This window comes from Rutidosis leptorrhynchoides, chromosome 11 (assembly GCF_046630445.1).
Source record: "Rutidosis leptorrhynchoides isolate AG116_Rl617_1_P2 chromosome 11, CSIRO_AGI_Rlap_v1, whole genome shotgun sequence".
Lineage (NCBI taxonomy): Eukaryota > Viridiplantae > Streptophyta > Magnoliopsida > Asterales > Asteraceae > Rutidosis > Rutidosis leptorrhynchoides.
Genome location: NC_092343.1, coordinates 168,327,312 through 168,399,400, shown reverse-complemented (window position 1 = coordinate 168,399,400; position 72,089 = coordinate 168,327,312).

Genomic DNA, 72,089 nt, shown 5'->3' with positions numbered 1-72,089 from the left:
GTATTCTTTTTGTATATAAAAAGCATTAATATAGTTAAGTTGTGTTTGTTATATATATATATATATATATATATATATATATATATATATATATATATATATATATATATATATATATATATATATATATATATATATATATCATTTGTTTGTTGAAACTAGTAATTGTAGTAATACTAAATTAATATTTGTAATGGTAAAAATGATAATACTTAATATTACAAAAAAAAAAAAAAATGTTAATAATATTAGTGATAAATGTATGGTATAATAATAACTATAAAATATTAATCTTTTCTGTAAATGATAGTTTTAATACTATATCTTATAATAATGATAATTATAGTAGTTTTTAATAAAATGAAAAATTTAGTAATGAAAGAAATAATCATTTTGATAATATTACTTAATACTTAATAATAATAATAATTTTAACCATTTTATTACTACTAATGATTTTACTAATAATACTTATGTTTATAATAATAATTCTAATATTTATAATGATACTAGTTTTAATATTAATCAATATGATAATGAATTTTAGTAGGTTCATAATAATACTAATCGAAATCATAATAATGATATTAATACTAACAACAATCTTCATAATAATAATAATAATAATAATAATAATAATAATAATAATAATAATAATAATAATAATAATAATAATAATAATAATAATAATAATAATAATAATAATAATAATAATAATAATAATAATTATAATAATAATAATAATTATAAAAATCATGATATTACTAATACTTAGTAATAATAATAATTGATAATTACGTCTTATATTAATAATGTTAATGACGGTAATAATTTTAGTACTAATATTAATAACAATAACAATAATAATCATAACAATAATAATCATATTACTAATAATATTAATTAACATTAATAAGTAAGAAATAATAATAATAAAAATAAATAACAAAAGAAGACTACCTCAAAGGGATGAAGTCCTAAAAAATATTGAAAACAGCCCATGCTGGGGTTCGAACCCGAGACTACTCGCTAACCCGCTAACACCCAGGACCACTCTTCTATTTCCACCTTTCCTGATTAAAACCCCACTCGATATATCTTAACCTATGACTGTTGTTTCCTCTACTTCTTCTTCCCAATTCATTCAGTCGACCAGTTAAACGAATATCATAATTATATTACAGCTTGGAACAGTTTTAGGATTTATAACCAAAGCATAATCGATCCATAAATTTAGCATTTGAATATAACAGAAAAAATAAAAAAATAAAAAAAATTTAGATAATATCAGGATGTAGAACACGTTTAAGAACTCCAACACTGATTTTGAGATTGAGACTGTTACAGGCTAAGATTGCTTCATGAAAAAGGTTCACAATTGTGATTGAAAACTTTCTGGATAATTGATGTTCTGCGAGGTGTATATAAAATAGCTTATATTTTACAAGGAAATACTATTAAATACGATACAATTTTACTCAAGATATTTATTTATTTATTGAATGGATATACTTAAACCTTGCTACAACACTTATACGCAGTGTACCTAATCGTACAGTAGTGTAGTTTTTAGTAAGTCCTGTTCGTTCCACAGGGAAAATCTTTTAATCAAAGCTTAACGCTATATTAGTTTTATTTTATAAAAATACAAATATATATATATATATATAAGTAATATTATTATTATAAAGGGGGGTTTTTACCGTTTAATGACCGGTTTGTCGATTTTAAAACTTTAGTCGCAGTTAAAACAAAATGTAAAATATTAAATAAATAAAAGACTTAATTTAAAGCGTAAAGTAAATAACGATAATGAAATTGCGATAAATAAAAGTGCGATAAAATAAACTTGAGATAATTAAAAAGTACGATAATTAAAATTGCAATTAAATATAATAACAATAAATAAAAGTGCGATAATTAGAAGTGCAATTAAATATAAAATAAAGGAAATTAAATATGAAATAAAAGAATTATGCTTATTTAAACTTTCCGTAATCATGATGTTTGACGTGTTGATTTTAGTTTTATGCACATGGATTAATTGTCCTTTGTCCTGGATTATTTAATATGTCCGTCTGGTTTTGTCCATAACAGTCCATCAGTCATAAATATAAAGTGCGAGTGTCCTCGTCAAATTATCCTTATACCCGAAGTTTAAATATTCCAACTAATTGGGCACTTAAACTGTAACAAGATTTTAATACTTTGTTTAATAATTACACCAGGATGTCGACTGAGTGTAACCCAAGGTTTTAATACTTTGTTATCAATTATGCCAAGTGTCCTTGTACATAATTTCACCCCTGTTTTAATAATTCTAGTGGCTATTAATCCATTCCCGTGTCCAGTTAAATGAACGATTATTCGTACATATAAATACCCCGCCCATCGTGTCCGATTGAGTGTATATGGTTATTTATAGGGACGTCCAATTGTAAATCTTTATATTAACATTAACAAATTATCATTTAGTTAAACAAATATAAAGCCCATTAATAGCCCATAGTCTAATTTTCACAAGTGTCGTTCTTTTGTCCAAACCCTAATTATGGTACAAAGCCCAATTACCCAATTTTAATAATTAGCCCAACATCATGATTACTTCGGATTAAATAAGCATAATAATAACTTAGCTACGAGACATTAAATTAAAAAAGTTGAACATAACTTATAATGATTAAAAATAGCGTAGCGTTACACGGACAGAATTTCGACTTACACCCTTACAACATTCGCTAACATACCCTTATTATTAGAATTAAAATTAAAATTAAAATATAAATATAAATATATACTACGTATATAGATAGAGAGATTGATATTATGGATGGAAAAATGGTGCACCAAAGCTCGATTTTTATAGGCCTGTGATCTGGAAAAGGGGCTCATGCGATCGCATGGATTTATGCCTTCCAGGCCATGCGATCGCATGGCCAGCTGGGGAGAGCCACTTTTGGTTGTTTTCTTCTGCTGACGTTTATTTAAATATAATATAATATATATATATTAATTTTAAGAATTAATTTTATATTATATTATATTCATATGCATAGTTGACTTGTAATTTTTAGTCCGTTGCATCGAGCGTTGAGAGTTGACTCTGGTCCCGGTTCCGGATTTTCGAACGTCCTTGCGTACAATTTAATATCTTGTACTTTTTGTTTTGAATCTTGTACTCTTGTAATTTTGAGACGTTTCTTATCAATAATTGGAACCTCATTGATTGTATTTTGTACTTTTGAGCTTTTTGGTCGTTTGCGTCTTCAATTCGTCGAATCTGTCTTTTGTCTTCACCTTTTATTATTTAAACGAATATCACTTGTAAATAGGACAATTGCAACTAAAAGCTTGTCTTTCTTGAGAAATAATGCTATGAAATATATGTTTGTTTTTAGCATTATCAAATATTCTCACACTTGAGCGTTGCTTGTCCTCAAGCAATATAGTCTTGAAATACTAGAATCACTTCTTTATTCTTCACACTTTGTACATCAGTGATTTCTTTACGGCGGTATAAACAATGGTAGTAACGATGTGGTTTACAGTCCCACATGACTATAAAATTTAGATCCATTAAGGAAATTGGATCTTTATGAAAACATTTGATCTTTTGAAAATTAAATCTAGTTTTTATCCTAGATAAGTTTTCCGGAATAACCCTTCACCGGTGTTTGCAAAATATTTTTGTGGGCTTGGTGGGTTTCAGATTTGAAAATTTTAGCTCAAAACTTGTGGTTTTGTGTCACCCACTTGCTAACCTTGTATTAGGAAAGCAACACATCCAGTATACTTGCTCCGTATATTACCTTTCGGTAAACTACCGTCCGGTTATAAAGGAAAGCGTTGAACAAGCAACTGTTAAGGCAATGTCCCCTGACATGCTTTTAATTATGGTCTATAACGTGTCGGACGCAATTACTATCCTTTGTAGGAGCAATAGTAAAGCTCACCCTTATGATTTTTCGGTCTGGCACAAGGTCCTGTCTTCGACCATGCTATGCAACCACCGTTCTTACGGTTGACACCCGATTTGGTTCAGATGACCTAATGAATTCCAGGTGAATTCCTAGGATTTTACGTTCAATGGTAATGAACGCATTGAAAATGGGTTTTCAGAAAACAAATTGGTTTATAATTTGATCAAAATATTTTCTCGTTCAAGCTCGAGTTTAGATATCATTGAATTCCATGAGTTTGAATTCTCAATCTTTAAGGTCAATCTCTAGGATTGAGTAATATCAGGCTTAAAAGCTGATTTTTGATCTTTTAAGGAGATTATCCTTTCTGGGGATCTGATTTATTAGTCTTATCAAGCTAATTTGCACGGTGCCCCCCATTGTACGAGATAAATCCTTCTCATGGTTAGGATAAATCTGACCACTTGGCGACCCTGTTTTATGCTGAGGTCCGTGGATTTCCTGCTGATTTTAGAGATGACTTTTCGAGATTTTTCATCAACCTACAGCTGGTCTGGACGACAACTTCATGACCTAAATCAAGAAGCGCGTGTCTTTTTCGAAAGACTTTACTTCCTTTTAACGATGGAATTGATTCATCGTGTAGATCCATCTCTTCTTTTCTTTCATCGGGTAAAACAGTTAATTATCGTCCAAAACAAAAGTATTTTCAATTATTTGTACAAAAATATGTGATATGTATTTTGAATAACTTGGTGAAAATTTCCCACACTTGGCTTTTATTTTCCTTTTTATTGTCCTCTATTCCATTTTAAATGAATTTTAACATTTTGGTTTGTTTCTCAATTTATGCCCTTTCCGAGGTAACAATAATTTTGGTGTTAACACATAGTTTTATCGTTCATAAATATGTATAAACATGATTTTGAGTTCATTTAATTGAAAATTTTGAAAAATTTTACTAAAATTGGGTAGTCAGTATATAAGACTAGAGCTGTTCTTTATTATCAGAGAGCACTAGATTCTAATACAACTACTACTTTACTAGTATTTCTAATGGTAACCAAGTGTTTAAAGTAAAAAAATTTAAAAAATCCGAAAGAATTTAACACCTTCCCACACTTAAGATCTTGCAATACCCTCATTTGCAAGAAATCAGTAACAATTTAAATTATTGAGGGTGATTAGCGTAGAAATGATTAAATTTTACCAAAGTTTCCAAACATATTGGCGTTTGTTTGCTGAATGATAAATGGTACATATCATTTGTCCATTCCGTCTGTTGTTACATCACATTTATCTTATCGTCAAAATTAGTAGCTTTTGCTGAACTTAATGCCAGTCTTTGAAAATGCGCTGTTTTACCCTGTTTTGTACAATTTACCATATACATACATACAAATATAAACATGCATGGCAATTTGAAATGGGACTTAATATCCCACTTTCAAATCCTAAATGTGAAATATTAGTACACAATAATAATAAAAATGATAAAGATTACATAAGTATATTCAATAACATAAGTTTAAACATGAATAAGTAAAAAGATAAAAACATAAAAATCATATAAATAACCAAATGGAACTAAATCAGTCTGGATATGGGTTCCAGTTCATCTCGTCAGGTGGGTTCCATTGTTGGTTATAGGTGTTCTGATAGGCTTGATTATAGTCATACCGGTTAAAGGGTGGTCGGATATCGGGGCTGTGTGGCGGAAAATGAGCAGGTCGAGTAGGTACGTAATTATTTGGTACCTGATATGATAGCTGGCTCATGATTTGGTGCTGATGAACTAACCAGCTATCGTGTTGGCGTCGCCTATAATCCTCGTATACTCGCTCGGAGTTCCACTGCTCATACATACTATGTCTGGCCGCGTTCGTCATTGCTTCCTCATCTATACGAACGTGGACGTCAAGAATAGCATCTCGAAAGACATCCCTAATGTCTTTCGCCTCCTCCATTTCCTCGTCTGAGCCTCTCTCTACCTGAGGATGAGATCCCTCATAGGGTACTGCCTGGTTACGTCTACTTTTCAATACCTTAGCACCCACATAAACTTTCAATCCTAAGGGCTCAACCTGTTCTCTACAAAGCTGTAATGGACCCCCTTGGTTCCTATCAACACCTAAATACTCTCCAATGAGAGTAACAAAAATACCTCCTCCTATTATACTCCCGTCCTGCATTCCCTCTACCATTATAGATAAATAAAAAGCAACACAGTAAGGGATATTGACAAAGTTTCTAGGATCCCGAATACACTTTAGGTAGAATAAATCATGTAAGGTAATTTTTTCTTTATTATGACCTCTCTGTGTAATCGAGTTAGCCAAAAATCTATGAATAATACGAAGCTCAGCTCTGTCAATATGTGTATAGGAGTGTCCTCCTGCTCGTGTAAAAACATCAAAATGTGACATACACCTCCAAATGGCGTCAGCGTCAAAGTTACTATCTACCCTTTCACCATAATGAATCAAATTTGTACAATCGGGTAATAGCAACTCACCAGGAGTATATATCTGTAAGGCCCTGGCCATGTCCAGCATGGACATTCTGTACATCCTACCGCCAAGGATAAACCTAAGAAATCTTCTATCATCTATTCAAACTATATTTGTATCAAGTGATACAGTACTCATCAACTCAACACACCATTCCTTATATACAGGTCTACGAATGGTGAAAAGACGTTCCCAATCTGTAAAAGAAGAACTGTCATACCTTTGAACTAAAAGCTGTCTAACACGGTCAGCTAGATGGACCGTTTCCAAAGGGGCCCAATCTATTACCCTTGGCACCTCTACATTTTTTGTTACCAATTTGAATTTGTTCCTTTGATATGTCTCGTAATCTCTCCATCTCCTATCAAATCTCAGATTAGGATGCAGAGTGTGCTCAGGAATCGTTGGGAATTCTACTGGCGGCCTCATTGGGAATACTATGAATTCATCAAAAAACTGTACCGGATCATAATAAGGTACGTGCTGATCAGGCTGTTGTTGTTGTTCCTGTTGTGGTTCTTGTTCGTGTTGCATTTCTGGTTCTGGTTCTGGTGCTGGTCGTCTAGATGATGATGCTCCTGAACCTCCAGTATCGGCTTTCTGCAAAACACATTAAACACAAAATTTGTGCATCCAAATATGCATTAGTGTTAGCAAAATAACAATTTAAAACAATCACTATAACATGTTAAATCAAAATTAAACTTATACACATTTTCACAATTTTTCACAATTCTACACTTTTCAAATAAGAAAATATGAGAATGTATACAAAGTTCATAAGCTTTTAACTCAAATAACATGTCAAAATATTCATTACTAATAATTAAACAAGTCTCAAATGGCAAATATATCAAATTAATCAAGTTCATGAATTTTGGACTTAAAAAGTCCACTTTAATCTCCAAAAATCATGTTTAGGATCAATGTTTGGATCATTTAACTATCTAAACATGTTACACTACTCAATTTAGCAATAATTCATGACAAAAATTGGCCATAACCTGTTTATATCAAAAAGCCCCAAATTGCTCAAGAACACAAACCCTAGATTTCTAAAAATTTTGAAGTTTTTGGCTTCAAATCATGTTAAATAGCATCAATCTAGGTTATACATGCATAAAATACTAACAATTTAACACTAATTATACTAGAAATTAACAAAATTGCATTAGGTAAAAAATTGGAATTTATCACAAAAACTAGCAAATTTATGAGTTTAGGAGTGTAATTTTTACCATTTTGCTGAAGAATGAGAATCTAGGCATGATTAGAGCAAGAAAAATGACGTATTACGGTGGAAAATTGCGAATTTTAGAGGTGATTTTGGGGTTGGTTCGTGTTTGTGTGTGTGTTTTTTGTGCAGAACAGCGAGCTGTTCTTTTTATCAAACTGGCCTGGAATCCAACCTCATGCGATCGCATGAGGTTGAAGAGTAAACCCCATGCGATCGCATGGGGTTCCGGGTACAGTACTTTCAGGTTTTTTTTTTTTTTTTATAAAACCTTATTCTTAATAAAACATAAAATTAATAAAATTTTAAAAATTTGTTTCTTTTTAGGATGAGGGCGTTTCGGATCGATGTCCTAGTCTGTCCCTTGACAAAATTTTTAAAATTTGTCAAATCAAAGCGCGGTTTTAAAAGTAAAGATTTTTGAATTTTTTAATGTTTTTGGCATAATTTATTTCAATAAGATTAAAAATAATGATAATAAAAGTTCTCGTCCCTCCCTCGGGTAAAGCAATTTCGGTTCAACGACCTAGTCTTCAACTCACGACGAATTTTTAAAAATCATATTTTTAACTTAGCGAAATAAAGTAAATTTTTGTTTTTAAATTCACACCAAACTTAAATTTAAAATATGCATAAAATTAAAAATTCACACCAAACTTAAATAAAAATTCATATTATAAATTCACACCAAACTTATATTATATTTTTGTTTTTATACATACAAAATTATATTAAAAAGATTAATTTTTCAAATATTTACAATTTTAAATATATTGATTTTACAAAGTTCAAAATATTAATTTAATATTTATATATTAATTTTAAAAACATGGTAAAAAAAATAAAATTAAAAATCTTTTTGGCTTTTATCCCACTTTAATCAATCAAATATTATGAAAAATATGCGCCCCTCTTTTCGGTAAAGTAATTTCGGTTCCATGACCTAATTTAACTCATGACGAATTTTTGAAATATTTTGGGTTGATTGATTAAAGATATTTATACCTTAAGAATAAACGTTAAATTTCGCAGTGATGTAATAAATTTTTGTATGATATCAATAATTTCGGTCACCAAACCTAATTTTATTCAATACCAATTTAATACTTTATAGCGAACAAATTAGCGTTTATTATCAAAAGGTTAAAAATAAAAATAAAAAAAATAAAAACTGTACAGACTTACCTGTGAGATAATATTCTTAGTTATATGATCTATCCCATTCATAGGATAGTCGGTTTAATTGGTTTTCCATAGCTACATAGGCGTAACCTCGAGCATTCAGTGTTTTTTCTTCTAAACATATGAACGGTCCGTCTCTGCATAAAGTAACAAATTCGGTATTTGAATAGGTTTGATTATTTGAACATTTACCTCCATGTGACCATTTTCCGCATTTGTGACATCTTTCAAGGTGTCGTGCTCTTCTTTTCGCTGCGGATTTTGATTTTCCTTTACCAAATTGTAACTTATTATCTTCGCATTTGGATTCTTTTCTTACTTCGTCCAATCTTTCTCTGATTACTGATACTATTTCACTCGGAAGTGTGTCATTATTACGTTTAGTGATCAAAGCGTGTAGCATTAGACCATGGTTTAGTTCACAGGCAGTCTTCATTTCCTAAAAAAAATAAAAATTCAGAATTGGGGGAGAAGACTAGTTCTTTAGGGTCTGCTAGGGAAAGACCATTCGGGTTCCATTTTCGAGAACTACACGAAAACAGACAATCTAACTCTAACAGAAATACATAAAATCCTTAAAAGACTTGATTCTCCTCACACTTAGTTAGCTGTGGTATCGAAATTGTGATTAACTTCGTTGTCGACTTCCATCGGACTATCTATGTAATGTTTAACTCTGTGACCATTAACTTTAAATTCAATTCCATTTGAATTTATTAATTCTATCGTTCCGTATGGGAAAACTCTTTTGACTATGAATGGTCCAGACCATCTTGATTTCAATTTTCCAGGAAATAGCTTGCATCGTGAATTGAAAAGAAGAATTCTGTCTCCTTCTTTAAATTCTTTTGAACTTCTGATTCTTTTATCATGCCATTTCTTCGTTCTTTCTTTATAGATTAACGAATTTTCGTATGCTTCATGTCTTAATTCTTCTAATTCGTTTAGTTGACTTAATCGTAGACGTCCAGCTTCATGTAAATCAAGATTACATGTCTTCAAAGCCCAAAATGCTTTGTGTTCAATTTCTACTGGAAGATGACATGCTTTTCTGTAAACGAGTCTAAAAGGTGTGGTTCCAATTGGAGTTTTGTAGGCTGTTCTAAAAGCCCAAAGTGCATCCTCCAACTTAATGGACCATTCCTTTAGATTTTATCCTACGATTTTCTCTAGAATACGTTTTAAAGCTCGGTTGGTATTTTCAACTTGTCCACTTGTTTGTGGATGATAAGCAGTGGAGATTTTATGAGTTACTCCATATCTTTTAAGAACTTTCTCAAGTTGATTATTACATAAATGAGTTCCCCGATCACTTATTAAAGCTTTCGGTGTTCCAAACCTTGCAAAAAGATGTTTTAAAAAGTTGACTACAACTCGTGCATCGTTAGTTGGGAGAGCTTGTGCTTCCGCCCATTTAGATACATAATCAATGGCTACGAGAATATAGAGATTATTATGAGATTTTGGAAATGGACCCATAAAGTAAATACCCCAAATGTCAAATACTTCACATACTTGGATGACATTTTGTGGCATTTCATCACGTTGACTTATTTTTCCGGCCCTTTGACAAGCATCACAGGATTTGCAAAGAATGTGTGCGTCTTTGTAAATTGTAGGCCAATAGAATCCAGCATCATAAACTTTTCTTGCTGTTAGTTGAGGCCCATAGTGCCCTCCTGTTGGTCCTGTGTGATAATGGTTTAAAATTTTACTAGCTTCATCTCCGAATACACATCGGCGTATTATTCCATCGGGACAGCTTTTAAACAGATGTGGATCTTCCCAAAAATAGTGTTTTATATCACTGAAGAATTTCTTTTATTTTTGGTACGATAATCTTTTTTCAAGGAATCCACATACTAAGTAGTTTGCATAGTCTGCAAACCATGGTATTTCATTATAATCTATCTTCAATAGATATTCATCAGGAAAGTTGTCTTGTATGGCCGATTCATTTAGAACTTCTAATTCAGGATTTTCAAGACGAGAAAGATGATCAGCGGCTAGATTTTCTGCTCCTCTTTTATCTCGGATTTCAATATCGAATTCTTGTAAGAGTAAGATCCAACGGATTAATCTTGGTTTGGCATCTTGTTTCGAAAATAGGTATCTAAGAGCAGAATGGTCGGTATAGACCACCGTTTTTGCTAGAACGAGATATGAACGAAATTTGTCAAAAGCAAAGACAATAGCAAGGAGTTCTTTTTCAGTAGTTGTATAATTTGTTTGTGCTCCTTGTAACGTCTTACTAGCATAATATATAGGTTGAAATCGTTTTTCAATCCTTTGTCCTAAAACGGCTCCCATTGTAAAATCACTTGCATCGCACATTAGTTCAAACGGTAGATTCCAATTTGGTGTTATCATGATCGGCACATTAGTGAGTTTCTCTTTAAGAATATTAAAAGATTTGATACATTCATCTGAAAAGATGAATGGAGCATCCTTTTCTAGGAGTTTATTCATAGGAGTGGCAATTTTAGAAAAGTCTTTTATGAAACGTCGGTAAAAATCGGCATGCCCTAGAAAACTCCTAACTCCTCTAACATTGGTGGGATGTGGAAGTTTAGCAATTACATCTACTTTAGCTCTATCCACTTCAATTCCTTCTTTTGAAATTTTATGTCCAAGAACGATGCCTTCTTTAACCATGAAATGGCATTTCTCCCAATTAAGTACTAGATTTGATTGTTCGCATCTAATAAGCATTCGTTCCAGATTAACTAGACATGATTCAAATGTATCATCGAAGACTGAAAAGTCATCCATGAAAACTTCCATGCATTCTTCTATCATGTCGTGAAAAATCGCCATCATGCACCTTTGAAAGGTTGCAGGGGCGTTGCAAAGTCCAAATGGCATGCGTTTGTAAGCAAAAGTACCATAAGGGCACGTGAATGTGGTTTTCTCTTGATCTTCGGGTGCTATTGGAATTTGAAAGTATCCGGAAAATCCATCAAGAAAACAATAATAACTATTTCCGGCTAATCTTTCCAACATTTGATCAATGAAAGGTAAGGGAAAGTGATCTTTTCTGGTGGCGTCATTTAATTTTCTATAATCAATACATACACGCCATCCTGTTACAGTCCTTGTAGGAATAAGCTCATTTTTTTCATTTGTAATGACAATCATGCCACCCTTCTTAGGCACGTATTGAACTGGGCTTACCCATGGACTATCAGAAATTGGATAAATTAGACCTGCGTCTAGCAGTTTAATAATTTCTTTTTTAACTACATCTTGCATATTCGGATTTAGTCTTCATTGGCGTTGCACATACGTTTTATGACCTTCTTCCATAAGGATTTTATGTGTGCAATACGAAGGACTTATTCCTTTAATATCATGAATCTTCCATGCAATGGCTGGTTTATGAGCTTTCAACACATAAATGAGTTGAGATTTTTCATTTTCAGTAAGAGAAGACGATATTATTACAGGTAATTTAGATTCACCATGTAAATAAGCGTATTCCAAATGGTTTGGAAGTGGCTTTAACTCTAATGTTGGAGGTTCTTCTATCGATGATTTATATCGATATCTGTCTTCTTCTTTTAGCATTTGAATTTCTTCTATTGTTGGTTCATATCCATTAGCTATAAGTGTAGCTAACATTTCAGCTTCATCAATTTGTTCAGTTCTTTCTCCTAAAGAACATTCTCCTGTTCCTTGTAATTCTGGAAATTCTTCTAACAATTCTGCATGCGAATCTATAGTTTGAATATAATAACATGTATCATCTGCAGATTGCGGTTGTTGCATTGCTCTATCAACTGAAAAGGTAACACTCTCGTCCTCTATACTTAGGGTCAATTTCTTACCGAACACGTCTATCATTGCTTTAGCCGTGTTTAAGAATGGTCTTCCTAATATGAGAGGAACTTGAGAATCTTCTTCCATGTCCAGAACAACAAAATCTACTGGAAATACTAAAGTACCAACTTTAACTAGCATATTCTCCATTATCCCTCTAGGTTATTTTATTGATCGATCGGCTAGTTGTATGCTTATTCTTATTGGTTTCAATTCTACAAGGTCTAGTTTAGTGTATAGTGAAAACGGCATTAAATTTATACTAGCACCTAAGTCTGCCAATGCTTCTATTGAACTAAGACTACCCAGAAAACATTGAATTGTGAAACTTCCTGGATCAGATAGTTTTTCTGGTATCTTATTCAACAGCACTGCTAAACAATTAGCATTTATAGTAACAGCCGAGAGTTCTTCCATTTTCTTTCTATTTGAGATTAGATCTTTCAAAAATTTAGCATATCTAGGCATTCCTGAAATCACATCAATGAAAGGAAGATTTACATTTATCTGTTTAAACATATCCAAGAATTTGGATTGCTCGGCTTCAAGTTTCTCTTTTTTCATTTTACTTGGGTAAGGAAGTGGTGGTTGGTATGGTTTAACATAAGGTTTATCCTTAGTTGTGTTATCTTCATTAACCTTTTCAACTACCGGTTCTTTTTCCTTATCTTGTTCAGGTTGTGGTTCTTGTGGAGTAGGAATAGCTTCATCAGAAGTTACAGGTATTTCAGGTGGTTTAAGTGTTGTACCACTTCTTATGGTAATGGCTTTAGCTGTTTCATTCTGGGGGTTAGCATTTGTATCACTAGGTAAACTTCCCAGTTTTCTTTCACCTATTAACCTTGCTAGGTTACTTACTTCTTGTTCCAAGTTTTGAATAGAAGCTTGTTGATTTCTAAATGCTTGAGCATTTTGTTCATTAGTTTGTTTTTGAGATGTGAAAAACTGCGTTTGAGTTTCAACTAGCTTTGTCATCATATCTTCTAAATTCGGATTTTTATCATCGGTTTGTGGTGGTTTGTTTTGAAAATTAGGTCTTTGCTGATTGTAAGTATTGTTGGATACTTGTTGATTGCTAGGACCTTGTTGGTTATTGTATGGAATATTTCGGTTATAATTCTGATTTTGATTGTAAATCGGTCTTGGCGGTTGATAATTATTCTGATAATTATTTCCAGGCCTTTGGTTTATGTATGAAATATTCTCTCTTTGTTCCATTGTTAATTCAATACTAAGACAATCTTTTGTCAAATGTGGTCCTCCATGTGATGACCCGGGAATTTCCAACCAAATTTAAACTTAAATCATGTTTGATTTCGACCACGATAAGAAAAGTCTATAACATTGAATCTTAAAACTTTTGAACTGTTTCATGTATTCATTTACCCTTTGAATATTCCCGACGATTCACGAACAATTATTTGTAATTAGATATGTAAATATGTATATATATGTGTGTCTAATAAATTGTGAAATGTAAACAAAACTTTGAACGTTTTGATTGATATGAAAATAAGTTATGAAATTATTATATGACTTAAAAACGTTAACAAAGTATTTGATAGATAATACTTTACATAAACGTATTAGTTTCAATATATGTTTATCAACAGAAATTAAAAAGATAACATCTAATAATTAAATTATCAGATACATTATGATATGATTACGGGTCTCTGTTGTGAGGTCCACGCTAATTTGGGAAATATTTCCATTTTAACAATATGCGGAATAATTGGTAATGTAATGTACATGTGAGAACAAAGTGTCACTTAACGAGAGTTAGACAAAAGTTAGTGGAAATTACTGTTTGATTTCCAAATCATACTTTACGATATTTTTTTTCTTTTTTTCGTGACTTTGTTAAGATAACTATTTTAGCTTTCAATTTACTTAATATGAATGCGAGAATGTGGTGTAACTTAGATGTCAGGTACCGACAAGTTAAGTAAACTAATATTTTACATTAAGATACAAAATAATTAAATGTATCTTAAAATGAAGCCATATAAAATTATATATAATTCTTATGTGTAACTATTATATATATATATATATATATATATATATATATATATATATATATATATATATATATATATATATATATATATATATATATATATGTGTGTGTGTGTGTGTGTGTGTGTGTGTGTGTGTGTGTGTTTTGTAATAACTAAATCAATATATGTTATTATATATATATAAGTAATACTTAAATATCACATAATTAATAATAGGTAAGATTATTATATATTAAACTTAAATTATAAGTTGTTATAGTAATATTATTATTATTTTCAATATTAATATCAAAATTAGTATTATCGATATTATATAGATGTGATATTGGTTATATAATATTAATGTATTATTATAATTAGTAATATTATTATTAATATTATTGTTGTAAATTTTATATGTTATTATTATTATCATTAATAATAATAATATCATTATTACTAGTATATTATTATAACATTTTATTATTATTTATAAACTAAGAGTATTATTATTATAGATTTAATTATTAATGAGATTGATTATTATATATATAAGTACAGTTATGGAGATATATAGATATATTATCTAGATAGATATATACAGATTATAACATGGATATATATGGATATATATACATATATTACGGATCAAAACATATCACTTTCAACTTTATATTTTTTTTTCTTCTCTCCTATACAACCTGTGATATATTCGATTCCATCAATCCCTAAATTTCTACTGCAATCATTCAAACACCTACATCATCCACTTATTGATTCCTTGCTGAGTAATTAGGAAATTAAAAATCGAAAATGGAATTTAATTTGAAGAGAAGCTGAACCCGTTCCCTGTTCTTATTCTTTTTAGCAAAATTTTGAATTTGAACGATTTGTCAAAATCCAGAAATGTCACTGGGTTAGGAATCAACCATTTGAACTACCTGTAAGTTTTCAAATTCTAACTCATTCGATTAGCTTCAAATTTCGAAGTCAAAGTTGAAAACCAAAAAGTCAACTGTTTTGCTCATCCAAAAATTCGAACTTATTGTGATGTTTTAGGATCAATTAATGATCCAGAAAGTTTCTAGGAATGAAATACCACCTAATTCATGTTATAATTTATATCTAAAACAATCTAGATTTTTAAATTGGATCTTGAGTTCATGTTCTTGAAAAAGTGAAACAATCATTTATCAAATTCCAATAAAACTTCCAAATGTAAAAATGCAATTGTACTTGGAATCATCTTCTCAAAGTATCTGCAAATTCTCTTGTTCTAATTCCTTAAATTGAAGTCGAATTTTGAAGTCAAAGTTTTTACATTTAAAAGTCAACTTTTATTCTTGAATCAAATTCGATTTTTCGGTTTCGATTTGAGTTGAATTGATGATTCCACTACATTATATTGATGATTTAAAATATATTTCTTTTAGACATCAAGGTCTCAAAATGCCCTAAACTCGAATTCATTTTTTTTTTTTTTTGCTGCTCGTCGAACAGCAGTATATGCTGCTGTCTTTTTTTTTATTTTTTTTTTCTTATCTGGTTAAACGCATTCAACATAGTTAAACGGTTTTAATTTTAATACAAGTAATAAATAAATCAGATAACTCAGATATATGGATATTAAATTGATTTTTGGTCAATGGATTTTGAGGATGGAGGAGGAAGAACAAAGCAGTTAATGGAACGGGTTTAAGTTAAATTGGGATAGGATCACTTCAGGAAAAACAGAAACGGAGAAGTGGTGATGAGTGTTTTAGGGGAGCGGGAGGCCACAGGTTCAAGTCCCGTCATGGGCATTTCGTTTTTAGAAGAGATTTTAAAGAAAGAGGGGTATACACTTTTACATTTTTATGTTATTCATTGTTATTATCATCACTGTTACTATTATGAATGTTGTTGTTGTTATTATTATCAATTAATGTTATTAATATACGTTATTATTAATATCACTTAATGACTAATAATTATCATTATTATTATTACTATTATTAATATAAATATTAGTTACCATTTATTATAAGTAACATAATTATAATTACAATTATGGTTATTATTAGTAATATTATTATTACTAATATTATTACCATTAGTGGTATTATTATTAAGTAGTATTACTATTACTAAAAATATAATTAGTAATAAGATGGTTATTGTTATTAAGTACTAGAAATTTTTATCCAAAGTATTATTTTACTATTATTAAAATGATCATTATTGTTATTAGCAGTATTATCTATAAATAATTATGATTACTAAAATAAAAAGTTTTAATAACATTGTTAAGGTTATAGGTATAAAACTAAAGATTTTATATATTTAAATTACATAACGTAACTATATTAATATATTTACATATATAAAATGAAAAAAAAATATATATATATATATATATAAATAATAATGAATCTTATAAATTATTAATATAACAAATATATCATTAATAATAAATAAATTCATTCGATTACAAGTATATGTGTTAATATATATATGAATAATATAGGTTCGTGAATCCGAGGCCATCCTTACACTTGTTCAATGTTGTCATATGTATTTTTACTACAAAATACATTAGGTGAGTTTCATTTGCCTTTTTACCCTTTATATTTTTGGGACTGAGAATACATGCGCTACTTTTATAAATGTTTTACGAAATGGACACAAGTGATCGAAACTACATTCTATGGTTGGATTATCTAATCGAATATGCCCCTTTTTATTAAGTCTGGTAATCTAAGAATTAGGGAACAGACACCCTAATTGACGCGAACTCTAAAGATAGATCTATCGGGCCCAACAAGCCCCATCTAAAGTACCGGATGCTTTAGTACTTCGAAATTTATATCATGTCCGAAGGAGGATCCCGGAATGATGGGGATATTCTTATATGTATATTGTGAATGTCGGTTACCAGGTGTTCAATCCATATGAATGATATTTTTGTCTCTATGCATGGGACGTATGTTTATGAGAAATAGAAATATGAAATCTTGTGGTCTATTAAAATTATTAAATGATTATTTATGTTAAACTAATAAACTCACCAACCTTTTGGTTGACACTTTAAAGCATGTTTATTCTCAGGTATGAAAGAAGTCTTCCGCTGTGCAATTGCTTGTTTTAAAGATATTACTTGGAATCATTCATGACATATTTCAAAAGACGTTGCATTCGAGTCGTTGAGTTCATCAAGATTATTATTAAGTCAATTATAGTTGGATGTATTATGAAATGGTATACATGTCGTCAACTTTCAATGAAATGAAAGTTTGTCTTTTAAAAACGAATGCAATGTTTGTAAAAATGTATCATATAGAGGTCAAGTACCTCGCGATGTAATCAACTATTGTGATTCGTTTGTAATCGATGTGGACTACGTCCGGATGGATTAGGACGGGTCCTTTCAGTTGGTATCAGAGCAGTGGTCTTAGCGAACCATGTCTGCATTAGTGTGTCTAACTGATAAGTCGTTAGGATGCATTAGTGAGTCTGGACTTCGACCGTGTCTGCATGTCAAAAGTTTTACTTATCATTTTGTGTCAAAAATTACCTGCTTATCATTCTTAGTGAATCACTTGCTTATCATTCTTAGTCTAGACACGTTTTACTGCATTGACTACATGAATAGTGTATAGACAAAATTCATATCTTAGCGTATCTGCTACTTCATATCTTAGCGTATCTGTTACTGTAACTTTGCCTGAAAACTTCCGTAGATTCCTCCGTAACTTATGGGATTTTAGTATTATATGCATATGTAAATTATGTATTGCAGGGTACTAATCTACATCCTATAATCTATTTCTTATCGAAAATCCTTCATCTGATCATACGAGATGAATCCTGCAACCAGTTCGAGTCCCTCAGATTCCGATAGCTATTCCGATAGTTATTCTGATAGCTATTCCGACATAGATGTTCACCTAAGCTCCGAAAACAGCGTCATCGGCATGAATCAACCAATCAACCATTATCAATTCATCTGATGGGTTCGTAGTCAACTTAATTAATGGAAACGCGCAGAAGGCAATCCCTTCCACCAACCGAATTCACCTCTTGGCAATGAACCTGAAGCGTTTACCGGCGAACCTATTCGAGACACCATTTTCAGTCTCATTTCCAGGGTAACTCGACAAGATCATATTATATCCACAATTCTGAACTTTATTCATCCGCTCGTTCCAACCGACAATCATCCTGGAGTAATAAGTCAACGAACTTCGCGCTCGAATAATCAATTCGGAGAATATGGTGCAAAATGTACCAGCTTCAGCAACATCACCGGTACCAACAGTACCATCAGTAACAGCACCAGTACCATCAACAATCCATGCTTCAATATCACTATCTGTACTTCGAGTATGATCTTCGTTCTACATATTGTCCTACCTCATTTATCTTCGTTCGACATGGCGAATATGTAATCTCTAAAGTTTTAGAGATTATTTATTCTAGTTCCAACCGAAAATCGAATGAGTTTAATATCATATTAACTCATTAAATCCATGAATACATCTGAAGAAAATATAGATGTAGATATGTTTTCATAAAGATGGTAATTAAAAATTCTCTTGTACAAACTGTTAATGGTGAAATTATTTTAACGGGTAGGTAATACCCGAGGAATATTTGAATTTCACATTAATAAGTTACATTGTACGTTCTTCGAATCTGTTTCAACAGTCATATACTATCCTACTTACATCCACCGATATACAAATCCGTTCACCACAGAATAACCATATTCATCCAATTTCATAGTTGGATTTTGATTTATCAGAATCCAACAAGTGGCATAATGAAGAAAACATTTGACAAAAATAAAATTTGTTAGAAACAAACAAATTAACTATGAGAAATTTTGTTAAGAATCCACGCTAACTGTTCCTAACTAATTGTTCCCAGCTAACTGATTACACTTTATTTATCGCAATTTAATTATCACAATTTGCATTCTCGCAATTTTATTTATCGTCATTTAATTTCTGTTATTTACTTTACGCACTTTATTTATCATCATTTAATTTTTGTTATTTATTTTTACGCACTTTAAATATAGGGACACGTATACAAGGTTTTGACATATCATATCGACCCATCTATATATATTATTTGGAATAACCATAGACACTCTATATGCAGTAATGCGGGAGTTAGCTATACAGGGTTGAGGTTGATTCTATAATAATATATATACTTTGAGTTGTGATCGAGTTTGAGACGTATACGGGTCACGACACGTATTAATTAATTCGAATATTATATGTTAAATTATATATGAATATGAATTATTGGACTGTCAACTGTGGACTATCGACTGTGGACTAATAACATTGGACAATTAAAAATGAATTAAAATATTGATTATAACATATGAAACTAAACATTTCTTCAAGTTTGCCACTTGATTTCGTCTTAAACATGATTTGTATCTTCACGATTACATTCTGCGTTCAAACCTTTCATGATTCTTGAAAACACCTCAATCGAGAGGATGAACCAACCGCACTTCATTTATGAGAGAAAAGATTGATGCATATTATGCACCTGAAAACACTCGGAACCTGAGTAAACGTTTAACACGTAGCTGTGCTAATTCCTTTAGCGTTATTATTACCGAAAATAACTTTGCATCTGCTGTTCGAGATAGCCAGTTTTGTCACAGCTCCAACAAGACAACTTCGACTTTCCGTACGATACAACCTTATTATAATGTTGATATATACGCGTGCTCTTTTATTATTACCAGGGAACCTTTCATATTCCACCATATTACCATCAGCGTTTAATCATCTAAAAACACAATTTTCCTGAAACCATCTCGGATTAATAACCGATGATTCAGATATCATAGCATTAAATACAGAAGAAAAAAAATGGTAGATGGTCTAAACGACCAAAAGTTTGATGATAAAGAAAGGAGTGTTAGGAACGCTCGATAGAAAATTGGGTATTGAAAAACAGATTGAGCTACCCATGAAGAAGACCAAGGATAAATACAAGGACCAACCCCTATATTCAAAGGATTCAGGTAATTCTGGATCCGTTGAAATCTTTAGAGAATATCTTGCTCCGAAGTCATGATAAAATCTTGCGAAAAATCATTCTCCATCAACCATCGAACTTAGAAATTCCAAAATATCATCATCAATATCTTCGATATTTCTGAGGATATTTTTATAAATATTCTCGTCCGAACTTATATACCTCCTCGTGCTTCCTGTGTATCATTATATTGGAAACATTCAATAGAAAATTTTGTACCAAAAAGCAGATTATGTGAAACTAGGAAGAAAGCCGTGGACAAATCACAAAGAATAAGTTTGACTTCAAAGAATTCAAATGATTCAATATCTGCTGAAGTCTTTAGTGAATATCTTACTCCTTACTCTAAACCCTCGCGGACAATAGTTTCCATCATCCTCTAATCTTAGATATTCAAAGATATTATCGTATCTGCCGTTATAAATATCCTCGATATTTCTGAATATATTTTCATAACTAATCTTATTTGAAATCATTAATCTCTTCGTACTATCAGTGTTACATCATATAGAAACTGTTAGTTTCTATATTCTGTAAACTTTCAGAGTTTAAAATATGAATGTTATTGAAGTAATGTTGGGAACTGATGCATAAGTTAGTATAATATAATGACACTTGATCAACGTGATTATATTACAGTAAGTCATGCTGAGTTTCTAAATGGGACATGATGGTTCACAGATTATAACGTCATCATGTGCCATGATACATAACTCTGTCATTCTGTTTAACTTCTGAACAAATCAAGAAAACATATTCTTGATAGTTCTATTCTCAGTGATTATGATGAATTTAAAAATCAAATTGTGCTATCACGTTCTTTCTTGTTTAGAATATTAAGTTCATTTGAAACTCCATACTTACGAATTCGGGACCGTTACTCGCCTTACTAGAGATCGAGAAGACAATAAAGAGGCAAAGAGATCCAAAATATAAGAGAAAAATATAAAGCCCAATAACAACCTGAAGATTACAGACCGTGAATATTAATAGGAATAGCAATATAGAGACACGGTATAATTAAGAATAGTATCACCCCAAGGTAATAGTAGAAGTAACCAGGTTCTTCTAGAGGAAGATTGAAAAGAAGGATGACAGAAATGAGAATTAGGAAAATATCAAAGATTAGAATGAGATTAAGCATTTTCACAATCTTTTGGATGTATGAACTAAGGAAGAAAGTATAGGAATGGTGAGGTTAATGGAACGGAAGAGTTTAATTGATAATGGAAATATCAGACAGAGTAATGAGGTAGAACACCATATTTAATTATAGAGATCTTAATTTCCTAACTCGCCGAAGAATCAAATCTTTTAGATTTCGAAGATTTTCTTTAAATCCCTTGAATTCCGGAATTCAATCACGACTACGTCAAAAGTTATGGAAAATCTCCATTTCTTCACCTCGATCTTTTGTGATGACTTTATTCAAACGCATCGATTAGTTGAATCATTTTATCCATATTATTCAATAATAATAAAACTCTATTTATCAACTCATATTCGTCATGAAAACATTTTTATTGTTAACCATGACCACCTCACTCAAATTTCGGGACGAAATTTCTTTAACGGGTAGGTACTGTGATGACCCGGGAATTTCCAACCAAATTTAAACTTAAATCATGTTTGATTTCGACCACGATAAGCAAAGTCTATAACATTGAATCTTAAAACTTTTGAACTGTTTCATGTATTCATTTACCCTTTGAATATTCCCGACGATTCACGAACAATTATTTGTAATTAGATATGTAAATATGTATATATATGTGTTTCTAATAAATTGTGAAATGTAAACAAAACTTTGAACGTTTTGATTGATATGAAAATAAGTTATGAAATTATTATATGACTTAAAAACATTAACAAAGTATTTGATAGATAATACTTTACATAAACGTATTAGTTTCAATATATGTTTATCAACAGAAATTAAAAAGATAACATCTAATAATTAAATTATCAGATACATTATGATATGATTACGGGTCTCTCTTGTGAGGTCCACGCTAATTTGGGAAATATTTCCATTTTAACAATATGCGGAATAATTGGTAATGTAATGTACATGTGAGAACAAAGTGTCACTTAACGAGAGTTAGACAAAATTTAGTGGAAATTACTGTTTGATTTCCAAATCATACTTTACGATATTTTTTTTCTTTTTTTCGTGACTTTGTTAAGATAACTATTTTAGCTTTCAATTTACTTAATATGAATGCGAGAATGTGGTGTAACTTAGATGTCAGGTACCGACAAGTTAAGTAAACTAATATTTTACATTAAGATACAAAATAATTAAATGTATCTTAAAATGAAGCCATATAAAATTATATATAATTCTTATGTGTAACTATTATTTTATATATATATATATATATATATATATATATATGTGTGTGTGTGTGTGTGTGTGTGTGTGTGTGTGTGTTTTGTAATAACTAAATCAATATATGTTATTATATATATAAGTAATACTTAAATATCACATAATTAATAATAGGTAAGATTATTATATATTAAACTTAAATTATAAGTTGTTATAGTAATATTATTATTATTTTCAATATTAATATCAAAATTAGTATTATCGATATTATATAGATGTGATATTGGTTATATAATATTAATGTATTATTATAATTAGTAATATTATTATTAATATTATTGTTGTAAATTTTATATGTTATTATTATTATCATTAATAATAATAATATTATTATTACTAGTATATTATTATAACATTTTATTATTATTTATTATTATTTATAAACTAAGAGTATTATTATTATAGATTTAATTATTAATGAGATTGATTATTATATATATAAGTAGAGTTATGGAGATATATAGATATATTATCTAGATAGATATATACAGATTATAACATGGATATATATGGATATATATACATATATTACGGATCAAAACATATCACTTTCAACTTTATATTTTTTTTTCTTCTCTCCTATACAACCTGTGATATATTCGATTCCATCAATCCCTAAATTTCTACTGCAATCATTCAAACACCTACATCATCCACTTATTGATTCCTTGCTGAGTAATTAGGAAATTAAAAATCGAAAATGGAATTTAATTTGAAGAGAAGCTGAACCCGTTCCCTGTTCTTATTCTTTTTAGCAAAATTTTGAATTTGAACGATTTGTCAAAATCCAGAAATGTCACTGGGTTAGGAATCAACCATTTGAACTACCTGTAAGTTTTCAAATTCTAACTCATTCGATTAGCTTCAAATTTCGAAGTCAAAGTTGAAAACCAAAAAGTCAACTGTTTTGCTCATCCAAAAATTCGAACTTATTGTGATGTTTTAGGATCAATTAATGATCCAGAAAGTTTCTAGGAATGAAATACCACCTAATTCATGTTATAATTTATATCTAAAACAATCTAGATTTTTAAATTGGATCTTGAGTTCATGTTCTTGAAAAAGTGAAACAATCATTTATCAAATTCAAATAAAACTTCCAAATGTAAAAATGCAATTGTACTTGGAATCATCTTCTCAAAGTATCTGCAAATTCTCTTGTTCTAATTTCTTAAATTGAAGTCGAATTTTGAAGTCAAAGTTTTTACATTTAAAAGTCAACTTTTATTCTTGAATCAAATTCGATTTTTCGGTTTCGATTTGAGTTGAATTGATGATTCCACTACATTATATTGATGATTTAAAATATATTTCTTTTAGACATCAAGGTCTCAAAATGCCCTAAACTCGAATTCATTTTTTTTTTCTGCTCGTCGAACAGGAGTATATGCTGCTGTCTTTTATTTTTATTTTTTTTTCTTATCTGGTTAAACGCATTCAACATAGTTAAATGGTTTTAATTTTAATACAAGTTATAAATAAATCAGATAACTCAGATATATGGATATTAAATTGATTTTTGGTCAATGGATTTTGAGGATGGAGGAGGAAGAACAAAGCAGTTAATGGAACGGGTTTAAGTTAAATTGGGATAGGATCACTTCAGGAAAAACAGAAACGGAGAAGTGGTGATGAGTGTTTTAGGGGAGCGGGAGGCCACGGGTTCAAGTCCCGTCATGGGCATTTCGTTTTTAGAAGAGATTTTAAAGAAAGAGGGGTATACACTTTTACATTTTTATGTTATTCATTGTTATTATCATCACTGTTATTATTATGAAAGTTTTTGTTGTTATTATTATCAATTAATGTTATTAATATACGTTATTATTAATATCACTTAATGACTAATAATTATCATTATTATTACTATTATTAATATAAATATTAGTTACCATTTATTATAAGTAACATAATTATAATTACAATTATGGTTATTATTAGTAATATTATTATTACTAATATTATTACCATTAGTGGCATTATTATTAAGTAGTATTACTATTACTAAAAATATAATTAGTAATAAGATGGTTATTGTTATTAAGTACTAGAAATTTTTATCCAAAGTATTATTTTACTATTATTAAAATGATCATTATTGTTATTAGCAGTATTATCTATAAATAATTATGATTACTAAAATAAAAAGTTTTAATAACATTGTTAAGGTTATAGGTATAAAACTAAAGATTTTATATATTTAAATTACATAACGTAACTATATTAATATATTTACATATATAAAATGAAAAAATATATACATATATATATATATAAATAAATAATGAAGCTTATAAATTATTAATTTAACAAATATATCTTTAATAATAAATAAATTCATTCGATTACAAGTATATGTGTTAATATATATGAATAATATAGGTTCGTGAATCCGAGGCCATCCTTACACTTGTTCAATGTCGTCATATGTATTTTTACTACAAAATACATTAGGTGAGTTTCATTTGCCTTTTTACCCTTTATATTTTTGGGACTGAGAATACATGCGCTACTTTTATAAATGTTTTACGAAATGGACACAAGTGATCGAAACTACATTCTATGGTTGGATTATCTAATCGAATATGCCCCTTTTTATTAAGTCTGGTAATATAAGAATTAGGGAACAGACACCCTAATTGACGCGAACTCTAAAGATAGATCTATCGGGCCCAACATGAAATGCCCCGTCCTAATCCATCTGGACGAAGTCATCAACATTTGATTCCAGAGCGATGATCGACTCCAAGTAATGTCCTTAAAATGAGAAAATGCACAGCGGAAGGTTTCTTTCATACCTGAGAATAAACATGCTTTCAAGTGTCAACCAAAAGGTTGGTGAGTTCATTAGTTTAACATAAATAATCATTTCATAATTTTAATAGACCACAAGATTTCATATTTCCATTTCTCATAAACATACGTCCCATGCATAGAGACAAAAATATCATTCATATGGATTGAACACCTGGTAACCGACATTCACAATATGTATATAAGAATATCCCCATCATTCCGGGATCCTCCTTCGGACATGATATAAATTTCGAAGTACTAAAGCATCCGTTACTTTGGATGGGGCTTGTTGGGCCCGATAGATCTATCTTTAGAGTTCGCGTCAATTAGGGTGTCTGTTCCCTAATTCTTAGATTACCAGACTTAATAAAAAGGGGCATATTCGATTTCGATCATTCAACCATATAATGTCATTTTGATTACTTGTGTCTATTTCGTAAAACAGTTATAAAAGTTGCGCATGTATTCTCAGTCCCAAAAATGTAAAGAGTAAAAGGGGATCAAAGGAACTCACCTAATGTATTTTGTAGTAAAAATACATATAACGACAATGGACAAAGGTAGGGTTGGCCTCGGATTCACGAACCTATATCATTTGTATATTTATTAATACACATAATTGTAATCGAACAAATTTATTTATTATATTTTAATTTATATATTATATATTTAACTTGTGTATATATTCAAAATGATTAAGATTTATGTAATTATATATCCATATTCATATTCATATTCATAATTGTTTAGTGTTATTTTAAAAATCAATAGTTTGTTATTTGTAAGTGTTTATATAGATAATATTAATAGGTTTGATATATATATATATATATATATATATATATATATATATATATATATATATATATATATATATATATATATATATATATATATATATATATATATATATATATATATATAATAGGTACATTTTATGTACAAAGTATTTATCTACTTAAAAGTTAGTTTTTGATAATACTAATGAATTACTAATGATAATACTAATAATAATAACAATAATACCAATAATTTTAAAACGATGCAAGTCTTAATTTTTAATGATCTAATACAAAACTTTATTATCCTCATAAAAGTAATAATGCTACTTCTAAATATTATGACTAATAACAATTATCATAATAATAACAATAACTAATAATAATAATAATAATAATTATTATTATTATTATTTTAAAATACAACCTTTGAAGACAAGCCTTTAAAAATAAACGCCTTAACCCAGGTTCGAACCCACAACCTCCTGTATAACACAAACTCTCCCTAACCGTCTGCTCCACCTAGCTTTTCTGAACTAAATCCGAATTGATATTATATATAATCTATGAAATCGGCAGTCCCTTTTCTTCTTCCTCTACAATTCGGCCCAACCAAATGCATAGGAAATTCAGCCCAACAAAATAAATCACTAGAAGCCCAAATACTAAATTGATGTTCACGGCCCAATACAAAAACCCAAGTAATATTCTGGGCTGTTTTGATACTCTCCCGAGTTCGAACAAGAGGAAAAAAAATAATATAATGTATGCATCTTTCATCACTTCGCTGTAACATCTTCATCATGTATCATCATTCTTATTCGTCTCTGACTCGCTATCCTCATGTGCAACCGAAACAGTCGAAGGAAACAGCAAAATGGGTGTTGCATATGTAACAACGAAAATACAGTAAGGGTTGTGGTGGTTTCTCATGAAGAAGAAGGGCGGCGATGGAGTAGAAAATTAGAAACGTCTACGTAAGCTAACGGTTGGGACTGTTTTTAAAATAAAAGATAGAAACAGGAACGAATAACAGTGGCTATGGTGGGTTAGTGGTGGTTACAGATTGTTGTACATGATGATCAAAGAAAACCATATGGGTTCAAGGTGGATCACGATCATAAGTTGAAACGAAATAGTGGCGGTGGGGATTGTTTGTAATGATTGTGGGATAGCGGTTTTGGTGTTAAGGTAGTGACTATAGATGGTGGACGTTGATCGAGTGATGGTGAGGGAGTGATGGTGAGAGTTCACAAAAGGTGGTTGTTCATGAGTAAAGATGGTGGCCGACGGTTGTGGTCTTGGTGGTGTTGGAGACGGTGGATGGTTGTATGTTATGATGGAGGTGGTGACCAACTTTAGTAATGGTGGTTTTGAATATCTCTTTCTCAATCTCTAGTTACAGATATATATAAAATATGTTATATATTAATTATAATAATAATATTAATTAATAATAAAATAATATATTAAATTATTGTAAGTTGTACAGAAGAGCCATCGGGTTCTGTTTCTACCGACAGTTGAATTGAGTATTAAATCGTGGTCCATTGCTAAACAGTTAACGTATAATTTAATTCAGAAAAATCCCATATTTTTAGATTAAACATATTTAATTATTCACTCATTACCTGTTTGAAACCTGATCAAAAAGGTTAAATAATTATTTATTTTATGTTCCAATTTATATGTACGGAGTGCTAATATTTAATCTTAAAAGGGTACAAATATTTTTGACAAATCTAAAATCTTCGTAATCAATTTACAGTTCAACTTTTACTTCAATCCCTCATGGACATGTACAATATCTATTTTAAAACTAACAAATTGTCAACCGAGTGCTACTGACGATTACTTAATTAGACTCGAAATCGTTATTTTTTAATATATTATCCTTCTATATATATAAAGAGTTTTAAATAGCAAATTTAACTACTAAATAAATATATTATATATCTTTAAACCATTGAATTTAATATAATTTATATATTTACAAGTAATATTTATATACATATTTATATATATAAATATATATCTATATAATTATAATAATATTTTTCATTACATCGCATATTATTTTTCATATTTATTTTCAACAATTAAATCATATATTATTTCATATAATATTTTCAAATTAATGTATATGTATCTATTTATATATAACTGTTCGTGAATCGTCGAGAATGGTCAAGGTCAATTTAATATACAAAACAGTTCAAAATATTTGTGACTCAACATTACAGACTTTGCTTATCGTGTTGGAAATATATAAAATTAAGTTTAAATTTGGTCGGAAATTCCCGGGTCATCACAGTACCTACCCGTTAAAGAAATTTCGTCCTGAAATTTGAGTGAGGTGGTCATGGTTAACAATAAAAATGTTTTCATGACGAATATGAGCTGATAAATTGAGTTATTATCATCATTAAGTAATATGGATAAAATAATTCGATTATTCGAAAAATACGAATGAAGCTATCACGAAAGATTGAAATAGGAAAAATAAGGGTTCGTCTTAACTTTTGACGGAGACAGGGTTGAATTCCGGAATTCATGGGATTTATAGAAAATCTTCGAAATCAAAAAGATTTGATTCTTCGGCGAATAAGGAAATTAAGATCTCTCGAATTAAATGCGGTGATCTGCCTCGATTACTCTGTCTGATATTTCCATTATAAATTTACCTTTTCCGTTCCATTTGTTTTCACCACTTCTATACTCAATTCCCAGTTTCAAAAGATTTATGAAAATGCTTAACCCTGTTCTGATCCTTGTTCTTATTCTAACTATCACAATGATCATTCTCCTTTTCCAACTTCCACCAGAGGAATCTGCTTTCTTCTACTTCGCCCTTGGGTTTATAATGTTTTTAATTCTCCCATGTTTTTATGTTGCGATAAACATTGATATACACGGTTTGTAATTTATGTGTTGTTATCGGGCTTTATATTCTCCCTTATATTTCAAAGCTTTATGCTTTTGTTTTCTCTTCCCGACTTCAAGTCAAGCGAATAATGGTCCAGAATTTGTAGATATAGAGTCTCGAATGATTATAATGTTCGAAGCAGGAAGGAACGTGATAGCACGATTTGATTTTCAAATTTATCAACATCACGGAAGATAGAACCATCAAGAATACATTTTCTTGATTTGTTCCGGAGTTAAGTAGGATGAAAGAGTTATGTAACGTGGCACATGATGACGTTATGATCTGTGAATCATCACGTTCCATTTAGAAACTCAGCATGACTTACTGTAATATAATCACGTTGATCAAGTGTCATCATATTATACTAATTCATGCATCAGTTCCCAACATTACTTCAATAACATTCATATTTTAGGCTCGAAAGTTTACAGAATATAGAAACTAACAGTTTCTATATGATGTAACACTGATATCATGAAGAGATTATTGATTTCAGATAAGAATACTTATGAAAATATCTTCAGAAATATGGAGGATATTTATAATGAAAGATACGATGATATCTTGGAATTTCTAATATCGATGGATGATGAAGAAGATTTATCCGTAAGGGTTTAGATTCGGAAGCAAGGTATTTGCTAAAGACTTCATCAGAAATAGAATCATTTGGATTCTTTGAAGTCAAACTTATTCTTTGTGATTTGTCCACGGCTTCCTTCATAGTTTCACATAATCCGTTTTTCAGTACTAAATTTATATTGAATGTTTTCAATATAATGATACACAGGAAGCACGAGGAGGTATATATTTTCGGACGAGAATATTTGTGAAAATATCCTCAGAAATATCGAAGATATTGATGATGATATTTTGAAATTTCTATGTTCGATGGTTGATGGGGAAAGACTTTCCGCAAGATTTTAACATGACTTCAGAGCAAGATATTTTCTAAAGATTTCAACGGATCCAGAATTATCTGGATTCTTTGAATATAGGGTATGGTCCTAGTATTTGTCCTTGGCCTCCTTCATGGGTAGCTCAATCTATTTTTCAATGCCAAATTTTCTATCGAGCGTTCCTAACACTCCTTTATTTATCATCAAACTTTTGGCCGTTTAGACCATCTACCATATTTCTGTTTCCTCTGCATTTAATGCTACGATATTTGAATCATCGGTTATCAATCCGAGGTGGTTTCAGAAGAATTGTATTTTTAGATGATTAAACGCTGATGGTAATATGGTGGAATATGGAAGGTTCCCTGGTAACAATAAAAGAGCACGCGTATATATCAACGTTATAATAAGGTTGTTTCGTACGAAAAGTCAAAGTTGTCTTGCTGGAGCTGTGACAAAACTATCTATCTCGAACAGCAGATGCAAAGTTATTTTTGGTAATAATAACACTAAAGGAATTAGCACAGCTATTTGTTAAACGTTTACTCAGGTTCCGAGTGTTTTCAGGTGCATAACTATATGCATCAATCTTTTCTCTCATAAATGAAGTGCGGTTGGTTCATCCTCTTGATTGAGGTGTTTTCAAGAATCACGAAAGGTTTGAACGCAGATTGTAATCATTAAGATACAAATGGAATTTAAGATGAAATCAAGTGGCAAACTTGAAGATTTATTTAGTTTCATATATTATAATCAATATTTTAATTCATTTTAATTGTCCAATGTTATTAGTCCATAGTTGACAGTCCAATAATTCATATATAATTTAATATATAATATTCGAATTAATTAATACGTATCGTGACCCGTGTACATGTCTCAGACTCGATCACAACTCAAAGTATATATATTATTATAGAATCAACCTCAACCATGTATAGAGAACTCGATCATTACTGCATATAGAGTGTCTATGGTGATTCCAAATAATATATATAGATGTGTCGATATGATATGTCAAAACTTTGTATACGTGTCCCGATATTTAAAGTGCGTAAAATAAATACAGAAATTAAATGACGATAAATAAAATGCGTAAGGTAAATAACAGAAATTAAATAACGATAAATAAAATTGCGAGAATTAAAATTGCGATAAATGAACTGTGATAAATAAATTGCGATAATTAAATGGTAATACGGAGTTAACAGTTAGCTAGGAACAGTTAGCTAGGATTTTGTTAGCGTGGATTCTTAATAGAATTTCATATTGTTAATTAATCTGTTTCTAATCAATTTTTATTGTGTCCATTATTTCTTCATTATGCCACTTGTTGGATTCTGATTGGTCAAAATCCAAATACGTAATTGGATGAATATGGTTATTCTGTGGTGAACGGATTTGTATATCGGTGGATGTAAGTAGGATAGTATATGACTGTTGAAACAGATTCGAAGAACGTACAATGTAACTTATTAATGTGAAATTTAAATAGTCCTCGGGTATTACCTACCCGTTAAAATATTTTCACCATTAACAGTTTGTACAAGAGAATTTTTAATTACAATCTTTTTGAAAACATATATACGTATATATTTTCTTCAGATGTAATCATGAATTTAATGAGTTAATGTGATATTGATCTCATTTTATTTATCATTAGAACAAGGATATGTAATTTCTAAAACATTAGAGATTACATAATCGCCATGTCGAACGAAAATAAAATAGATAGAACGATACGTAGAACGATGATTATACTTGAGGTATAGAATGAGATGTCGAAGCTGGTGATGCGGATGTTGTTGTTGGTGGTACTAGTGTTGTTGGTGCTAAGGTTGGTGACGTGACTGGTGTTGGTGATACTGCTGGTGTTTGCAAACTGTGTACCGTGCTCTCTAAAGTTAACACTCGAGCTCGGAGTTCTTTAACTTCTTCTACTAACCCTGGTTGGTTATCAATGTGAGGTAGAGATTGGATATCTTTTCTAGTTCCATTAATGGTAGTCTCAAGACGAAAAATCCTGGCAAAAAGGGTATAAACGGTGTTGCGAACAGGTTCGCCAGTGAGCGGGTCGAGTACTCCAAGGTTAGGTGGTAGATTCGATTCATGATATGGAGTACCTTCTTCCCTTCTCCATAGGGTGAGTATGTCGCGAACCCACCCCCATTTTCTCCAGTAATCACGATAGTTGATTGATTGATGTGCTCCTGTCACGCTGTCTTCGGAGTCAGAGGAATTTGGTCGATTCGTAGAGGCCATCTTACGCGATCTCAGGAAAGATTTTTTTTTTTTGATATGAAGAGTTTAGTGATAGTAATGGATAGTTGGATGGTATTCTCAATGCATAATTTACATAGATATATATATTACCAAGATCCCTTAAATTGAGGAGAAATTTACGAGAGATATCAGGCAAGGTCTACAGTAACAGATACGCCAAGATATGAATTGTCAGATACGCTAAGATATGAATTGTCAGATACGCTAAGATCTGAATTTTGTCTATACACTATTCATGCAGTCAATGCAGTAAAACGTGTCTAGACTAAGAATAATAAGTAGGTAATTTCCTAAGGATGATAAGCAGATGATTTTCAACACAAAATGATAAGCAAAACTTTGGACATGCAGACACGGTCGAAGTCCAGGCTCACTAAAGCATCCTAACGACTTATCAGTTAGACACACTAATGCAGACCTGGTTCACTACGACCACCGCTCTGATACCAACTGAAATGCCCCGTCCTAATCCATCTGGACGAAGTCATCAACATTTGATTCTAGAGCGATGATCGACTCCAAGTAATGTCCTTAAAATGAGAAAATGCACAGCGGAAGGTTTCATTCATACCTGAGAATAAACATGCTTTCAAGTGTCAACCAAAAGGTTGGTGAGTTCATTAGTTTAACATAAATAATCATTTTATAATTTTAATAGACCACAAGATTTCATATTTCCATTTCTCATAAACATACGTCCCATGCATAGAGACAAAAATATCATTCATATGGACTGAACACCTGGTAACCGACATTCACAATATGTATATAAGAATATCCCCATCATTCCGGGATCCTCCTTCGGACATGATATAAATTTTGAAGTACTAAAGCATCCGTTACTTTGGATGGGGCTTGTTGGGCCCGATAGATCTATCTTTAGAGTTCGTGTCAATTAGGGTGTCTGTTCCCTAATTCTTAGATTACCAGACTTAATAAAAAGGGGCATATTCGATTTCGATCATTCAACCATATAATGTCATTTTGATTACTTGTGTCTATTTCGTAAAACAGTTATAAAAGTTGCGCATGTATTCTCAGTCCCAAAAATGTAAAGAGTAAAAGGGGATCAAAGGAACTCACCTAATGTATTTTGTAGTAAAAATACATATAACGATAATGGACAAAGGTAGGGTTGGCCTCGGATTCACGAACCTATATCATTTGTATATTTATTAATACACATAATTGTAATCGAACAAATTTATTTATTATATTTTAATTTATATATTATATATTTAACTTGTGTATATATTCAAAATGATTAAGATTTATGTAATTATATATCCATATTCATATTCATAATTGTTTAGTGTTATTTTAAAAATCAATAGTTTGTTATTTGTAAGTGTATATATAGATAATATTAATAGGTCTGATATATATATATATATATATATATATATATATATATATATATATATATATATATATATATATATATATATATATATATATATATATATATATATAATAGGTACATTTTATGTACAAAGTATTTATCTACTTAAAAGTTAGTTTTTGATAATACTAATGAATTACTAATGATAATACTAATAATAATAACAATTATACCAATAATTTTAAAACGATGCAAGTCTTAATTTTTAATGATCTAATACAAAACTTTATTATCCTCATAAAAGTAATAATGCTACTTCTAAATATTATGACTAATAACAATTATCATAATAATAACAATAACTAATAATAATAATAATTATTATTATTATTATTTTAAAATACAACCTTTGAAGACAAGCCTTTAAAAATAAACGCCTTAACCCAGGTTCGAACCCACAACCTCCTGTATAACACAAACTCTCCCTAACCGTCTGCTCCACCTAGCTTTTCTGAACTAAATCCGAATTGATATTATATATAATCTATGAAATCGGCAGTCCCTTTTCTTCTTCCTCTACAATTCGGCCCAACCAAATGCATAGGAAATTCAGCCCAACAAAATAAATCACTAGAAGCCCAAATACTAAATTGATATTCACGGCCCAATACAAAAACCCAAGTAATATTCTGGGCTGTTTTGATACTCTCCCGAGTTCGAACAAGAGGAAAAAAAAATATAATGTATGCATCTTTCATCACTTCGCTGTAACATCTTCATCATGTTTCATCATTCTTATTCGTCTCTGACTCGCTATCCTCATGTGCAGCCGAAACAGTCGAAGGAAACAGCAAAATGGGTGTTGCATATGTAACAACGAAAATACAGTAAGGGTGGTGGTGGTTTCTCATGAAGAAGAAGGGCGGCGATGGAGTAGAAAATTAGAAACGTCTACGTAAGCTAACGGTTGGGACTGTTTTTAAAATAAAAGATAGAAACAGGAACGAATAACAGTGGCTATGGTGGGTTAGTGGTGGTTACAGATTGTTGTACATGATGATCAAAGAAAACCATATGGGTTCAAGGTGGATCACGATCATAAGTTGAAACGAAACAGTGGCGGTGGGGATTGTTTGTAATGATTGTGGGATAGCGGTTTTGGTGTTAAGGTAGTGACTATAGATGGTGGACGTTGATCGAGTGATGGTGAGGGAGTGATGGTGAGAGTTCACAAAAGGTGGTTGTTCATGAGTAAAGATGGTGGCCGACGGTTGTGGTCTTGGTGGTGTTGGAGACGGTGGATGGTTGTATGTTATGATGGAGGTGGTGACCAACTTTAGTAATGGTGGTTTTGAATATCTCTTTCTCAATCTCTAGTTACAGATATATATAAAATATGTTATATATTAATTATAATAATAATATTAATTAATAATAAAATAATATATTAAATTATTGTAAGTTGTACAGAAGAGCCATCGGGTTCTGTTTCTACTGACAGTTGAATGGAGTATTAAATCGTGGTCCATTGCTAAACAGTTAACGTATAATTTAATTCAGAAAAATCCCATATTTTTAGATTAAACATATTTAATTATTTCACTCATTACCTGTTTGAAACCTGATCAAAAAGGTTAAATAATTATTTATTTTATGTTCAAATTTATATGTACGGAGTGCTAATATTTAATCTTAAAAGGGTACAAATATTTTTGACAAATCTAAAATCTTCGTAATCAATTTACAGTTCAACTTTTACTTCAATCCCTCATGGACATGTACAATATCTATTTTAAAACTAACAAATTGTCAACCGAGTGCTACTGACGATTACTTAATTAGACTCGAAATCGTTATTTTTTAATATATTATCCTTCTATATATATAAAGAGTTTTAAATAGCAAATTTAACTACTAAATAAATATATTATATATCTTTAAACCATTGAATTTAATATAATTTATATATTTACAAGTAATATTTATATACATATTTATATATATAAACATATATCTATATAATTATAATAATATTTTTCATTACATCGCATATTATTTTTCATATTTATTTTCAACAATTAAATCATATATTATTTCATATAATATTTTCAAATTAATGTATATGTATCTATTTATATATAACTGTTCGTGAATCGTCGAGAATGGTCAAGGTCAATTTAATATACAAAACAGTTCAAAATATTTGTGACTCAACATTACAGACTTTGCTTATCGTGTTGGAAATATATAAATTAAGTTTAAATTTGGTCGGAAATTCCCGGGTCATCACACAACAAGCCCCATCCAAAGTACCGGATGCTTTAGTACTTCGAAATTTATATCATGTCCGAAGGAGGATCCCGAAATGATGGGGATATTCTTATATGTATATTGTGAATGTCAGTTACCAGGTGTTCAATCCATATGAATGATATTTTTGTCTCTATGCATGGGACGTATGTTTATGAGAAATAGAAATATGAAATCTTGTGGTCTATTAAAATTATTAAATGATTATTTATGTTAAACTAATGAACTCAACAACCTTTTGGTTGACACTTTAAAGCATGTTTATTCTCAGGTATGAAAGAAGTCTTCCGCTGTGCAATTTCTTGTTTTAAAGATATTACTTGGAATCATTCATGACATATTTCAAAAGACGTTGCATTCGAGTCGTTGAGTTCATCAAGATTATTATTAAGTCAATTATAGTTGGATGTATTATGAAATGGTATACATGTCGTCAACTTTCAATGAAATGAAAGTTTGTCTTTTAAAAACGAATGCAATGTTTGTAAAAATGTATCATATAGAGGTCAAGTACCTCGCGATGTAATCAACTATTGTGATTCGTTTGTAATCGATGTGGACTACGTCCGGATGGATTAGGATGGGTCCTTTCACTCCACACTGCTCACAACTAATTCGTATTGAGTGGATATCCTTAGTCATCTTTTCCATTCGTCTATCGACAGCATCTATCTTTGCGGAAATGGAATCTAAGTCATGGCTAGAATCGGCTCTAGCTGCTTTAGATGATCTAACGATATCTTTTTCTTGGTGCCACTCATGTGAGTGGGAAGCAGTGTTATCAATAATTTTGTAAGCATCAGTTTCGGTTTTCTTCATAATGGAACCACCAGCTGCAATATCTATGTCTTTCCTTGTAGTGATGTCGCATCCTTGGTAGAATATTTGTACTATTTGACAGGTATCTAAACCATGTTGCGGACATCCTCTTAATAACTTTCCAAATCTTGTCCACGCCTCATATAGAGTTTCATTTGGCTTCTGTGTGAACGTAACAATTTCTCCTTGAAGTCTTACGGCTTTAGATGCCGGAAAGAATTGTTTAAGAAATTTTTCAACTAAAACGTCCCATGTATCGATCGCCCCTTCAGGTAAAGATTCCAACCAATCTTTAGCTTCTCCCTTTAAAGTTCAGGGAAATAACATGAGATATATCTGTTCATCCTCAACTTCTCTTATTTTAAATAGTGTGCAGATCCTATTAAAGGTATGAAGATGTTCATTTGGATCTTCCTTCGGCGCACCACTAAATTGGCATTGATTAGTCACCATGTGTAGAATTTGTCCTTTGATTTCATAATCTGGCGCATTAATGTCTGGATGAGTAATTACGTGACCTTGGCCAGTGCGTTTAGCTCTCATTCGGTCTTCCATACTTAAAGGTTCCAGATTTTCCATGATTGAATTTGTTGAATCCGAATCACTAGAGGATTCTGATTTAATGGTTCGTTTCTCAACAATCTCTGTTTGAATGATTGGTGGTTCCAGAGGAAAATTTAATGGTTCAGGATCTATGAATTATCCCTGAATATTATCCGAATTCTCAATTGTGAGGTCGGGTTCAAAAAATGGATTATCGGAAATTTGAATTGGAGTACTTGGTCGACTGGATGATGATTCTAAAGGAAAATCAACGGCGATAATATTTGCTAGATGTCTTGATCTAGTTACAGGTGGTGAACGTACAAAAGGTGGTGAACGTCTTGCTCGGTGCATTCACTGAATATCCTATTAGTTTTTAAAAGGAAAGAAAAAATTATATAAGTTATCAAATTAATAGACTTTTCTGATTTTGCCCACGTTTCGAATAGCCAAAAGATGCAGCAGAGGGGCAGGATTCGTTTGGTCTCAATATAATTGAGGACTGTTTGGCTCCAATAACCCGGTCCACGTACAAATCCAACTATTACTACGAACCAGAAAATTTTGATGTCTATCAATTTAACCACTTAAAATAAATTTTCGTAATTTTAAGAAGTATAGATAAGAAAAAGAAAAAAAAATCTATGTCCTAAAACTAGAATGGCGAGAAATAAGAAAGAAAAAGAGCGCGTCGAAAAAGGTCGAAAAAGAAAAGATCGAAAAATAAAAGATCGAAAAATAAAAGGCGTCGAAAAATAAGAAAGAAGAAAAAAAAATGACTATAAAACTTAAAAAAAACTCGACTAACCCAACCTTATTACTATCACTAACTTAAAATTATAATCGCAAATTGAGATTACTAATTGGAATGATAATTGATACATAGGTAAAAGGTGTCTAAAAATATTAAAGCTTACAGGAAAAACTATATCCCAAATGGCAATATCTTTAAAAGGTACTAAAACTTAAAAAAAACGTCGCAGAATTCTAAAGCACTTAAATCTTAGTCTAAAGACAAAGCACTTAAGGGATTTTACGGCAAAGCCTAAAAATCTAGAAATAAAAATAACTATGGCAAAAACTATGAATTAAAAATAAATACGAGCAAAAATTACAAAAGTTACGCTAAAACAATTAAAAAGGGATAAAATATAAAAATATACTAAAAGTTGTAAAAAGTACAATTTTTATAAAAAATATTATTTTTATATTATTTATTTTATAAAAGTATTAGTTTTATAATTTATTAAAACTAATTAAACTAAAAATACAAATTAATTAAATAAAACTAAAACTAATAATTAAATAAACTAACCTAATTAGGGTTTATATAAATAATTAATAATAAAACCGTAATGATTGCAGTTTTCAGTCAATTCTGGCGTGTCTGCAGGGCTCATGCGATCGCATGAGCTCTAAGCTATCCAGCCATGTGATCGCATGGGCTAGGGTTTCGGGCCACGGAGTGGGCTGATACAGTACCGGACTCGAGTGTTTTTTTTTTTTTTTGCTGTGTTGAATTTTCTGTTTTATATATTTATGTAATATATTTATATAAATTAAATAAAACTTATATTTTTATAAAATAAAGATAAATAAACTTTTATAGAACTTAAATACTTAACAAACTCTTAAAAATATTTATATTTATATTTTCTTTTTATATTTTCGAATATATTAAAACGTATTTTTACAAAAGCGTAAATTTTTATTTTTTTTTATATTAGCATTGCGCTTCCGGCTTTTAAGCTAGATGGTTCCCTGGCAGCGGCGCCAAAAATACTTGATGTTCTGCGAGGTGTATATAAAATAGCTTATATTTTACAAGAAAATACTATTAAATACGATACAATTTTACTCAAGATATTTATTTATTTATTGAATGGATATACTTAAACGTTGCTACAACACTTATAGGCAGTGTACCTAATCGTACAGTAGTGTAGTTTTTAGTAAGTCCGGTTCGTTCCACAGGGAAAATCTTTTAATCAAAGCTTAACGCTATATTAGTTTTATTTTATAAAAATACAAATATATATATATAAGTAATATTATTATTATAAAGGGGGGTTTTTACCGTTTAATGACCGGTTTGTCGATTTTAAAACTTTAGTTGCAGTTAAAACAAAATGTAAAATATTAAATAAATAAAAGACTTAATTTAAAGCGTAAAGTAAATAACGATAATGAAATTGCGATAAATAAAAGTGCGATAAAATAAACTTGCGATAATTAAAAAGTACGATAATTAAAATTGCAATTAAATATAATAACAATAAATAAAAGTGCGATAATTAGAAGTGCAATTAAATATAAAATAAAGGAAATTAAATAAGAAATAAAAGAATTATGCTTATTTAAACTTTTCGTAATCATGATGTTTGACGTGTTGATTTTAGTTTTATGCCCACGGGTTAATTTTCCTTTGTCCTGGATTATTTAATATGTCCATCAGGTTTTTGTCCATAACAGTCCATCAGTCATAAATATAAAGTGCGAGTGTCCTCATCAAATTATCCTTATACCCGAAGTTTAAATATTCCAACTAATTGGGGACTTAAACTGTAACAAGATTTTAATACTTTGTTTAATAATTACACCAGGATGTCTACTAAGTGTAACCCAAGGTTTTAATACTTTGTTATCAATTATGCCAAGTGTCCTTGTATATAATTTCACCCCTGTTTTAATAATTCTAGTGGCTATTAATCCATTCCCGTGTCCGGTTAAATGAACGATTATTCGTACATATAAATACCCCGCCCATCATGTCCGATCGAGAGTATATGGTTATTTATAGGGACGTCCAATTGTAAATCTTTATATTAACATTAACAAATTATCATTTATTTAAACAAATATAAAGCCCATTAATAGCCCATAGTCTAATTTTCACAAGTGTCGTTCTTTTGTCCAAACCCTAATTATGGTACAAAGCCCAATTACCCAATTTTAATAATTAGCCCAACATCATGATTACTTCGGATTAAATAAGCATAATAATAACTTAGCTACGAGACATTAAATTAAAAAGGTTGAACATAACTTACAATGATTAAAAATAGCGTAGCGTTACACGGACAGAATTTCGACTTACACCCTTACAACATTCGCTAACATACCCTTATTATTAGAATTAAAATTAAAATTAAAATTAAAATTAAAATATAAATATATACTACGTATATAGATAGAGAGATTGATATTATGGATGGAAAAATGGTGCACCAAAGCTCAATTTTTATAGGCCTGTGATCTGGAAAAGGGTCTCATGCGATCGCATGGATTTATGCCTTCCAGGCCATGCGATCGCATGGCCAGCTGGGGAGAGCCACTTTTGGTTGTTTTCTTCTGCCGACGTTTATTTAAATATAATATAATATATATATTAATTTTAAGAATTAATTTTATATTATATTATATTCATATGCATAGTTGACTTGTAATTTTTAGTCCGTTGCGTCGAGCGTTGAGAGTTGACTCTGGTCCCGGTTCCGGATTTTTGAACGTCCTTGCGTACAATTTAATATCTTGTACATTTCATTTTGAATCTTGTACTCTTGTAATTTTGAGACGTTTCTTATCAATAATTGGAACCTCATTGATTGTATTTTGTACTTTTGAGCTTTTTGGTCGTTTGCGTCTTCAATTCGTCGAATCTGTCTTTTGTCTTCACCTTTTATTATTTAAACGAATATCACTTGTAAATAGGACAATTGCAACTAAAAGCTTGTCTTTCTTGAGGAATAATGCTATAAAATATATGTTCGTTTTTAGCATTATCAATAATTAATTAAACATAAAACATCAAAAAGCTTACGAATTTTGTGATGAACACTTCGGTTGACCTTTTTGACAATAAAGTTTGACTTCTAAATTTATACTTGATATAAAAAATTAGAATCTGAGACTTTGCAGTAAGATTAAATGGAGGATTTCTAGCACAATGGCACTATTAATTTTTGAATTTATTTTCGAATTCGAAGATTTTAGAAAAATGGAAGGAAACAGAGATATCGACCTGTTTATCTTATAAGTTGTTTGATTTTCTATTTTCTCTCCTCTTGAACTGTATTAAGTATAATATAGAAAGTAATTTAGATATTGACACAGTATTTGATTCGTTTGCAATTGTTTTGTAGCAAGGTGAAATCTACAAGATCATAAGTCGTACAGAAAATATAAATAAAATAACATAAAGTGATTAGCAGGCTACATAATTGAATGAGTCTGATGTATGTTCGACTAGACAGGAGCATAATTCAAATAAGCCTGATTGTGAAAGAAAACAGAATACACAGTTATATAATTATTTATGTATACGTATCTGTATAAGAAAATATGTATGTATTTGTATAACAGTGTATATATTTATGTATCTGTACTGTATTAAGTATCTATCTATATATATCTATAACTGTATTTTATATATCTATTAATATAACAGTATTTGTATATAACTATATTTATATATTGGTTTATATATATCTGTTATATTACATTTTGTAATATTGATTAGTAATATGAATTTATTAATAAATTTGTGAATGTGATAAATTTTAATATGATTACTAATTACTAATATTAGTAATGCTATTAATAATATTATTAATTATAATAATATCAGTGTTAATGATAGTATAACAATTTATATAAATATATATATTTTCATATTAATAATACTAATTTAGATATTAGTACTGAAGGTATTACTATAATAATTATAATTTAACATACAATTAAACTTATTAATATTACATCTTATTATTATATAATATACACTAACATACATTGAATATTTAATACTCCGTATTCAAACATTATATAGAATTCATATATATATATATATATATATATATATATATATATATATATATATATATATATATATATCCATTTTAATAATAACTTAGTAATTCTATTTATTATATTACATTTTTAATTCAAATGATTAAAGTGTACTTTATCAATTTAATATATTATATACATAGTTATATATATATATATATATATATATATATATATATATATATATATATATATATATATATATATATATATATATATATATATATATATATATATTACACAAAATTGTTCGTGAATCGTCGGGATTTGTCAAAGGTTAAATGAATCCATATAAATAGTTCAAAGGTCAAATGAATACAGTTCTAAGTTTTTAGGACTTCAACATTACAGACTTTGCTTATCATGTCGAAATTATATAAAGATTAAGTTTAAATTTGGTCAAAAATTTCTGGGTCATCACAGTACCTACCCGTTAAAGAAATTTCGTCCTGAAATTTGAGTGAGGTGGGCATGGCTATCAATAAAAATTGTTTTCATGACGAATATGAGTTGATAAATAGAGTTTTATCCTCATTGAGTAATATGAATAAAATCATTTGATTATTCGAAGAGTACGAGTGAAGCTATCACAAAAGAGTGAAAGGAGTAAATGCAGGGTTGTCTTAACCGGTGACGTAGTCACGGTTGATTTTTGGGATTTAAGGGATTTAAAGAAAATCTTCGAAATCTAGAAGATTTGATTTTTCGGCGAATAAGGAAATTAAGATCTCTGTAATTAAATGTGGAAATCTGCCTTGATTTCTTTGTCTGGTATTTTCACTATAAATGGACTTCTTCCATTCCATTACTTCCCACCACTCCCATACTTTCTTTCTTAGTTCATACATCCAAAAGATTGCAAAAATGCTTAATCCCGTTCTAATCCTTGATATTTTTCTAATTATCAATTCTGTCATCCTTCTCTTCCACCAGAAAAATCTGTTTACTTCTACTATTACTTTGGGTGATACTATTCTTAATTATACCGTGTCTTTATATTGCTATTCGTATTAATATTCACGGTTTGTAATCTCCGTGTTGTTATTAGGCTTTATATTTTCTCTTATACTTTGGAGCTCTTTGCCTTTTTATTCTCCTCTCAACTCCTAGTAAAGCGAGTAATGGTCCAGAATTCGTAAGTTTGGAGTTTCGAATGATTATAATGTTCTAAGTAGGAAGGAACGTGAAAGCACAATTTTATTTTCAAATTTATCAAAATCACTGAGAATAGAACTATCAAGAATATATTTTCTTGATATGTTCAGAAGTTAAGCAGAATGACAGAGTTATGTAACATGGCACATGATGACATTATGATCTGTGAATCATCACGTTCCATTAGAAACTCAGCATGACTTACTGTAATATAATCACGTTGATCAAGTGTCATTATATTATACTAACTCATGCATCAGTTCCCAACACTACTTCAAAAACATTCATATTTTAAATTCAAAGGTTCGCAGAATATAGAAACTAAAACAGTTTCATTTTATGATATAATACGGATAGCGCAGAGAGATAATTAATATCGAACGAGAATATTTATGAAGATATCTTCAAAAATATTGAGGATATTAATAAAGAAAGGTACGATGATATCTTAGGATTTCAGAATCAAATTGTGATGAAGAAATTCTTTCACTATGATTTAGAGTGGTTAAGGAGTAAGGTATTCGCTAAAGATTTCATCAGAAACAGAATCATCTGGATTCTTTATGTACAAGTTTAGTCCTTGTAATTTGTTCAGAGTCACCTTCATGGTTTGTTCAATCCGGTTTCCAGTTCTAACTTTTCTGAGCTTTGCCAACATACTATTCTTTATCTTTATACCTTCGACGGTTAAGGTCGTGTACAGTTTTTACTGCTGTATTCAGCTTGTACAGTTTTTGCTACTGTATTCAGCTTTTTCAGAATTTAGAGTATTGATTTGTAGACTGGGTGCTTTTCAAAATTTCAGAGTGGAAGATCATAAGTCTAAGAGATAAGGATTATATGTATACTTATAACTGTTGATGTAGACATGCTGCAAGATTTCCAAATACTGATTGCTAATTCCCGGTAGTTGGTATAGTAATTCTTGTTATAAGATGTAAAAGAGTAAATGATAGGATTTCACTGAATATAGTGATTTTTCAGAAAGTCAAAGATCAACGGAGTTGTTGGTAAATTTACTGCTAATGTGGTGAGATATAAACGGTTTCCCGATATCGATGACGAAAGACAACTTATGTATCAGGGTTATAATAAGTTAATCCGAGTGAAAAGTTAAAGTTGACTTGTTGGAACTGTGACAAAATTGGCTAATTTGGAAAGGGATTGCAAAGTTATTTTCGGTAATAACAATGCTAAAGGATCTGATACAGATACGTGTAGTTGGATCATCCTCTCGATTGAGGTGTTTCTAAGATTCGTGAAAGGTTTGAATGCAGATTGTAATCGCCAAGATACAAATGAGGTTTAAGATGAAATCAAGTGGCAACTTGAAGAATTGTTTAGTTTCATATGTTATAATCAATATTTTAATTCATTTTAATTATCCAATAATGGCAGTCCTTAGTTGATAGTTCAATAATTCATATATAGTTAGATATATAATATTCGAATTAATTAATACGTATCGTGATCCATGTACATGTCTCAGACTCGATCACAACTCAAAGTATATATATTATTACAGAATCAACCTCAACCCTATATAGCGAACTCGAGCCTTACAGCATATAGAGTGTCTATGATTATTCCAAATAATATATATTCATGCGTCGATATGATATGTCAAAACTTTTGTATACGTGTCCCGATTATTTAAAGTGCGTAAAATAAATAACAGAAATTAAATGACGATAAATAAAATTGCGAGAATATAAATTGCGATAATTAAATTGCGATAAATAAAAATGTAATCAGTTAGCTAGGAACAGTTAGCTAGGAACAGTTAGCGTGGATTATTAACAATATTTCAATTAGTTAATTCGTTTGTTTCTAACAATTTTTATTTTGTTCAATGTTTTCTTCATTATGCCACTTGTTGGATTCTGAGAAGTAAAAATCCAAATATGAAATTGTATGAAATGGTTCTTCGGTGGTGAATGGATACGTATATCTGTGGATGTAAATAGGATAGTAAATTACCGTTGAATCAGATTCGAAGAATGTACGGTGTAACTTATTAATGTGAAATCTAAATATTCCTCGGGTATTACCTACCCGTTAAAATATTTTCACCATTAATAGTTTGCACAAAAGAATTTTTAATTACAATCTTTATGAAAACATATATACATATATATTTTCTTCAGATGAAATCATGGATTTAATGAGTTAATATGATATTAATCTCATTTGCTTTTCGGTTTGAGCTAGAATAAGTAATCTCTAAAACTATTAGGAACCACATATTCTTCGCAGAATATTAATGAAGTTATGGATCAATACTTCATCCTTAACTATTAGTAACCACATATTCTTCGCAGAATATTAATGAAGTTATGGATCAATACTTCATCGTTAATTATTATTGGTACTCCTTGGTATCTAGGGTGCGTATGATGTTGATGTTCGAGGTATAGATGGTGATGTTGAGGTGTGGGATGTGAATGTTGATGTTGGTGGTGGTGATGTTATTGTTTATGCTGCCGGTGCTGCTGATGCTGTCGGTACTGCTGATGGAGAGGGTGCTGATGTTGATGGTGCTTGTGGTACTTGTGATGCTTGTAAATCACGCACCATTCTGGTCAGGGTTTCTATCCTACCCTCTATCATTTCTATCCACCCACTCATCTGATTCGATAGATCTTGATTATCAATTCGAAGTTTCCTAACTTCTTCTAATATTCCCCTTCGATTGGTATTCGGAAGTAGAGGTTGAATATTTTCTGAGATTGTAGTAATGCGACCTTCGAGGCAGAATATTTTGGCAAAAAGGTTGAAAACGGTGTTGCGCATAGGTTCACTGGTGAATACATCATTTTCTCCGATGTTAGGTGGTAAGTTTGGTTCACGATAGGGTTCGCCTTCTTCATTTCTCCATCGAGTGAGTAAGTCTCGGACCCACCCCCATCTCCTCCAGAAAGAAAAATAACTAAATGGTGGAGACACTTCGGGTTCATTGACTTCGGAGTCTACTTCAATATACATTTCGAAATTGCTTCCGGAACTAATGGAATCCAATCCAGGTGTAGGATCCATCTCTCAAGATTAGTTAAAGGGTTTTGATATGAAATGATTTTCGGATATCGAATGATATTCTAATTATATATAGAATATCTATACATATTTCCAAAGATCCCGTGAATTACGGAGGAAATTAAGGAATCATGTCAGACAAGATTTAATGCGATGAGATATGAATTTGTCTGTACACCATCTATGCAATAATTGCAATAAGACGTGTCGAGACCGAAAATGATAAGTAGATATTTTTCGCCAATTGGTGGTAAGCAAAAAATTTTGATATGCAGACCAGGTTCAAGTCCAGACTTATTAATATAACCTAACAACTACTAAGCCGAAGTCCAGACTCATTAATGCATCCTAACAACTCCTAGTTAGACACACTAATGCAAGACCTGGTTCGCTACGACCACCGCTCTGATACCAACTGTGAAGACCCGTCCTAATCCATCCGGACGAAGTCCATATCGATTATAAACGATTCACAACAGTTGATTTCATCGCGAGGTACTTGACCTCTATATGATACATTTTATAAACATTGCATTCGTTTTTGAAAAGACAATCTTTCATTACATCGATAGTTGACGGCATGCATACCATTACATAATATATCTAACTATAATTGACTAAATAATAATCTTGATGAACTCAACGACTCGAATGCAACGACTTTTGAAATATGTCATGAATGACTCCAAGTAATATCTCTAATATGAGCAAATGCACAGCGGAAGATTTCTTTAATACCTGAGAATAAACATGCTTTCAAGTGTCAATCAAAAAGTTGGTGAGTTCATTAGTTTAACAAAAAAAATCATTTCCATCATTATAATAGACCACAAGAATTTCATTTCCAGTTCTCATAAATATACGTCCCATGCATAGAGACAAAAATCATTCATATGGTGAACACCTGGTAACCGACAATAACAAGATGCATATAAGAATATCCCCTATCATTTCGAGAAATCCTTCGGACATGATAAAAATGATTTCGAAGTACTAAAGCATCCGGTACTTTGGATGGGGTTCGTTAGGCCCAATAGATCTATCTTTAGGATTCGCGTCAATTAGTAGATCGGTTTACTAATTCTTAGGTTACCAAGCAAAAAGGGGCATATTCGGCTTCGATCATTCAACCATATAATGTAGTTTTGATTACTTGTGTTCATTTCGTAAAACAGTTATAAAAGCAGCCATGTATTCTCAGTCCCAAAAATATATATTGCAAAAGCATTTAAAAAGGGAGCAAATGAAACTCACGGTATTGTATTTTGTAGTAAAAATACGTATGACGATATTGGACAACTGAACAATGCAGGGTTGGCCTCGGATTCGCGAACCTATATCATTTGTATATTTATTAAAACATATACTTGTAATCGAACAAATATATATTATTATTAGTGATTTAACTTTTATATTATTAACTTATATATACTTTTCATTATTTCATTAAATGTATTCTTTTTGTATATAAAAAGCATTAATATAGTTAAGTTATATATATATATATATATATATATATATATATATATATATATATATATATATATATATATATATATATATATATATATATATATATATATATATATAGGGGCAGGATCAATGGGGAAGTAACCAATCGGGGGGAAGCGGGGGGAAGCAAAAAAAAAAATTCGTTTTTTTGGAATTTTTTTTCCGGCATCAAGATCACACGAAAATATGAACATTTAGAAGAGACACTTCGTGATGAATGTTATTATTTAGGCGGAAAAACGATCGACAAAAATAACATTCAAGATAATATTGTTCGTGCAGAATATGAACGTTTTTTTCCATGTTTTGTGAAGTAAAATTTAGCCCAATTTAGAGTTTAGGGTTTAGGGTTTAGGGTTTAGGGTTTAGGGTTTGGTGTTTTGGGTTTATGGAATAAACCCAAAGCACCTAACCCTAAACCCTACACTCTAAACTCTAAACCGTTCGTGTTAAAAACTCAATCTAAATCCTAAATCTAAACCCTAAATCTAAACCCTAAACCCTAAATTTCTAAACCCTAATATCTAAAACCTATAAACCCTAATATCTAAACCCTAATATCTAAACCCCAATAGCTAAAACCTCAACATACGCTCAAAAAACACAATAATTGTTATATATTACTTCTTCGAGCGTTTTCCCGCCAAAATAAAAACATTTTATCACAAAGTGTCTATACTAAATGTTCATATTTTCATCCCATCTATAATGTTCGTGAACAAATTTTTTTTCAAAAAACGAAAAAAAAAAAAGTTTTTTCTTCCCCCCGATTGGTTACTTCCCTCTTGATCCTACCACTATATATATATATATATATATATATATATATATATATATATATATATATATATATATATATATATATATATCATTTATTTGTTGAAACTAGTAATTGTAGTAATACTAAATTAATATTTGTAATGGTAAAAATGATCATACTTAATATTACAAAAAAAAAAAATAATGTTAATAATCTTAGTGATAAATGTACGGTATAATAATAACTATAAAATATTAATCTTTTCTGTAAATGATAGTTTTAATACTAAATCTTATAATAATGATAATTATAGTAGTTTTTAATAAAATGAAAAATTTAGTAATGAAAGAAATAATCATTTTGATAATATTACTTAATACTTAATAATAATAATAATTTTAACCATTTTATTACTACTAATTATTTTACTAATAATACTTATGTTTATAATAATAATTCTAATATTTATAATGATACTAGTTTTAATATTAATCAATATGATAATGAATTTTATTAGGTTCATAATAATACTAATCGAAATCATAATAATGATATTAATACTAACAACAATCTTCATAATAATAATAATAATAATAATAATAATAATAATAATAATAATAATACTAATAAAAATCATGATATTACTAATACTTAGTAATAATAATAATTGATAATTACGTCTTATATTAATAATGTTAATGACGGTAATAATTTTAGTACTAATATTAATAACAATAACAATAATAATCATAACAATAATAATCATATTACTAATAATATTAATTAACATTAATAAGTAAGAAATAATAATAATAAAAATAAATAACAAAAGAAGACTACCTCAAAGGGATGAAGTCCTAAAAAATATTGAAAACAGCCCATGCCAGGGTTCGAACCCGAGGCCACTCGATAACTCGCTAACACCCAGGACCACTCTTCTGTTTCCACCTTTCCTGATTAAAACCCCACTCGATATATCTTAACCTATGACTGCTGTTTCCTCTACTTCTTCTTCCCAATTCATTCAGTCAACCAGTTAAACGAATATCATAATTATATTACACCTTGGAACAGTTTTAGGATTTATAACCAAAGCATAATCGATTCATAAATTTAGCATTTGAATATAATAGAAAAAATAAAAAAATAAAAAAAAATATAGATAATATCAGGATGTAGAACACGTTTAAGAACTCCAACACTGATTTTGAGATTGAGACTGTTACAGGCTACGATTGCTTCATGAAAAAGGTTCACAATCGTGATTGAAAACTTTCTGGATAATTAATTAAACATAAAACATCAAAAAGCTTACGAATTTTGTGATGAACACTTCGGTTGACCTTTTTGACAATAAAGTTTGACTTCCAAATTTATACTTGATATAAAAAATTAGAATCTGAGACTTTGCAGTAAGATTAAATGGAGGATTTCTAGCACAATGACACTATTAATTTTTGAATTTATTTTCGAATTCGAAGATTTTAGAAAAATGGAAGGAAACAGAGATATCGACATGTTTATCTTATAAGTTGTTTGATTTTCTGTTTTCTCTCCTCTTAAACTGTATTAAGTATAATATAGAACGTAATTTAGATATTGACACAGTATTTGATTCGTTTGCAATTGTTTTGTAGCAAGGTGAAATCTACAAGATCATAAGTCGTACAGAAAATATAAATAAAATAACATAAAGTGATTAGCAGGTTACATAATTGAATGAATTTGATGTATGTTTGACTAGACAAGACCATAATTCAAATAAGCCTGATTGTGAAAGAAAACAGAATACACAGTTATATAATTATTTATGTATACGTATATGTATAATAAAATATGTATGTATTTATATAACAGTGTATATATTTATGTATCTGTACTGTATTAAGTATCTATCTATATATATCTATAACTGTATTTTATATATCTATTAATATAACAGTATTTGTATATAACTATATTTATATATTGGTTTATATATATCTGTTATATTACATTTTGTAATATTGATTAGTAATATGAATTTATTAATAAATCTGTGAATGTGATAAATTTTAATATGATTACTAATTACTAATATTAGTAATGCTATTAATAATAATATTAATTATAATAATATCAGTGTAAATGATAGTATAACAATTTATATAAATATATATATTTTCATATTAATAATACTAATTTAGATATTAGTACTGAAGGTATTACTATAACAATTATAATTTAACATACAATTAAACTTATTAATATTACATCTTATTATTATATAATATACACTAACATACATTGAATATTTAATATTCAAACATTATATAGAATTCATATATATATATATATATATATATATATATATATATATATATATATATATACATATATATATATATATATATATACATATATATATATATATACATATATATATACATATATACATATATATATATATATATACATATATATATATATATATATATATATATATATATATATATATATATATATATATATATATATATATATATATAGGGGCAGGATCAATGGGGAAGTAACCAATCGGGGGGAAGCGGGGGAAGCAAATTTTTTTTTTTTCATTTTTTTGAAATTTTTTTTCCGGCATCAAGATCACACGAAAATATGAACATTTAGAAGAGACACTTCGTGATGAATGTTATTATTTAGGCGGGAAAACGATCGACAAAAATAACATTCAAGATAATATTGTTCGTGAAGAATATGAACGTTTTTTTTCTTCATGTTTTGTGAAGTAAAATTTAGCCCGATTTAGAGTTTAGGGTTCAGGGTTTAGGGTTTAGGGTTTGATGTTTTGGGTTTATGGATTGGTGTTTTGGGTTTATTCCATAAACCCAAAACATCAAACCCTAAACCCTAAACCCTAAACCCTAAACTCTAAACCGTTCGTGTTAAAAACTCAATCTAAATCCTAAATCTAAACCCTAAATCTAAACCCTAAACCCTAAATTTCTAAACCCTAATATCTAAACCCTATAAACCCTAATATCTAAACCCTAATATCTAAACCCCAATAGCTAAAACCTCAAAATACGCTCGAAAAACACGATAATTGTTATATATTACTTCTTCGAGCATTTTCCCGCCAAAATAAAAATATTTATCACAAAGTGTCTCTACTAAATGTTCATATTTTGATCTTATCTATAATGTTCGTGAACAAAGTTTTTCCAAAAAACGAAAAAAAAAAAAGTTTTTGCTTCCCCCCGCTTCCCCCCGAATGGTTACTTCCCTCTTGATCCTACCACTATATAGCAGGATCAATGGGGAAGTAACCAATCGGGGGGAAGCGGGGGGAAGCAAATTTTTTTTTTTCGTTTTTTTGAAAAAAAAATTCCGGCATCAAGATCACACGAAAATATGAACATTTAGAAGAGACACTTCGTGATGAATGTTATTATTTAGGCGGGAAAACGATCGATAAAAATAACATTCAAGATAATATTGTTCGTGAAGAATATGAACGTTTTTTTCATGTTTTGTGAAGTAAAATTTAGCCCGATTTAGAGTTTAGGGTTTAGGGTTTAGGGTTTAGGGTTTGGTGTTTTGGGTTTATTCCATAAACCCAAAACACCAAACCCTAAACCCTAAACCCTAAACCCTAAACTCTAAACCGTTCGTGTTAAAAACTCAATCTAAATCCTAAATCTAAACCCTAAATCTAAACCCTAAACCCTAAATTTCTAAACCCTAATATCTAAACCCTATAAACCCTAATATCTAAACCCTAATATTTAAACCCCAATAGCTAAAACCTCAAAATACGCTCGAAAAACACGATAATTGTTATATATTACTTCTTCGAGCGTTTTCCCGCCAAAATAAAAATATTTATCACAAAGTGTCTCTACTAAATGTTCATATTTTCATCTCATCTATAATGTTCGTGAACAAAGTTTTTCCAAAAAATGAAAGAAAAAAAAAGTTTTTGCTTCCCCCCGCTTCCCCCCGAATGGTTACTTCCCTCTTGATCCTACCACTATATATATATATATATATATATATATATATATATATATATATATATATATATATATATATATATATATATATATATATATATATATATATATATATATATATATATATATATATATCCATTTTAATAATAACTTAGTAATTCTATTTATTATATTACATTTTTAATTCAAATGATTAAAGTGTACTTTATTAATTTAAAATATTATATACATAGTTATGTTTATTTATATATATATATATATATATATACATATATACATTTTTACTTACACAAAATTGTTCGTGAATCATCGGGATTTGTCAAAGGTTAAATGAATCCATATAAATAGTTCAAAGGTAAAATGAATACAGTTCTAAATTTTTGGGACTTCAACATTACAGACTTTGCTTATCGTGTCGAAATTATATAAAGATTAAGTTTAGATTTGGTCAAAAAATTTTGGGTCGTCACAAATTTACCTCCTGACATCGGAGAACTTGATGCACTCACCGGTCAACCTGTTCGCAACAACGTTTTCACATTCCTTGCCAGAATATTCCGTCTCGAAGAACGAATACATAGAAGTAAGTGGTAATTCAATCGTAATAAAATTCTTTTCATATTAATTATGACGTGTGAATTTTTAATGGGTAGGTAATACCTGAGAAAGATAAAAGAAGCTTTAAATGGCTTTTATCATATTAAATTCACATATGCTATCATGTACATCTTTCATCAACGATTTAACAATCATTATCTATAATCTCTACCTTCGTCATGTTATAAATCTTTCAAAGGTTACTATTCTAATACTTCCTGATTTTTACACTTCCATTTTGAAGTACCCGAAACTTTTTAGAAGATACATCTATTCATGGAAACCAGGAAACTTTGTTCGTGCCTTTCGAAGTTCACGACAGTTCTACACTAACTATCTTATTCGGAGTATATAACTGGTAATAACTAAAACCGATTTGTAATGAAGAAATTATGGCCAAAATAAAATTGGTTAGAAACAAACTAATTAACTACGCTAAATTTTGTTAAGAATCCACGCTAACCATATCCTAGCTAACTGTTCCTATATCCGTCATGACTATTTCCTTGTAATATACTAGTCTTGGTTAAACCCGAGATAATATAATATAATCTTGATTAGTTAAGAAAATAGTTATGCAATACGTCGGATAAATCGTAAGTCACATGTACATAATACGTCTGGGTTAATTCTAAGACAATACGCGTACAATGGGTCGTGATTGAGTCTTGCACAATACGTATACAATACGTCTTGATTAATTCTAAGATTATATATTGGACTATTGAACTGTTGGACTATTGGACTATTGGACTACTAACATTGGACTACTAACTGGACAACTTAAATCATCACACGTAATTGAAATTATTATATGAATATAATTCTATTTTAAATACTCTGATTTGTGAGCTAGTGCTTTGAATTCGTTAGCTTTGAGAATACTGATGAAGCAGTAAAAATGGTTGAATGTCTTAGAAGACAGAAGTGTGATAATAAAAGAATGGTACGTTGGAAAAGCTCGAAAAAAGAAGGAAATATTCTTTCCTCATTATAAATATCTTCGATATTTCTATGATATCGTTATACCTTCCTTAATTGCAAATATATTCAACATCCTGAAGATATCCTTATACCATTCACATTCGTAATTATCTTCGTCGTCATTCTATCTTTAGTACATCGTGTCGAAAACTGCTTTGATTTTAAATTCTAGTGAAATACTGGAAGTTTTAAATCCTTTGTTATCTTAGAGTAATATTGGAATGAAAGCATGAGTTAATGTAATATAATGACGCCTGATCAACGTGGTTATATTATGATAAGTCAGGCGCAAGTTATAATGGAATGTGATGATGGTAATGCTTGATCAACCTTACTGTCACCACGAACGATGTTACTTGACTCATATTCATCATGAAACCGAACTCGACCCGAGAAGAGTATTCATAAAACTATCTACGTATCAACCTCGAAGAAATCTTTAATCTTATCATTATTCTGTGATGAAACATTCTTAGACGACAAAAATCTTTCTATTAAAAATCTGAGTTCATATCTGGTACTAAAACATTCTTGATTTCAATTCCAACTAACATCTGTCAAATTTCGGAACGAAATTTCTTTAACGGGTAGGTACTGTAACGACCCAGAAAATTTCGACTTATTTTAAATCAAATCTCTATATGATTTATTATTTCTGACACGATAAGCAAAGCCTGTTATCCTGAGTCTCAAAATTTTTGAACTGTTCAGTTAACCTTTGACAATTCCCGACGATTCACGAACAATTACTTGTAAATATGTATATATATTTAAATATATAAATAATAATTTGAAAATATAATTTAAAATAATATACGATTTGATTGTTATCACTAAATATGTAAAATAATATACTTTGTAATAAAAACTATTTTATATATATATATATATATATATATATATATATATATATATATATATATATATATATATATATATATATATATATATATATGTGTGTGTGTGTGTGTGTGTGTGTGTGTGTATATATATATATATATATATATATTACTTGTAAATATATAATATTATATTAAACTTATTTGTTTAAAAATATATAATATATATTTATTTACGTAGTAAAAACTTGCTATTTAAAACTGTTTATATATATAGAGAGTATTAAATATAAATGATTTCGAGCTTAATTTGTCAAAGTTAGTAACACTCTTTTGTCATTCGATCGTCATTAAACAAGTTTAATATAACAATAAGAAGATTTAAAAATAAACGTTAGTCCATAAATAGATTATGTCAATTATAGGTGTATTAAGAATATATTTAGGATCTATTTGTTAAATTTTAACACTTCGTATATTTTACTTGGGATTGAGAGCTAATAATTAATTTAATTTTTATTTAATAATTTTAAACAGTTAATGACCGAATTTATACAATATTGATTAGAATAAATAAAGATAATTAATTTAAAATTTTGGGATTTTTCTAAAGACTTTTATCCGCCTCTGATTAACAATTGGTACGGAATACTATCCTAATAAATATGTCGACACTAAATCACGGCTGCTAAACTATTTAGTTAACTGTACCTACGTGTTCTTTTAACATATGACATAAAATATTATTATTATATTTATTTATTATATTACTACTTTTGTTTTTATGTTTGCCACTAAACTATATTCTATATAATTATAATGACATACATACAGAATTATAACGGGATCAACCAAAACCAAAAACTCTTAATATGCTTGATCGACTATCATCATCTCACCTCCTTTTTCCTTTTTCCTTTTTCCGTCACCAAAATCACCACCCCCGCCACCTAGAACCTAAACCATTACCCTCAAGATCAGCACTTAGTCCCTTTTCGCTACTGCTGCTGTAATTAGTTTTTTTATGTTTTTTCTGTCGAGCAACATCCAACACCCAACATAGACTACCTTTATCGAACTACTTTATTAATGTTACTATTATTCCTGTTTCCTGATTGGTCATCATTCCAGGTTCACCATCGACAACTGCCACAACCATTGAAGATTACCACCACCCTTGTTAACCACCTTTGATCACCATTGATCACCACCATCATCAAACCTGCAGCTACTAATCTATTGATGGCTGCTACTGTTCTTGATCAAATATAACCCAACCCAAATAGAAACTAATCGACTGCTTCTCGTTCTGCTTGACTTCTATTCAGACCAACCCAATTAAACACCTTCAATACCGACTACTGTTACTGATTTTGGTTTCGATCAAACTTGAACTGTTAAAGTTTTGGTTACCATCAAAACCCATATTTGTTCGCTGCTAGTATTGGTCCAAATCACCACCATAACCCCACCACAGAACCGCTACTAGTTGTTGATGTTTTGCAGTCGAGAACCACCTAAAACAATGGATTTTTTCTTTGGTTTGTTGTTCCCCACTACATCACACGAATACTACTGTTGCAGTTACTGTTACATCGTAACGTTTGAATGGGATGTTGCGGCTCATCGTGAGCTAGGGTTGTGGTTGTCTGCTTCCCAATTTAACGTATCAACTAATGGATTTAAATCCATTTGGGCTGAGTTAATAATCTTTTGGGCCTTTCTTTGATGATGGACTTTTTCATATCTGATGTAGGTATATTAATATTGTTATTATTATTATTGATTATTGATATTATTATTATTACTAGTATTATAATTATGGTTATTGTTGTTGTTATTATTATTATTATTATTATTATTATTATTATTATTATTATTATTATTATTATTATTATTATGAGTAACATATGAATATAGATATGACTATGGTATGATTATAATAAGCACATTATTATGATGATAATATGAACCCGAATACGATATTATCACTATAAACATATTAAGATGAGTTAAGTAATTAGGATTTTAATAAAGATATTAGTATTATAAGAAGATTATGATTATTAAATATAAATATGAAGGTATTATTATTATAGTTTATATTTTATGAAGATTACTATAAATATAAAGTTAATAAAACGATTTTGATCGTGAACTTAACGATAATATAAGATACAGTTTATTTTAATGAATATAAACAATTATGGTTAAAATTATAAACTAAAACTTATAAAAAGATTATACATTATTGATAACGGAATGAACGAGTAAAAGATAACGAACATTAAAGCATAGATATGATTAAGATTATATTGTAATGAAAATAATATAAATATGATATTATGCTCATGAGTATTATAAACAACATATTTATAAATATAAATTTATACACGTATGGATATATTAGAATTATGTAAACTTAATAATGTATTAATATATTTTAATAAATGTTTAATATATATTTAATTAACTTTTCAATGATTAAAATATTAAAAGTATATAAATAATTGTTAATAACTTAATATGATAAATTTTTATTTAATTATGTTTGATATAAGCCGAAATTTATTTAAAATATTAACATACTAATAATTATGAACATTTAAACATATTAATATCAATTTTTTATTAATAATAACAATTTATTAGAAAAAAATTTACTGATGAATATTAATTATTTACTAATATTAAAAATAATTATATTTAATATATAATTTATTAATGTAATAAGTATATTACTAATATATATATATATATATATATATATATATATATATATATATATATATATATATATATATATATATATACTTGTTTTATTATTTTTAGATGTTTAATATATGTTTTAATATATATAACTGATAACTGATATAGGTTCGTGAATCCGAGGCCAACCCTGCATTTGTTCAGTTTCGTCGTATGCATATTTTACTACAAAATATCGTATCGTGAATTTCATTTGCTCCTTTTTTAAATGATTTTGCAATATATATTTTTAGGCTGAGAATACATGCGCTGCTTTTATAAATGTTTGACGAAATAGACACAAGTACTTAAAAACATTCTACGACTGAATTATTATACCGGATATCGCCCCTTTAGCTTGGTAACCTAAGAATTAGTGAACTGGCCACTAATTGACACGAATCCTAAAGATAGATCTATGAGCACTAACATGCCCCAGTCAGAGAATTTGAACTGCTTTAGTACTTCGATTTTTATATACAGATGAGATACCTGTATGGGGATATTCTAGATGTATTTTGTTAATGTCGGTTACCAGGTGTTTATTCGTATGAATGGATTTTGTAGATGGGTGTTCCTGCAGGTTGTTTATGAAAATGAAATCTTGTGGTCTATTAAAATTATTGAAACGATTGTTTATGATAAACCTATGAACTCACCAACCTTTTGGTTGACACTTTTAAGCATGTTTATTCTCAGGTATGAAAGAAATCTTCCGCTGTGCATTTGCTCATTTTAAAGATATTACTTGGAGTCGTTCATGGCATATTTCAAAAGACATTGCATTCAAATCATTTGAGTTCAAAAAGATTGTTATTAGATAAATGACAGATTAGTCATTTATATTTGGGAAACATGATAATATCATTGGTATGCATATTTGTAACCTTTCGTTAAAATGAAAGTTTGTCTTTTAAAAGAATGCATTGTTTGTAAAACGTATCATATAAAGGTCAGTACCTCGCAATGAAACCAGATGTTTATGTATTCGTCCAGGTGGATTTGGACGGGCCTTTACATGATCTTGTAAGTAGGTGTTATTTGTAACAGACTGAAACCCGGGCTAGTTGTAAGTTGCCTATTTTGCCCTTAGGGTTTGTGCTTAGTCTTAAGTGCTTTTATTTTAATTATTTTATTAGTGTTTTATTATATTTGTGTTGTGACCAGTTTGTGACAAGGGTCCCAGAACAGGTTTGTTTATTTTAATTGGACCTCGTTTGGGTTATCCAATCTTGTGCGAAAGATATCAGATAACTGGTAAATATCCGTGTGTGATGGGGTATTGTGTTTTAACACAAATATAAGCTGGTGACGAGCTCCTTTCTTGAAGTTTCCTGATTTTTCCTTTCACTCACTCTCACTATACCTAACTTCACCATCTTCATCTCAACCCTAAATTCATTGATCTCGAATTGAAGCATAATTTCTGTGTCAAAACGTTCCTTGTGTCATTGTGATCCTAACAAGGTAAGGTTTGTAAGATTTCATGATCAAATTTGTGATTAAATGGGTTTTAAAATTAGTTTTTGTTAAAATGGGTTTTTGTGGTAAATTGGTATAAATCGATGTTATTTGGACTTAAATGTTGTGGGTTTATGTCTCAAAACATTTAGTGTCAAAGATGTAACCAGTTTCAGGGTCAAAAACGAGTCCAAAATCGAGATTTGGTGATTTGGGTGTGAAACCCGTCACTTTGCTGCTGTTGCAGCTGATGAACTACCTTCGGCTGATGGTCATTGACTATCGACTGATGGAGAGGGACGATCGGCTGGTGGACAAGACCATCGACTGATAGTGTATGACTTTTGACCAGCGGATGTAATCTTGACGATCGACCGATTGGGGGAGACCATCGACCGATGGTGTGTTGACGATCGGTCGATGGATGAGACCATCGACCGATGGTCTTAGGCAGTGAAAATTTTACTAAGTGTTGATTTATAGCCGTTATGTTACCCGCATATTTTTATGATTTTCAGGATGTAAATTTTGAAAGTGCATAAGTGTTAAGCATGAATTTTTAGCGAACGCTTTTTTTTTTACTAATTTGCTGAAATGTGCTGTCAGTGTGTCTAATTTTGATTGGAACACTATTCTAACTTAGTTTTTGTTGTTCTCGGGAGATAAGAACAACGAGGAAGCTCAGAAATAATAATTAAGCAGTTGCTAGTAATTGGTGAGTGGTTCTATCTCTGGATTAGTTTTAAGTAGCATACCATGCTACTGTGGTTGATTCTTTTACCCTGCTTAGTGTAGGGATTGCCATGTTAGAATAATATAGTATGTCTGACGTTGTGTTTTAACATAAATATGTAGTATTTTAATACGTATTCATACACTTTTGAAAGACTTCAAGACACTTATCAAAGTACTTCTACTTAACAAAAATGCTTACAATTACATCCTCATTCATTTTCATCAACAATTCTACTCGTATGCACTCGTATTTGTACTCGTACAATACACAGCTTCTAAATGTATTTACTATTAGTATATACACTCCAATGATCAGTTCTTAGAAGATCATGTGAGTCACCTAACCATGTGGGAATTATCATTTAACATCTAGCATGAAATATCTCACAAAATAACAAACTAATGGAGCCTATATGATGGATGAAAGTTCACGTGAATGATGGTGTACACAAACACTTTCATTTTACAACTTACATGCATCAAACTACTCTCTCTCAAGTTTTATTCCATAGTTCTAAGTGTTCTTCATCATCTTCATCAAAATCTAGCTCAATCTAGTTCATAAATCCATACATAAACCAAGTTATAAAACAACTACTCAAAAACACACCAACAACACTTCCAAGTTTGCTAGCTTACTTCCAATCTTGCAAATCCACTTTGAGTGATCATCCAACCTCAAGAAATCTTTCTTATTTACAATAAGATATCTTTCTAATACAAGGTAATACTCATATTCAAACTTTGATTCAATTTCTATAACTATAATAATCTTATTTCAAGTGAAAATCTTACTTGAACTTGTTTTTGTGTCATGATTCTACTTCAAGAACTTTCAAGCCATCCAAGGATCCTTTGTAGCTAGATCTATTTTTATCATTTCCAGTAGGTTTATCCACAAAACCTGAGGTAGTAATGATGTTCATAACATCATTCAATTCATATATATAAAACTACCTTATTCAAAGGTTTAAACTTGTAATCACTAGAACATAGTTTAGTTAATTCTAAACTTGTTCGCAAACAAAAGTTAATCCTTCTAACTTGACCTTTAAAATCAACTAAACACATGTTCTATATCTATATGATATGCTAACTTAATGATTTAAAACCTGAAAACACGAAAAACACCGTAAAACCGGATATACGCCGTCGTAGTAACACCGCGGGCTGTTTTGGGTTAGTTAATTAAAAACTATGATAAACTTTGATTTAAAAGTTGTTCTTCTGGGGAAATTTTTTCTTATGAACATGAAACTATATCCAAAAATCATGGTTAAACTCAAAGTGGAAGTATGTTTTTCAAAATGGTCATCAAGACGTCGTTCTTTCGACTGAAATGACTACCTTTACAAAAATGACTTGTAATCTGTATTTCCGACTTTAAACTTATACTTTTTCTGTTTAGATTCATAAACTTAAGTTCAATATGAAACCATAGCAACTTGAATCACTCAAAACGGATTTAAAACGAAGAAGTTATGGGTAAAACAAGATTGGATAATTTTGATTGTTGTAGCTACGTGAAAATTGGTAACAAATCTAAATTAATTATATCCTAGCTAACTTATATTGTATTATACATGTATTCTAATATATTATGTAATCATGGGATACCATAGACACGTATGCAAATGTTTTGACATATCATATCGACCCATGTATATATATTATTCGGAACAACCATAGACACTCTATATGCAGTAATGTTTGAGTTAGCTATACAGGGTTGAGGTTGATTCCAAAAATATATATACTTTGAGTTGTGATCTAGCCTGAGACGTGTATACACTGGGTCATGGATTGATTCAAGATAATATATATCAATTTATTTCTGTACATCTAACTGTGGACAACTAGTTGTAGGTTACTAACGAGGACAGCTGACTTAAAAACTTAAAACATTAAAACGTATTAAAATGTTGTAAATATATTTTGAACATACTTTGATATATATGTACATATTTGTTATAGGTTCACGAATCGACCAGTGGCCAAGTCTTACTTCCCGACGAAGTAAAAATCTGTGAAAGTGAGTTATAGTCCCACTTTTAAAATCTAATATTTTTGGGATGAGAATACATGCAGCTTTATAAATGTTTTACAAAATAGACACAAGTACATGAAACTACTTTCTATGGTTGAATAATCGAAGCCAAATATTCCCCTTTTACTTGGTAACCTATGAATTAGTAAACCAATCTACTAATTGACGCGAATTCTAAAGATAGATCTATTGGGCCCAACAAATCCCATCCGTTGTAGCGGATGCTTTAGTACTTCGATGTTGTTTTATCATGTCTGATGGATGTCCCGGAATGATAGGGGATATTCTTATATGCATCTTGTTAATGTCGGTTACCAGGTGTTCAAACCATATGAATGATTTTTATCTCTATGTATGGGATGTTTATTGAAATATGAAATCTTGTGGTCTATTATTACGATTTGATAAATATATAGGTTAAACCTATAACTCACCAACATTTTTGTTGACGTTTAAAGCATGTTTATTCTTAAGTGATTATTAAGAGCTTCTGCTATTGCATGCTAAAATATGGACAAGATTTGGTGTCAACATGCTTGTATAATATTGTTTAAAACTGCGTTCGAGATTTACTTTGTTGTAACATATTAATATTGTAAACCAATATGTATTGGTAGTGTGTAAGTGTGATATTTTTAGATTATCATTTCTGGATGATCTAGGTGGTGTCCTTTTAATCTTGTCGATAAAATAATGGTTATGGTTTGTTTTAAAAACGAATAAAGTCTTTGAAAAACGTCTCATATAGAGGTCAAAACCTCGCAACGAAATCAATTAATATGGAACGTTTATAATCAATATGAACGGGACATTTCAGTTGGTATCTGAGCGTTTGTCTTAGAGAACCAGAAATTTGAATTAGTGTGTCTTATCGAGTTTGTTTGGATACATTAGTGAGTCTGGACTTCGACCGTGTTTCTTTAAAAACGATTGCTTAACACTTTTGTTGGAAACTATATATTATTAGCATATAAATATTATGTGATATATTAACCTCTTAATGTGTTTGATATTGTGTGATAGATGTCTACCACTAGTACAAATCCCATCAACTCACCTAGTAATAATGAAGAGTCGAATATATTTTGGGAAGATTCACAAATTCCCGAAGAAGAACCGGAAGAAGAAGAACCAGAAGAGGAGGAACAGGAAGAAAAGGAACCGGGAGAGGAGGAACCGGAAGAGGAAAAACCGAAAGAAGATGAAGAGGTTTTGGAGGAAGAAATATTGATAACTACAGTAAATCGATTAAATAAAAGAAAATCCTCAACCAACGGGCCAAAGTTAATAATGGTCAATGGTGTTTCCGCCGAGGAAGTAAAATATTGGGAAGATTACCAATTTTCCAATGAATCGGATCCCGATGAGGATTTCGATGATGTTATAGAAATTACCTTGACCCAATTTAATAAAGCAAAAGAAAATAATAAGGGAAAAGGTATAAAAATAGAGAAACCCGATTCCAACCCCGATGAACTTTATATGTATCGGCAACATCCGTATTTCTTAAAATGTAACAATAACCCGGGAACCTCTAAACCACCAGGTTTTTCTAAACCATTGTGGAAAATGACGGCTCGTATTATAGGAACACCATATATCCCTAGAAAATTAGGAAAACGAACCAGGTCCGAAGAAGAAGAAACCAGTGATTCAGATTAGAGGGTTGTAATCATGTTGTGTATTATATGTATTGTAGTGTGCTTGTACTTTTATGTTCTATGTAAAAATTGCTTGTATTGATTGTTAATTATCTTTTACTAATCAAATCCTTGTCTATTTTACAGTATAAAAAAATGGACGTTAAGGGTAGACAACCGAATATTTTAGAAGACCTACCAGAGGATATGATTGAGGAAATCTTGTCTAGAGTCGGTCAGAATTCATCAGCACAATTATTTATGGCGAAATTAACTTGTCAAACTTTTGAAAGACTTTCCAGAAATGCCTTAGTTTATAAAAGGCTTTCCTTTGATAGGTGGGGTATATCACATTGGGGAGACCGTAAGTTACGCCCTGTTTTCTTTAAAGTGTTAAATGCGGGGAACGCAAATGCAATTTTACGCTACGGGTTAAGAATCTATTTTGACTCAACATATCCCAACATAGGATTTCGTGAGTTAGAAAGAGCTTCTAACATGCAACATAAAGAAGCATGTTATGCTTACGGGTTAGTGATGTTCGCTTCTTACCAAAGTGAGAAAAAGAACATCGGATTACAACTTTTAAATAAAACCTTCCCACAAGTGACGGATTCAGTAGTTGGGGTGAGAAACAAGGTTTTTAGATTATTACGGGGCTGTTGGACATTACGAAACCCTTGTCCTTTTGACGACATTACAAAATGCTGCCTAGCCAATGGTCATAATGGTTACTTTCCATAAGACCAAGGATGGGAGGTCGTCTTAGTAAAACCAGAATGCATGACTTGTTTCTGGACTTATGAATTACGTGTTTTTATTGCCTTTGCTGAACAACTTGCGTATTAACTAGGATTGTTGTCACAACTATTTTGTATCATAGTTATTATGTGCTATATTTCATCTTATGTATAATAGTGATATTGTAAGTTTGTAAATTATTGTATAAAGTTTGAACGCGAAATATTATTGTGATAAGTTTTTCATATAGAATCGTAGTAGTAGAATTGTATAATAGCTACTAAGTATGAACTTAAGGGGTAGGTACTACCCGAATTAAAACTATAAAATGCTAATATGAAGAAAAAGCTTTTATAAATGAGTTCATACTATGCTACGAAATACTATTGACTACTCTTAAAATTCTATATGATTAACTCAATTCTTTTGACTATTTTTGAAGGAAATGGCACCGACGACTCGTCAGAACTTGAACATGAGTGAGGAAGACTTCCGTGTTTTCCTTGCTGCGAACATAGCCGCAGTGCAGGTCGTAATGCAAAATAATAACAATAACTCTGGATCTAGCAGTGGAACAAATTTCACAAGAAATCGTGTAGGATGCACCTACAAAGAATTCACTGCCTGCAAACCTTTGGAATTTGATGGAACCGAAGGACTAATTGGATTGAAACTGTGGACCGAGAAGGTCGAATAGGTGTTTGCCATAAGTAAGTGTACTGAAGAAGACAAAGTAAAGTACGCTACACATACCTTCACAGGTACGGCGTTAACATGGTGGAATACCTATCTCGAGCAAGTAGGACAAGATGCTGCTTACGCACTACCGTGGTCAGCATTCAAGCAATTGATGAACGAGCAATATCGTCCCAGAAACGAGGTCAATAAACTCAAGATAGAGCTTAGAGTATTACGAACACAAGGTTTCGATATCACCACGTACAAACGACGATTCACATAATTGTGCCTATTGTGTCCCAGAACGTTCGAAGATGAAGAAGAGAAGATTGACGCATTTGTAAAAGGGTTACCGGAAAGGATTCAAGAAGATGTGAGTTCACACGAGCCCGCCTCCATACAAAAGGCAAGTCGAATGGCTCACAAATTAGTTGTCATAACCCGTCCTTAACCATAAGAACGTGTTAGATAACGTATGATTTCATTGCGAGGTATTGACCTCTATATGCGACATTTTTAAAAGAGAAACTGCATATATTATACATTACAAACCATAACCATTATTTTTGTTACAAACTTTAGACAATAAAAAGATGATTATCGTTTAGCGATAATCTTCGACTTACAAACTTTACATATAATGATAACAACACGATTTCGAGCATATTTTACAACACAAATCCTTGGGTATGCAGTTTTATTTTTGACACAAATATGCGTACGCAAGATCCTGCTCAAATTCAACATAATGCAGCGGAAGCTTTAGTAATCACCTGAGAATAGACATGTTTTAAAAGGTCAACATAAAGTTGGTGAGATATAGGTTTAATGCCGGCAGCAATATATATATATATAGACCACAAGATTTCGTATATAAACAGTTTAATAAAAATATTCTAAGTGGTTGAGCACTTGGTAACCATACTTAACATTTAATCACGTCGCATATTCCCTTTATTATGAAATCTTACTACACCGTACCAAGTGTAGTCACGAAACGAAGTACTGTGCAACCGTTGAATACTGGTCGTCCAGTCCGGTTGGGGTTGTCAGGCCCGATAGATCTATCAACAGGATTCGCGTTTACAATACCGCTGTAAATAACAGTTACCAAGCTACAGGGAAGTATGCCAGTGGTACAACTCAACGTAGAATATATTTTTCAGTTACTTGTGTCCATAACGTAAAACATAAAATACATGTATTCTCATCCCGAAATATTTAGAGTTTAAAAGTGGGACTATATACTCACTTTCGTCTTGAAGATATATATATAATTTGACTTGGTCTCCGGTTGATATCACGAACCTATCCATATATAATATATCAATACTTTTTCTTTTTAAACAAACGTCACATATATATACTTGTTATACTTTTAATACTTTGAATGATTCCTTAGTCCGTAGTTAGCAGTTCGTTGTTAGTAATTCAATTTTAATGGTTCATTTTTAGATGTTTAATATACCCGCAATGAAATAAATAAAACCCCCAACGAAATAAATAAAACCCCATCGTATATGTATTGGTCGAGATTAATCTTGACCCATGGTACCGGTGTTGTCAAATGACGTGTTGCGTACATAAAGTACCGGTGTTGTCAAATGACGTGTTGCGTACAATCATGGGATCTTATGATTAATCTTCTCGTGTTGTTTACGGGTGATCCTGAACCATATAAAATTGAATTATAAGTACATATATATAAAATATCATGTTAACTTAAAAAGATGTGATTTATTTAATTTTTTCCCAATTATTTTCGTGGCTAAACTAGTCTTGGATATCCGATTTTGTTTCGGTCATAGTTTCTTCGTTACAACTCCGTTTTCGTTGATTCAACTTGCCATCTCCTTGGATCGAGTCCCTCTTTAAGACTATGAACTGTAAATACCTTAGTTTGTATTCAAAATCACACGGCATAGGTCAAACTTTAGTGAAACTTATGAAGTTAATCATTTTCCATCATGTAAACAACCTCAAATGATTATTTTTCTAAAAATACTTATACTTTGAGTTAAATCATGAAATTTTTATGTGTTATCATATTCATAGTAAAAATCATTTTTCCAGAAAATAAACCTCCAATTCAAAGTTTAAGATGGTTTTTAATTATCCAACCCAAAACAGCCCCCGGTTGCACTCCGACGTCGTAAATTCAGTTTTTAAGGTGTTCTTTGAAAAACCAAGTTATACCTTGTTAAGTTAGCATATAATTAAGATATGTTACAGGTCTTGAAGTATTTTAAAAGTTAAGTTAGAAGGATCTATTTAGTTTGCGAACAAGTTTGAAATCATTCAAACTATGTTCTAGTTTATAAACTCTTATATATATAGCTTTAAATATATGAATTGAAAAAGAGTTGAAGTAGAGTTTTTACCTCAAGTTTAAAATGTAAAGTTGCTGGAAAGAAGTAGTAAAATAAAAGTTGAGAGAGTTCTTGCAAGTGTGTGTGAAAATTGGAAGTAAAATTTGGAAAATGAATGTGTAAAAATGAGTTAGAAATGGTGCTTATTTATAGGCTTGAAAATTTGGTTTTTAGTGAAAATATCTAAGATAAGTTAAAATTTATTATGTCATGAATGACATATTATTCCAATAATTGAAGATTTCTATTGGTATATACCAATAGTAAATACTTCTAGAAGCTGTGTATAGTACCCTAGATATACGTATAGGATTATTGAGGAAACGGAACGAGAATTCAAATATAACTATCTTTTGTAAATATACTTATATTGTTTTATGTATAAAAGCCCTTTAAAAATGATTAAATACATTACTTATACGATATATGTATAAACATTATAAATCATCAGTATTTATGTCAAATAACGTTACGTAGGTTATTGTTTTGAAAACTTAAGTTAGTAGTTTCAAAATATACTTATGACTTTTTGTTATTAATACAAAATGAGATATTAAAACATCCTTAGATCATGTTAAATATGTATGTATAATTATCATATATTGTATAGTTCGTGATATCATCGGTCAAACTAGACGGTCAAACGTTGTGTAAAACTCTTTTCAAAAACATAAGTCTCAACAATTTGGATTGCTTATCATGTTGGTAAGGTTTAATTTATGTAAATATTAATCTCATAAGTATAGAACGATCGGAAAAGTGCGGGTCGTTACATTAGTGAACCAGATCGAAGGAATGATTAAAGAACAGGCGACCGAAGAGGCTAACATGAAACAAGTCAAGAGAAAGTTGGAAGAAACCAATGATAAGAGTCACCAATATAACAACAACAATCACAACCACAATCACAATAACTATCCCAACAACCGCAACATCAATCACAACAACAACTTCAACAAATGTCCCAACAACAACTGCAATAACTGTCCCAACAACAATAACAACAACAACAACAACAGCAACAATAACAATCCCAATAACAATCTCAATAACAACAATGGCAACAAAAATCAAAAACAGCCATGCCAAAGATGTGAAGAGCATCACCCGGGGTTCTGCAAGACATTTTGTAATAGGTGTAAAAGAAATGGTCATATCGCGAAGAAGTGCGAGATCTACGGACCAATGCATAACAGAACTAAAAGAACAAATAATGTCGGAACAAATAACACCACCATAGTTTGTTTTGGATGTGGAAAACTGGGCCACTTTAGTAGAAATTGCCCGAATCAGGGGAATACTAATGGGCAGGGCCGAGGAAGAGTTTTCAATATTAATACGGCAGAAGCACATGAAGACCCGGAGCTTGTTACGGGTACGTTTCTTATTGACGATAAATCTGCTTATGTTTTATTTGATTCGGGTGCGGATAGAAGCTATATGAGTAGAGATTTTTGTGCTAAATTAAGTTGCCCATTGACGCCTTTGGATAGTAAATTTTTACTCGAATTAGCAAACGGTAAATTAATTTCAGCAGATAATATATGTCGGGATAGAGAAATTAAACTGGGGGATGAAACGTTTAAAATTGATTTAATACCAGTCGAGTTAGGGAGTTTTGATGTAATAATTGGCATGGACTGGTTGAAAAAGGTGATAGCAGAGGTCGTTTGTTACAAAAATGCGATTCGCATTATGCGTGAAAAAGGAAAACTTTTAATGGTGTACGGAGAAAAGAACAACGCGAAATTAAATCTTATTAGTAGTTTAAAGACGCAAAAACTAATAAGAAAAGGTTGTTACGTCATTCTAGCACACATCGAGGAGGTTAAACCTGAAGAAAAGAACATCAGTGATGTTCCTGTCGCAAAAGAATTTCCCGATGTATTTCCGAAAGAATTACCGGGATTACCCCACATCGATCCGTTGAATTTCAAATAGACCTTGTACCAGGAGCTGCACCAATAGCTCGTGCCCCATACAGACTCGCACCCAGCGAAATGAAGGAACTTCAGAACCAATTACAAGAACTTTTATAGCGTGGTTTCATTCAACCAAGCACATCACCGTGGGGAGCTCCTGTTTTGTTTGTTAAGAAGAAGGATGGTACATTTAGGTTGTGTATCGACTACCGAGAGTTGAACAAACTTACCATCAAGAACCGCTACCCACTACCGAGAATCGACGACTTATTTCATCAACTACAAGGCTCGTTGGTTTATTCGAAGATTGATTTACGTTCTGGGTATTATCAAATGCGGGTGAAGGAGGATGATATTCCAAAGACTGCTTTTAGGACGCGTTACGGTCATTACGAGTTTATGGTTATGCCGTTTGGGTTGACTAACGCACCAGCTGTGTTCATGGACCCCATGAACCGAGTGTGTGGACCATACCTTGACAAGTTTGTCATTGTTTTCATCGATGACATACTTATTTACTCAAATAATGACCAAGAGCACGAAGAACATTTGAGAAAAGTGCTAGAGTTGTTAAGGAAAGAAAAACTGTATGCTAAATTTTCAAAGTGTGCATTTTGGTTGGAAGAAGTTCAATTCCTCTGTCATATAGTGAACAAAGAAGTTATTCAGGTAGATCCAGCAAAGATTGAAACCGTTGAAAAGTAGGAAACCCCAAAAACTCCGAAACACATACGTCAATTTTTAGGGCTGGCTGGTTATTACAGGAGATTCATCCAAGATTTTTCCAAAATAGCAAAACCCTTGACTGCATTAACGCATAAAGGGAAGAAATTTGAATGGAAAGATGAACAAGAGAAAGCGTTTCAATTGTTGAAGAAAAAGTTAACTACGGTACCTATATTGTCATTACCTAAAGGGAATGATGATTTTGTGATATATTGTGACGCCTCAAAGCAAGGTCTCGGTTGTGTATTAATGCAACGAACGAAAGTAATTGCTTATGCGTCTAGACAATTGAAGATTCACGAGCAGAATTATACGACGCATGATTTGGAATTAGGCGCGGTTATTTTTGCATTAAAGACTTGGAGGCACTACTTATATGAGGTCAAAAGTATTATATATACCGACCACAAAAGTCTTCAACACATATTTAATCAGAAACAACTGAACATGAGGCAGCGCAGGTGGATTGAATTGTTGAATGATTACAACTTTGAGATTCGTTACCACCCGGGGAAGGCAAATGTGGTAGCCGACGCCTTGAGCAGAAAGGACAGAGAACCCATTCGAGTAAAAGCTATGAATATTATGATTCACACTAACCTTACTACTCAAATAAAGGAGGCGCAACAGGGAGTTTTAAAAGAGGGAAATTTAAAGGATGAAATTCCCAAGGGATCGGAGAAGCATCTTAATATTCGGAAAGACGGAACTCGGTATAGGGCTGAAAGAATTTGGGTACCAAAATTTGGAGATATGAGAGAAATGGTACTTAGAGAAGCTCATAAAACCAGATACTCAATACATCTTGGAATGGGAAAGATGTACAAGGATCTCAAGAAATATTTTTGGTGGCTGGTATGAAAGCCGATGTTGCTAAATACGTAGGAGAATGTTTTACGTGCTCTAAGGTCAAAGTGGAGCATCAGAAACCATCAGGTCTACTTCAACAACCCGAAATCCCGGAATGGAAATAGGAAAACATTACCATGGATTTCATCACTAAATTTCCAAGGACTGCAAGTGGTTTTGATACTATTTGGGTAATAGTTGATCGTCTCACCAAATCAGCACACTTCCTGCCAATCAGAGAAGATGACAAGATGGAGAAGTTAGCACGACTGTATTTGAAGGAGGTCGTCTCCAGACATGGAATACCAATCTCTATTATCTCTGATAGGGATGGCAGATTTATTTCAAGATTCTGGCAGACATTACAGCAAGTATTAGGAACTCGTCTAGACATGAGTACTGCCTATCATCTACAAACTGATGGGCAGAGCGAAAGGATGATACAAATGCTTGAAGACATGCTACGAGCATGTGTTATTGATTTCGAAGACGGTTGGGATCGACACCTTCCGTTAGCAGAATTTTCCTACAACAACAGCTACCATTCAAGCATTGATATGGCGCGTTTGAAGCACTTTATGGTAGATAGTGCAAGTCTCCGATTTGTTAGAGTGAAATGGGGGATAGACAGATTACGGGTCCGGA